The sequence below is a fragment of the Nicotiana tabacum genome, chromosome 12 (assembly GCF_000715075.1).
Source record: "Nicotiana tabacum cultivar K326 chromosome 12, ASM71507v2, whole genome shotgun sequence".
Lineage (NCBI taxonomy): Eukaryota > Viridiplantae > Streptophyta > Magnoliopsida > Solanales > Solanaceae > Nicotiana > Nicotiana tabacum.
The window spans coordinates 67230286-67302374 of record NC_134091.1 but is presented as its reverse complement, the minus strand read 5'-3'; the positions used below and the strand labels follow the sequence as shown (position 1 = coordinate 67302374).

Below are 72089 nucleotides of genomic sequence, written 5' to 3'. Positions count from 1 at the left end.
GAGAGAAAGAACCTTATTTATTTGGGTTTTCAATTTTTGTATGTGCTTGGTTAGTTTTACTAAGTCTATGATTAATGGATAGATATTGGTAAGTTGAGACTTATTTGGGATATTTCTGTAAGATTCCCTATTTTTAATCTCTAAATATTTCTATCTAAAAAGAAACCACAGAAAGAGAGCGAGAAGGCGGCTAAATATAGATGAAATTACCTTGTCGAGTGTTCGTAGTTTCCAGAACTGTCACGACTCAATTCCTACTATAGGTCGTGATGGCACCCAATGTCGCCGCTAGGCAAGCCAACAGTGAACTAACCATGTAATTGTTCTTTTTAATAAATTTCCAAGTAGTTGAATTTCATTTATTAAGAAAATAATGAATATAAAAATCAATAAAATAAAGCGAAAGCTAATGAGTGAGCAAATGTAGTGAAATAAATGCTCCAAAACCATAAAGTCTACTAGTATGTGTTTCAAGACTTGGTGTCATAAGTGTATGAGTACTAGTAGAAAATACAAAACTCTAAAATACTGTCTGAAATAGAGTAGACAGAAAATAAGTGCAAAAGAGAGACTCCGGGTACTGCAAAACGGACTCAGAGAGCAGCTCACCACTAGGCCTTGGGATAACGGGGGTGCACGCTGGAATGACTGCCAAATGCACCTGCCTTAGATCCTGCACGATTAGTGCATAAGTGTAGCGTGAGTACATAAACAACATGTACCCAATAAGTATCCAGTCTAACTTCGAAGAAGTAGTGACGAGGGGTCGACATCGACACTTACTATGGGCTAACAATAAAATACAGGAATGCTAAATAGACATAGAATATGTGAATAATACTAATAACACAAAGACAACGGTGATTAAATAATTCTTTAACTAATAGTAAATTCCAAAAGTCTTCCACTAACACATGCTAATTCCAAATAAACTCCAAACAATTAAATAAATTATAATCTCTCAATTCATCAAAATAATATCAAGTGTATTCAGGCTCTAAGCATTAACACGCACGATTTATGTCAAGGTCGTACGGCCCGATCCAGAATAAGGTGGACACTGCCGAGGGTCGAGCGGCTCGAACCATAGATGCATCTATTATACTGTCGAGGCGTTCGAACCGCTCCACAAGAAGAGAGGATACATTATGAACATCCTATTTAAAAGCTATTATAAGGCTAATACACAAAGTAGCACAATTTCTATTAACGGTCAAGTAACCCGCCAAATCTCAAGTAAGTAAAATTCGGTATTTACAAATCCTTTATCAAATTTCAATGTAATTTAGGTACTTTAATTAACAAGTAGGGTGCAAACATTACAAGTATTTCATGATTTGGGTACTAAACTACCCGGACTTAAGCATGATTAGTAGCTACGCACGGACTCTCGTCACCTCGTGCGTACGTAGCCCCTACAATTAGAAACAAATAGTAATTTAAATTACCTATGGGGTAAATTCCCTCTTATAAGGTTAGGCAAAAGACTTACCTCGTCTCAAAGCTCACTATCCGGCCACAAATTCACTCTAAGGACCCAACTTGGTGCCGAACAATCCGAAGCTAGCCAAATGTTATATAAAATAATCAATATATACTCAAAAGTTAATAATTTAGCTATTAGAGTAATTACCCAACCCAAATTGGAAGATTCTTGAAATTCACCCCCCGTCCCACGTACTCGGATTCCGAAAATTTTTGAAGATAATTGTTACTCCTAACCTTACGAACTCAAATATATAATTTTCACCCAATTCTATAACCATTTTCGTGGTTAAATCCTATTTTTATCAAAATCTAGGATTTTCAACTAAACCCACAATTTCTACACTTTATATGCTAATAATATACCCAAAATACACGTACTAAACTTATCTCCTATAAAAATTACTTACCTCAAAGTGCTAGGTGAAAATCCCTCTTCAAAGAGCTCCAAAATTGCCCAAGAAATGAAAGAAATGAGCCAAAATTGCCTAAGTCTCGATTTAAAGGAACCTCATTGCCTTCAGCGATTCCGCTTCTGCGAACTTTGGGTCGCACCCGCGATGCCGCTTCAGCGGGCAGAGGTACGCTTATGCGGAACACACACAGCCCAACACTGGGCGCACCTGTGGAACGGAACCGCACCTGCGAGCCCGCTTCTGCAGCTCGGCCCTCGCACCTGCGACCTTAACCACACTGACCCCCATCCGCTTCTACGGATTTTCCTCCATTCCTGCGGGCATGCGCCTGCGGACCAAGTCTACTTCTGCGACCCCAGGCTACCTTAGCCATTTCGTATTGGCGGCCACGCTGCACATCCGCGACCTCGCAAGTGCGAAATTTTCCCCGCACCTATGCTCCAAGGCCATCTCCACCATCCTCGCACCCATGATGAATCAACCGCACCTGCGGGACCACACCTGCGGCCATTCCCTCCGCAGGTGCGAAAACACCAGGTTCAGCAGCAGCAGGACTCCCAAATTTCAAGATTCCAATCTGTTTTCGATCTGAATTTCACCCGAGGCCCCCGGAACCCTGTCTGAGCATACCAACAAGTTTGTAAACATACTACAGACCTGCTCGACCTCTCGAAATACGAAAAACAACATCAAAACTAAGAATCACAACCCAAAACCAAATAGAATCAACTTATGAACTTCAAGTTCTTCCAACCTACTCCGAACGTACCGAATCATACTTAAACTACTCGGAATGATACAAAATTTTGCGTGCAAGTCTTAAATCACCATACGGAACTATTCCCAGGCTCGAAATCCCAATCAGACCTCGATAACACCAAGTCCTACTTCAAACCAAATTTAAAGAACTTTAAAACCTTCAATGCACCAACTTTCAACTTTATGCGCTGAAATGCTCTTGGTCATCCAAAACCCGATCCGAACATACGCCCAAGTCCAAAATCGTCATATGAACCTATTGGGACCGACAAATCCCGGTTCCGAGGTCGTTTACTACAAATGTTGGCCCAAGTCAAACTTAACCCTTTTTAAGCTAATAGTAAGGAACTAAGTGTTCTAATTTCGATCCTAACCCTTCCAAGCCCAAACTAACCATCCCCGCAAGTCATAAAATAGTAAAAACACATACGGAGAATCTTTATTAGGGGAATGGGGATATAGAAAGCAAAACAATCGGTCGGGTCATTATATTCTCCACCTCTTAAACAAACGTTCGTTCTCGAACGGGTCTAGAATCGTACCTGGAGTCCCGAATAAGTGTGGATATCTACTCCGCATGTCCTCCTCAGTATCCAAGTCGCCTCCTCGACTAGTTGACCCCTCCACTAAACTCTTACCTCAGAAATCTTATTGGACCTCAACTGGCAAACCTACCTGTCAACAATGGCAACTGGCTCCTCCTCATAAACCAGACTCTCATCTAACTGAACCGTGTTGTAGTCTAACGCATGCGACCTGTTGGCATGATAATTCTGGACCATAGACACGTGGAAGACCGGATGAACTCCCGATATACTGGGAGGCAATGCAAACTCATAAGAAACCTCCCCAACTCGTCTCAACACCTCAAATGGACCTATAAATCTTGGGCTCAACTTGACCTCCTTCCTGAACTTCATGATTCCCTTAATCGGCGAGACTTTCAAGAGAACCTTCTCGCCCCCAATAAATAATAAATCACGCACCTTCTGATCCGCGTAACTCTTCTGTCTGGACTGTGTTGTGCGAAGTCTCTCCTGAATCAACTTTACCTTTTCCAAGGCATCCTTTACCAAATCAGTACCATATAACTTAGCCTCGCCGGGCTCAAACCATCCTATGGCCGAATTAAATTGCCGACCATATAATGCCTCAAATGGAGCCATCTCGATGCTGGACTGATAACTGTTGCTGTAAACAAACTCGGCCAAAGGCAAGAATCGATCCCACTGCCCTCCGAAGTCAATCACACATACTCTAAGCAAAGCCCCCAAGATCTGATCCCCAACTCACTCTGTATTGTCCTCCAGAATTTTGAGGTAAACTGAGGGCCTCTATCTAATATGATGGAAACAGAAATACCATGCAACCTAATAATCTACTGAATGTAAATCTAGGCCAATCTCTATGAAGAATACATGGCCACAATCGAAATGAAGTGTGCTGACGTGGTCAATCTGTCAACAATGACCCAAACTGCATCAAACTTCCTCAAGGTCCGCGGCAACCCAACTACGAAGTCCATAGTGATGCGCTCCCATTTCTACTCAGGTATAACTATCTACTGGAGTAGGCCACCTGGCCTCTGATGCTCATACTTAACCTGCTGGCAATTTAGGCACCTCACTACATACTCGACTATGTCCTTCTTCATCCGCCGCCACCAATAATGCTGCCTCGGGTCGTGGTACATCTACGTAGCACCTGGATGAATAGAATACCGAGAACTGTGTGCGTCCTCTAGAATCTTCTCCATCAATCCATCAACATTAGGGACACATAGATGACCCTGGAGTCGCAGAACACTATCTTCACCGATAGTAACCTCCTTGTTAACGCCCTATAGTACCGTCTCTATGAGAACCAATAAGTGTGGATCGTCGTGCTGGCGAGCCTTGATCTGTTTGAATAGTGAAGACTGAGTGACGGCGCATGCAAGAACTCGGCTGGGCACTGAAATATCCAACCTCACAAGTCTGTTAGCCAAGGACTGAATGTCCAAAGCTAGTGGTCTCTCCTCTACTGAAATGAATGCCAAACTACCCATACTCTCCATCGTTTCTGCTCAAGGCATCCGCAACTACATTCGCCTTACCCGGATGATAAAAAATGGTAAAATCATAATCTTTTAGTAATTCAAGCCACCTGCGCAGCCTCAAATTGAGATCCATCTGCTTGAAAAAATGCTGCAAGCTACGATGATCGGTGTAAACCTCACAGGACACTCCATAAAGATAATGCCTCCAGATCTTAAGAGCATGAACTATCGTGGCCAACTCCAAATCATGCACGCGGTAATTCTTCTCATGAGGCTTCAGCTGACGTGAAGCATATGCAATAACTCACCCCCTCCTACATCAATACACAACCCAGGCCAGCGCGTGAAGCATCGTAATATACAGTATACACCCCTGAACCGGAAGGCAACAATAACACTGGTGCTAAAGTCAATGTGGTCTTAAGATTCTGAAAGCTCGCCTCACAATCATCGGACCATCGGAATGAAGCACCCTTCTGGGTCAATCTAGTCAAAGATACTGCAATAGATGAGAAGCCCCCCACAAACCGACGATAATAACCTGCTAACCCCAAGAAGCTCCTGGTCTCGATCGTTGTGGTATGACGAGGGCAACTCTGAACTGCCTCTATCTTCTTGGAGAACTTAGCATATAACTTCTGTTCCCGCAAGGTCTGAAGCATCACTCTCAAATGTTGCTCGTGTTCCTCCATGCTACGTGAGTAGATCAAAATGGCATCAATGAATACAATGACAAACGAGTCAATGTATGGCCTGAACACCCGGTTCATCAAATCCATAAACGTCGTCGGGGCGTTAGTCAAACCAAAGGACATCACTAGAAACTCATAGTGGTCATATCTAGTTCGAAAAGTCATCTTCGAAACATCTGAATCACGAATCTTCAACTGATGGTACCTCGATCTCAAGTCAATCTTAGAGAGCACCCTGGAACCCTACAACTGGTCAAACAAATCATCAATACGAGGTAACAGGTACTTCTTCTTAATGGTAACTTTGTTCAACTGGCGGTAATCAATGCACATCCGTATAGTCCCATCTTTCTTCTTCATGAATAACACCAGTGCACCCTAAGGCGACACACTCGGTCTGACGAACCCCTTTGCTAGCAACTCCTAAAGTTATTCTTTCAACTCTTTTAACTCTTTTGGAGCCATGCGGTACGGAGGAATAGAGATAGGCTGGGTACTTGGAGCCAAATCAATATAGAAATGGATATCATGATCTGGCGGCATGCCTAGAATATCATAAGAAAACACATCGGAGAACTCCCAGATCATGGGAACTGAATCAATCGCTGGAGTCTCTGTAGTAGTGTCTCGAACATATGATAGATAAGCCAAACAACACTTCTCGACCATGTGTCGAGCCTTCAGAAAAGAGATAACCCGACTATATACACTGACAGATGAACCCTTCCACTCTAATCTAGGCAACTCTGGCATCGCCAAGGTAACAGTCTTGGCATAGCAATCAAGGATGGCGTGATTTGGATACAACCAGTCCATGCCCAGTATGATCTCAAAGTCGGCTATATCGAGCAACAGAAGATCCACTCTAGTCTCATAACCACATAAAGTCATAATACAGGACCGGTAGATCTGATCCACAACAACAGAATCGCTCATTGGTGTGGACACATAAACAGGAGTACCCAAGGGCTCACGAGGAACACCTAGGAAATGAGCAAACAGAGATGAAACATATGAATATGTAGACCCTGGATCAAATAGTACTGAAGCATCCCTACCGAAGACATAAATAATACATGTGATCACGACATCTGAGGCTATTACATCTGGTCTGGCTGGAAAGGCATAGAACCCGGGTGGAGCGCCACCTGGCTAGCCTCCACCTCTAGGATGGCCTCTACCCACCTGCGCTCCGCCTCTGGGCGTTAGGACGTCTGGTGTGGAAGCTGGTGCTGAAATCATAGGCTGCTAACCTTGCTGCACTGCCTTACCTCGAAGCCTGGGGTAGAACCTCTTCACATGACCAAGATCCCCGCACTCAAAACAACCTCTCGGTACGGTGGACTACTGACCTAAAGTATGACCCTGATGGCCTGAAGGCCCACTAGAGGAACCCTGAATAGTTGATGGGCGGTAGGAGCTCTCTGGCATGGCGCTGATATAGGGCAGCACTGGAATACCCCGAGGAGGCGGCGGTGCTGGATATATAGACTTGCTAGACTGACCCCTCAAAAACTGACCTCTTCCCCCATCTGGGGCACCACTGAACCCTCCAGAATATCGAAACCGCTTATCCTTTGTCACCTGCTCTCGGTCCGCTGACGAACACCTTCGATCCTCTGAAATATCTCTATAACTAGCTCGTATGAAGTCCCCATCTCAACCTCTCGGGCCATAGTAGCTTGGATACCATAGTGCAAACATGCAACAAACCTCCGCACTCTCTCTGCATCGGTAGGAAGTATCATAAGTACATGGCGAGAGAACTCAGAGAATCTCGCCTCATAGTCGGTCACCAACATCTGGCCCTGCTGGAGCTGCTCGAACTAAAATCGAAACTCTTCCCTCTGAGAGGGTGGAACATATCTATCTAGGAAGAGGCGTGTGAACTGGCCCCAAGTAATGGAAGGAGAACATGTTGGTCAGCCGAGAAGATAGGACTGCCACCATCTACGGCCCTGCCCTCCAGCTGAAAGGTGGTAATGTTCACCCCGTGGGACTCCAATATCCTTATGTTGTGCAGTCTGTCCCTGCACCGATCAATAAAGTCGTGGGGGTCCTCATGTTGCTCAACTCCAAAGACAGGAGGATGTAGCCTGGTCCATCTATCCAATAACTTCTGCGGCTCACCGGCCGCAGCTGGTCTGGGCTCAGGTATAGCTATTACAACTGGCTGAGCTCCGCCCACAGGTAGTGCATCCGAGGTCTGATATACGGTAGTTGCATGCCTAGGAGCCTGAGCGGTAGAGGTTTGTACTCCCCCTCCCGCTTGAGATGTGGATGGGTCTGCTGGAAATAAACCAGCATGAGTCATAGAATCCATGATCCGTAGCATACGACCCATGACCTCCTGGAATCTCGGTACGGACATGAAATCCACTGGGTTGGCTCCGCTGCAGGCACCTCACCCTGCTCCTCAATAGCAGGATCCCCCACAAGATCCACTGGTGGCACAACTGGAGCAACTCTGGAACATCCTCGTCATCTACCACGAGATGGATCCCTCCCTCGTCCTCTAGCAACATGGGGAACAACTCCTCCATGGTCGGGTACATCTGCCACGCGTGTTCTCACTATATGTGAGAGAATAAGAGAAAGACACTTAGCACAACGTCAACTTCATGATAGGAGATGAAGAAAGAGTAGTTTCCTAACACCCTATAGCCTCTCGAAGATAAGTACGGATGTCTTCGCACCAATCCACAAGACTCTATTAGGCCTGCTCATAACTTGTGAAACCTACGTGAACCTAGTGCTCTGATACCATGTTATCATGACCCAATTTCTCCTAGAGGCCATGATGGGGCCCAACGTCGCTGCTAGGCAAGCCAACAGTGAACTAACCATGCAATTGTTCTTTTTATAACTTTCAAATTAGTTGAAGTTTATTTATTAAGAAAATGCAAGAGCAAGTACAGTGAAATAAATGCTCAAAAACTACAAAGTCTACTAGCATGTTTCCAAGACCTGGTGTCACAAGTGTATGAGTAACTAGAAGAAAATACTAAACACTAAACTACTGTCTGAAATAGAGTAGACAAAAAGTAAATGCAAAAGAGAGACTCCGGGTGCTGCAGAACAGACTCAGAAAGCAGCTCGCCACTAAGCCTCGGGGTATCGGGGGTGGGCGTCGGGATGACTGCCAGATGCACCTACCTCAAATCATGCACGATTGGTGCATAAGTGTAGTGTGAGTACATAAATGACATGTACCCAATAAGTATCCAGTCTAACCTCGAATAAGTAGTGACGAGGGGTCGACATCGACACTTATTATGGGCCAATAATAAAATGCAGAAATTCTAAATAGGCATGGAATATGGGAATAATAATAAGAACACAATAGCAAGCGGTGAATAAATGATTCTTTAACTGAAAATAAATTCCAAAACTTCCATCTAACACATACTAGTTCCAAATCAATTTCGGTCATTAAATATATCATAACCTCCCAAGCCATAACATAATATCAAGTGTAATTGGGTTTCGAGTATTATCACGCACGATTTATGCCGAGGTCGTACGAACCGATCCAAAATACTGTGCACATCGCCGAGGATCTAATGACATGAACCATAGATGCATCTATTATACTTCCAAGGTGAACGGCCCGCTCCCATGAGAGTAGAGAAGTTTACCTCGCTCGAGAAAGTACTTGCGATGCGGGAGGACATGGATTTCTTAGAGTTATTAAGTATTCTTCAATCCTTCCCCAAAAATAAGAAATCTAAATTGGAAGTTTTTAACTTTAAAATCTCTAGTCTCAGCTCTATTTAAAATAATTAGTATGCATAACAAACATGACACTACAATTAAAGCATGATGTGAATCTAAGACTACCCGGACATCTCATGGAATATAGGTACGCACAGACTTTCGTCACATAATACGTACGTAGCTCCCCACACAAGTAATGCACAACAAAAATACACCTAAGGGGATGAGTTCCCTATTACAAGGTTAGGCAAGAGACTTACCTCATTCTCAAGCTCACTTTCGGTCCACAAATACGCTCTAAATCCTAAACTTGGTGTCAAACAACCTGAAACTAGCCAAATATTATATAAATTAATCAATATATACTCAAAAGTTCATAATTTAATTATTAGGGTAATTACCCAACCCAATTGGAAGATTCCTAAAATTCACATCGTGAATTACATATCGTGAATACAACTACAAGAAACTAATTTAAATAATGAAACTACGACTTAAGCAAAGAATCGAAAAAATCGCCCAAAAAAGTCGACATGGGCCCACGTCTCGGAATCAGGTAAAAGTCACAAAATATGAACACCCATTCGATATCGAGTTCACCCATACCAAAATTACCAAAATCTGACACCAAGTCGCCACTCAAATCCTAAAATCTAACTCTCCAAATCCCTAGCGTCAAACTCTCAATTTCTACCTTAAACACACATAATCTATGTGGGAAAATCAATGGGGAAACAAGGTTATTGATCAAAAATAAGCACAGGGGACTTACCTCAAGAAATACCTGGAAAATGCTATCAAGAATCGCCAAAACCCTAGCTCAAATGTCCAACAATGATAAAAATCTCGAGCCCTTGAATTAATAGAATCTACCTAGTTCCCCTTGTGCGGTCCACTTAGCCGCACCTGCGGCACCACTTTTGCGGAAAACTCAACCGCTTTTGCGGTTCCCACCGCTTCTGCGGGCAAGAGGTCCGCTCCTGCGTACCCGCATTTGCGGTTGCTTCTTCGCTTCTGCGACACTGACTGCCCTCCCTTCACTCTGCATCTGTGGAGCCTTGCTCGCACATGCAGGAGCCTTCACGCACCTGCGACACAACCCCAGGACAAACCCCAAATCTGCTTCTGTGCCTTGCTAACCGCACCTGCAGTTGCGCATTTGCGAGAATAGTTCCGCAGGTGCAATTGCATCAGAAGGTAGAAAATCCCAGCTTTTTCCTTAAGTCCAAGTTTGATCCGTTAACCATCCGAAACTCACCCGAGGCCCCTGGGACCTCAACCAAACATACCAACAAGTCCTAAAACATCATACGGACTTAATCGAGCCCTTAAATCATATCAAACAACGCTAAAAACACAAATTGCACATCGATTCAAGCCTAATGAACTTCAAAGTTCAAACTTCTACATCCGATGCCGAAACCAATCAAATCAAGTCCGATTGACCTCAAATTTTGCACACAAGTCATAATTGACATTACAGACCTACTCCAACTTCCGGAATCAGAATCTGACCCTGATATCAAAAAGTCCACTCCCGGTCAAACTTTCCAAAATTCATCAAATTTTCAACTTTCGCCAATTGACGCTAAAATGACCTACGGACCTCCAATTCAACACCCGAACACGCTCCTAAGACCAAAATCACCCTACGAAGCTATTTGAGCCATCGAAACTCCATTCCAGAGTCGTCTTCACACAATTCAAACTACGGTCGATTCCTACGACTTAAACTTTCATTTTCGGGACTATGTGTCCCATTTTACTCTGAAACCAAAAACAAATCCTCCCGACAAGTTACATAACCACAAAATGAATTATAGGGAGCAACAAATAGGGGTTCGGGGCTAGTACTCTCAAAACGACCGGTCGGGTCGTTACATCCTCCCCCTCTTAAAACATACGTTCGTCATCGATCGAGTATAAAGACATACCTGGGGTGGTGAAAAGATGAGGATAATGGCTGCACATATCATGCTCGGTGTCCCAAGTCGCCTCCTCGACCGGATGACCCCTCCACTGAACCTTCAAAGAAGCGATGTTCTTTGACCTCAACTTTCGAACCTGTCTGTCCAAAATGGCCACTGGCTCCTCAACATATGATAGATCTTTGTCCAACTGGACTGAGCTGAAGTCTAACACATGAGACGGATCGCCGTGATACTTCCAGAGCATGCAAACATGGAATACTAGATGAACTACAGAGAGACTAGGTGGTAGTGCAAGTTTGTAAGCCACATCTCCAACCCTCTCAAGAATCTCAAAAGGACCGATATACCAAGGGCTTAACTTGCCCTTCTTTCCGAACCTCATAACACCCTTCATGGGCGAAACCGAGAGCAAGACCCGCTCCCCAACAATGAATGCAACGTCGCGAACCTTCCAATCCACATAACTCTTCTGCCTGGACTGGGCTGTACGAAATCGATCCTGAATCAATTTAACTTTTTCCAAAGCATTCTGAACCAAGTATGTACCCAATAGCCTAGCCTCGCCTGGCTCAAATCAACCCACTGGAGACCGGCACCATCTACCATACAAAGCCTCATACGGCGCCATCTGAATGTTCAACTGATAACTATTATTATAGGCAAACTTCACAAGTGTCGAGAACTGATCCCAAGCAACCCCAAAATCAATCACGCACGCACGAAGCATATCCTCCAATATCTGAATAGTGCGCTCGGACTGTCCGTCCGTCTGAGGGTGAAATATTGTACTCAACTCCACACGAGTACCCAAATCATGTTGTATGGCTCTCCAGAACCATGATGTAAACTGCGTACCCCGATCAGAGATGATAGATACTGGTACGCCATGAAATCTGATAATCTCATGAATGTAAACCTGAGCAAGCTGCTCCGAAGAGCAAGTAGTAACCATAGGAATGAAATGAGCTTACTTGGTCAATCTATCCACAATCACCCAAACTGCATCGAACTTTCTCTGAGTCTATGGGAGCCCAACAACGAAATCCATGGTGATCCGCTCCCATTTCCACTCCGAAATCTCTAACTTCTAAAGCAATCTACCTGGTCGTTGATGCTCATACTTTACCTATTGACAATTTAGGCAACGAGCTACATATTCCACTATGTCCTTCTTCATTCGCCTCCACTAATAGTGCTGCCTCAAATCCTGATACATATTCGTGGCACCTGGATGAATGGAGTACCGCGAACTGTGAGCCTCAAGGAGAATCAACTCAAACCATCTACATTAGGCACACAAAGCCTGCCATGCATCCATAATACATCGTCATCTCCAATAGTGACTTCCTTGACATCGTCGTACTAAACCGTGTCCTTAAGGACAAGCAGATGGGGATCATAATTCTGACGCTCTCTGATACGGTCATAAAGAGAAGACTGAGAAACCACACAAGCCAAAACTCGGCTCAGCTCGAAAATATCCAATCTAACAAACTGGTTAGCCAAGGCCTGAACATCCAAGGCAAAAGGCCTCTCTACTACTGGTAGATATGCTAAACTGCCCAAACTCTCTGCCTTGCGACTCAAGGAATCAGGCACCACATTGGCCTTCCCGGGATGATAGAGAATGGTGATGTAATAATCCTTAAGCAACTCCAACCATCTCCGCTACCGCAAGTTAAGATCCTTCTGTTTAAACATATGTTGTAGACTCCGGTGATCGGTGAAAACCTCACAAGGGACAATGTACAAATAGTGCCTCCAGATCTTCAAGGCATGAACAATAGCTGCTAACTCAAGCTTGTGGACGGGATAGTTCTTCTTATGCACCTTCAGCTGTCTAGACGTATAAGCAATCACCCTATCATCCTGCATCAATACTGCGCCGAGACCAATACGCGACGCATCACAATACACTGCATAGGACCCCGATCCAGTAGGCAACACTAACACTGTGGATGTGGTCAAAGCAGTCATGAGCTTTTGAAAGCTCTCCTCAATCTAGTCATAGGTGCTGCAACAAACGAGAAACCCTCTACAAATCGATGGTAATACCCCGCCAAGACAAGAAAACTTCGAATCTCCATAGCTGATGATGGTCTGGGACAACTTTGCACTGCTTCAATCTTATTCGGTCTACCTCGATCCCCTCACTCGATACTACATGACTCAAAAATGCCATTGAATCTAGCCAGAATTCACACTTTGAAAATTTTGCATATAACTTCTCCTCTCTCAAGGTCTAAAGCACAATCCTCGGGTGCTGCTCATAAACCTCCCGACTCCGGGAGTACACCAGAATGTTGTCAATAAACACAATGATAAAGGAATCAAAATAGGGCTGAAATACACTGTTCATCAAGTGCATGAATGTTGCCGAGGCGTTGGTCTACCCAAAAGACATCACAAGGAACTCGAAATAACCATACCAAGTCCTGAAAGTAGTTTTTAGGATATCTAGCTCTTGAATCTTCAACTGATAATAGCCTGAATGCAAGTCAATCTTAGAGAACACTCTGGCACCCTGAAGCTGATCAAATAGGTTATCAATACGTGGCAATGGATACCTGTTCTTCACTGTAACCTTGTTCAACTGGCGATGATCGATACACATTCGCATAGAACCATCCTTCTTCTTCACAAACAAGACAAGAGCACCCCAAGGTGACACACTAGGATGAAATAAAGCCCTTATCGAGCAACTCTTGCAACTATTCCTTTAATTTTTTTCAACTCTGCTGGGGTTATACGATTAGGTGGAATAGAAATGGGCTGAGTTCCCGGTAACAAATCAATGCCAAAGTTAATATCTCTGTCGGGCGGCATGCCTGGAAGATCCGCTAGGAATACATCTGAATAATCCCTCACTACTGGAATAGACTCGGCGATAGGAGCGTCAACACTAACATCCCTCACAGAGGCCAGATACACATCGTACCCCTTATCAACCATTCGTTGACCTTTAAGAAATGAAACAACCCTGCTAGGAACATGATCCAAGGTACCTCTCCACTCTAGCCGCGGTAGACTTGGCATACACCGTCTTGGAATGACAATCAAGGATAGCGTGATAGGGTGACAACTAGTCCATGCCCAAAATAACATCGAAATCGACCATACTTAGCAATAATAAATCGGCTCTGGTCTCAAAACCACTAAGAACAATCAAACATGACCGATACACACGGTCAACCGTATAGGTGGGGTGGTAGCTAGTGTTGTAACCATAGCCTGAGGACCTGGTGGAGCACGCGGTGCCTGAGAAATCTGTGGAGGCGTACCCCTACTAAATCTGGGGTAATCCCTCACCACATTATGTGTGTCACCACACTCAAAACAAGCTCTCGGAGGACGTGGCTGATGTGACTGGATCGGGCCAGATCAACTGGACTGACAACTGAAAGCACCCCGTACATGAGGCACACTAGACACTGGCGGTGCATAATAAGGATCTGGGGCCTAGTAGTGGCCGAAGCACCACTGGTGGCTGGAAGTGCTGAATGGATGGGGCGACCCATATAACCCCTGCCCCGACGAGCTGCCACTGGGGCACAAGTACCACTGTAAGTGTTAGACCCTCGAGACCTCTTGTCCTCTCTCTCCTCTCTATCCCGAGTCAACATACCCTCCAACCTTCTAGCAATCCCTACTACTTGCTGGTACGCAATATACATCTCCAACTCTAGGTCCATGCTCAATATGATGTTGGGGTTGAGCCCCTCAATAAATTGACGAACTCGCTCTCGAACAGTAGCAACCAAAGCTGCCTCAGCCGGACTATCCAACTTGTATACGCGCCACCACTGATAGGCTGTTCCCCTAAGTTGGAATGTAATCCGCAGCACCTATAGTACGGAGGATACGGTTGCACTCCTCAATAAAACCCTGGGCGTCCTCTGACGCCAAGCCACAAAAAAGTAGAAGGGTGGTACTTCTTGTACCTCTCGAGCCTGGGCTGCTCTTCCTCATACACTGCTGCCCTAACTTCGGGCTAAACTGGAGCTACCGGTTGCATCAGTATGATCTATGGATCCTAGTCTACCTGAACCCACTGCTTTGGGGTATTGGCGATGGGAGTCTGTACTCCTCCCCGGGCCTGAGATGTGGTAGGAGCAAGTGGTTTCAATCCTGCCAGAGCCAAGGTGTTGAACATGCTCAGAAACTGGGCTAGGGTCTCCTAAAGGGTTGGTGCAGTGACAGGTGTCTCAGGTGCCTGTCCTTCAGCTGAAGCTATTGGTGGCTCCTCTGTAGCAGCTCATACGGGTGCTCTAGCTGCACCACATGGACGTCCTCGGCCTCTACCCCGGCCCCGACCTCTCGCGGCTCTAGTAGGGGGCGCGGGTGTTTGGTCCGATCCAGTTGTACGTGTCCTCACCATCTGTGAGAGAATAAAAAGACAGAAATTTAGAATCTGATGTCAACACATTTTGCACGACAAGGAATCAAAGAAGTATAGTTTTTTCCTAACAGTTCCATAATCTCCCGAAGATAAGTACAGACGTCTCCGTACCGATCCGCGAGACTCTACTAAACCTGTTTGTGACTCATAATACCTATAAACCTAGTGCTCTGTTACAACTTGTCACGACCCCAATTCAGCCTCCGTAGGATGTCGTGATGGCACCTAGTCTCTAAGACTAAGTAAGCCTAACAATTTTCGGAATAACATAATAATAAACTGAACTCCAATCTCAACACATGAAATAAATATAAAACTGCAAATCAATAATTACAACTCTCAAAACCCGGTGAAAATAAGTCACAAGCTTCTAAGAGAATATACTAAGTGTCTCTATACATCAGAGTCTAAAGAGAGTAGGGAAAACAACATAATAAAGATAGAGGGGGACTCTGAGGTCTGTGGACGATGGCAGATATACCTTGAAGTCTCCACGTACAGTCCAGCTAACTGGTATCTGGTCTGGTAGGAAGTGTCGCACCTCCTTTTTCCCGAAGGGGATAGGGATAAGGGAGTTTTTCCAATTCAAGTGACATTAATCGAAATGGGATTATTTATTTAATTTCAGAGTAGCCACTTGGAATAATTTATGGTGTCCTAAGTCACTGGTTTATTTTAAATCCCAAATCAAGGAAATTGACTCTATTTTTATGGTCCGCAAAACCAGAAGACCGGGTAAGAAATTCTGTTAACTTGAGAGAAGGTGTTAGGCACTCCCGAATTTTGTGGTTTTAGCACAGTCGCTTTAATCATACCTGGCTTTAATTAAATTATTTAATTACGTAATTTAGAACCTATGTGCAGTTTATCATTTACCGCTTTTAATTATGGCGTTTATGGATTTATCTTTGAAATGGATTACATGTGTAAATCCTCTTTATTTGGGGCGTTAAAATCATGTCGCGCGTACGTGTACACAATTAATTATGTTTTATTAATTTTAAGAATGTTTGGCCAAAGTTGCGCGAACGCATACCTTGATTTATTTTTGGGAATCATAATTATGTCATACGAACGTGTACATAATCACGATAATAAATTTAAAGCGTGCTTAAAGCATTTCTACGAGTATTCATTTTTAAATCGTAATCATGTCATGCGGACGTGTACATAATCACGGTAGTTCAATTAAATACGTGTCTAACAACATTTATACGAACATTTACAAGTTGATTGAGTTTTGCTAAGTTTGGATTTTTGCCTATAGCTGTCCATTAGTTATGGGATGTTATTAAGGGACAATAATTTGGAAATGGGCCTACAGGAAAACTAAAAGATTCCAGATTTGATCATTTGGAAATTATATATATATATATATAAGGGATAAGTTATGATAGTGGATCAATAAATTGTTGGAAGAAATTACGGTTGGAATTACTAAAGCCTAATGGAGCATAAGGACTTGCATAAAAATTGTATGGGCCAATTTATAGGCCCAAATGACCTCCAAAATCCAGACCTGCTTGTCAATACCCTTAATGGGCTGATTTCGCAGGTTTGGCCCATTATACATTCAATTGTTTCAAGCCAAAAATATGTTCAAAATTAGATTTTCGTATCAGTTTTTCACGCTATCACTAAAATAAGATCACCTCTTAAAGTTTTGAAAAAACAATTCAAATACGAGAGCTATACGACATTGCAAGCTATCACTAAAATAAGATCAATTTTTAAAGTTTTGAAATCACAATACAAATTATGAGAGCTATAAAACATTCAATCACCACTTAATTGACATGGGTGTCATGATAAAATCCTTTTCACACTTACTGGCCATTCCAATTATAATCCTCATAGAGGTAATAGACACAACTGTTTTTTAACACTTAAAGAACCAAATTCATTTATACTAAAAGCATACAGAACCAGAATCAGTTATACTAAAAGCTAACTCAAAACAAAATATAACTAAATCTTCAACCTAAACCTCTTTCTGCTGACGACTTTGAATCCATTCCATGGCCTTGGAATTTACTGATCTGACCAACTAGTGATTAGATCCACAAATTACAATGATAAAGCTCTTGGTAGCCTAAAATCAACACGCAGTTATGTACAGAACATCATAATGAAACTTCTGTTTGAATTGTAATCAAGTTTGCAAGATTGAAACAAAGAACCTTGATCTCATTCAAGCTTAAAAAATTCATCAGCTAATAAAAAGTGTTTGAATAACTAGAAACATTGGATTAACTCAGACGACTGCACCATTTCAAATTAATTTCACTATTTCAATCACGTTTGAATAAACAACTTATGAAGCCAGATGTTAGGGTAGTAGCAAACCAAAACACACAAGAATCAACATAAACATAAACATATTTGTTCATTCAATGCAAATGTAATACATAAGGCTTGAAACTGACCTATTCCAGTAGAACCGAATAAGTAAAGAAAACAGAAAATAAGCCTCTAAAGTTGAGAAAGTGCAGCAAGAACCAAACAGCAACAGAAAACTAGCAAGAATGAAGAGCCAGCAGCAAATGAAGCCAAGAAAACTCGACTTCAGATCCCAGAAAAGATAAAAGAAGCTTGCTCCTTTTTTTCTTTTTTTTGTTCTCTAGAACTCTAAAGCTGGAATTCCAGAAAGTTTTCTTAAAAATGAAGATGCAAGGAGTGGAATTTCTGAAAATGCAGTCCATCCCCCTTATTAAAAAGTATGAGTGCCCTAATATAGAATAGTAATGCAAAAGGATAGGAATGAGAGAGGTCCCAGGGAATCTGCCAGCATTTCCTTAAAATCAGGAAATGGGCATCTTCCAAAACAGAAAAAATGGACATATGTCCAATCTCTTGCACCTTCTTAAAATAGAAAAATAGACAACTGTCTAATTTCTGGATATTTCACTCTTATCCTTACCCTTTTCTACTCAGCTTGGGATAGTTGTCCCTATTCTAGAAGTTTTCTAATATTTTCTGAAAAATTAGGGTTCCAAAATTGACCTTTAAAGGCCTTAGAATTATCTCGGAACCAGATTGGTTCTGGGCCTAAGTCGTGTGACTCTTGGCCTAAAGACCTTGAGCTCTTAAGCTTTTAACAAGGCTATGGGCCTGTCTGATAGACAGGCCCAATTTTTTAGCCAAGTTAAATGAATCGCTTCAGTGAAGCCCAATTCTTAACGTTAAACAGACAAACCAAACATGCTTCTAAACTAGTTACTCATTTAACCTAACTAATTTCCATTTAATTAATATAAACAAAATGACAGAAAAAATAAAAAATAACAAAAAAATGTAACACTGCACAAATAAACATGAAACTAAAAATAAAATACATAATACTAAAATAAAGAGAAAAACAAAAAAGAAAAGGAAAAAAGTGGGTATACCTAAATCGAACTGTTTTGGTAAAAGGGATCTAGTTTGTTAAAAAAAACCTCTTGCCAAGACACCCATCTGGAGTTTTGAAACCCCTGCTGGGAGATCTTGGCAGGAGGATTTTTGGACAATCTAGGTGAACATGGAGGATCTAAGGTTTAGGAGGGTTTTCAGATCTGAAATTTAAGGTTTTTGACGGTTTTTGTTTTTGGTGAAGAGAGGTGTGATTCTGGGGAGGTTTCAAGTTTGAACGGAGAAGGAAAAGATTTCACCGGAGTTCCAGCAAAACTTAACACAGAAACGATTGCTCTTATCAAGAGCAATCAATTGACCCAAAACGAGCAGAAAACCCCCAGGAAAATCTGAAAAGAGGCAAGCTAGGGTTTCTGGAAATTTAGATCTAAGATTCACCAAATTTGGTGGGCTTTTTGGGAAATCTATTGGTAGGATAAGGTTTAAGATGGTGTGAGGAGTATATGGTGTAATTTTGGGGGGGTTTAGAGCATCGCCGCCGCCATGGGCGATTTTCGGCGACGGCTTAGGGCGGTGGTTAGAGAGAGGTGTGAGAGAGGGGGTGAGGTGGAAATAAGGGGTAGGGGTCTTTAGGACACTTATATACTTAAGGGGTGAGGGAGTTCCGAGCCGTTGGATCTTGTGGAGATCAACGGTTGGGATTAATTGACCTCTAAACGATGTCGTTTGGTTTAGGCGGGATTTCAGATTGGGTTGGGGCATTGGGCTTGGTAATTTGGACTGAGTATTTGGGGATTGGGCTGGTTAAGATTGGCCCAGTCCGGCCAAGGTTAAGTAAAACCCATTAACTTTTAAAATCTATTTAATTTAATCAAATCCTAAATTAAGTGCTAAATTATCTTAATTTGTAAAATTAAACCAACTATCTATTTGTATTATTTACATAATTAGTTAATCTTCAATTATTAAAAAAAATACTAATTTTAACACTAAAACTAAAAATGTCAAAAATAAACCATTTTTGTGATTTTCTTCTAATAATATGATCAAATCATGTAATTAAGTGCTAAATTCAATTAAAAACCTAATAATGCTATATGATGAGGATTTAAATATTTTTGTTGTTTTCTATGAAAAAAATGCTAAAAATGCATGAAAATGCAACTAAATGCAAATAATTGCGAATAATTACCAAAATTTAAAAACAAATAAGAAAAAATTTATTTATTAATTTTTTTGTGGGAGTGTTTTTAATGAGGTAAAAATCACATGCTCACAGCTGCCCCTCTTTGCTTGGAAACAGGAAGAGTTTTCGGGCAAAGATAGAGTGAGCAGTCACGAACAATTTTTACATGTTTGATGCTCCATGGGAAGCATTTTGAAAAAGTTTGACCGAACCTTGCTTCAAAGGTTGCCTACATATCCTTGGCTTTAAAGGAATCAGGTCAGTGTAGTTCTGATTAGTTTTGGTAGCTGGGACTATCGGGAAGCCATGATTTCACTGTTGTTACTGTTGCTGCGCTCCTTATTACGCCAAAGTTAAAAATAAAATATTAAACTAAGCCTATCAACTATGAGTTACAAGATCCCTATCTATGAGTCTTTTGAAACTTGATCTTGAGTCTTGGTTGGTTTCTCACGCAGACTCTAATCTGAATCTTGATGCTTGCTAGCTGTAGGTACTAGTTCATTCCTCTTCAGCTTTCCAAGTCAGCACGAGATAAGTTCGTGGATCGATTCATGTTTTGAGCAGTCCACATCTTTTCTCCGCTTCTACACTTGGGTTTCAATTCTTTTCTTTTCTTGCTTCTCCTTTATTCTGGATTGAGACTTCTTCTTACGGTTATCTCTAATCTTGCGCCTCGAGGTATGACCTACTCAGGCATCAAAACAAATGAACGAAATTTTTCTGCCCCAGTTTTCACTTAGGAAAATTTCGTGAGTTATTGTAACAAAATTCTATACTACTTCATTATTGAAAGCGATAAAACGGGTAGGAGTGGTGTACCCGGAGTGAATGTAGACTAGGGAGTAGAGACCCTATGTCTAAAAATAGAATCAACTAGGGATTGAAAACCCTATGTTAGAAAGTCATCAGGTTATGCTGGCATCAATAAGGGAGTGGGACCCTATGTTGGAAAGTCATTAGGTTATGCTCGCATCAACTAGAGAGTGGAGACCCTATGTTGGAAAGTCATCAGGTTATGCTAGCATCAACTAGGGAGTGGGACCCTATGCTGGAAAGTCATCAAGTTATGCTGGCATCAACTAGGGAGTGGAACCCTGTGTTGGAAAGTCATCAGGTTATGCGGGCATCAAGTAGGGAGTGGGACCCAATGTTGGAAAGTCATCAGGTTATGCTGGCATCAACTAGGGAGTGAAACCCTATGTTAAAAAGCCATCAGGTTTTGCTGGCATCAACTAGAGAGTGGGACCCTATGTTGGAAAGTCATCAGGTTATGCTGGCATCAACTAGGGAGTGGAACCCTAGGTTGAAAAGTCACCAGGTTATGTTGGCATTAACTAGGGAGTGGAGACCTATGTTGGAAAGTCATCAGGTTATATCGGCATCAACTAGGGAGTGAGACCCTATGTTGGAAAGTCATCAGGTTATGCTGGCATCAACTAGGGAGTGGAACCCTATGTTGAAAAGTCACCAGGTTATGTTGGCATTAACTAGGGAGTGGAACCCTATGTTGGAAAGTCATTAGGTTATGCTGGCATCAACTAGGGAGAGGAGACCCTATGTTGGAAAGTCATCAGGTTATGTTGGCATCAACTAGGGAGTGGGACCCTATGTTGGAAAGTCATCAGGTTATGTTGGCATCAACTAGGGATTGGAAACCCTATGTTGAAAAGTCATCAGGTTATGTTGGCATCAACTAGGGAGTGGAGACCCTATGTTGGAAAGTCATCAGGTTATGATGGCATCAACTAGTGAGTGGGACCCTATGTTGGAAAGTCATCAGGTTATGCTGGCATCAACTAGGGAGTGGACCCTTATGTTGAAAAGTCATTAGGTTATGCCGGCATTAACTAGGGAGGGGAGACCCTATGTTAGAAAGTCATTAACTTATGCTGGCATCAACTAGAGAGTGGGACCCTATGTTGGAAAGTCATCAGGTTATGCTGGCATCAACTAGAGAATGGAGACCTTATGTTGGAAAGTCATCAAGTTATGCTGGCATCAACTAGGGAGTGGGACCCTATGTTGGAAAGTCATCAAGTTATGCTGGCATCAACTAGGGAGTGGAACCCTATGTTGGAAAGTCATCAGGTTATGCTAGAATCAACTATGGAGTGGAGACCCTATATGGGAAAGTCATCAGGTTATGCTGGCATCAACTAGGGAGTGGGACCCTATGTTGGAAAGTCATCAGGTTATGTTGGCATCAACTAGGGAGTGGAGACCCTATGTTGGAAAGTCATCAGGTTATGATGGCATCAACTAGTGAGTGGGACCCTATGTTGGAAAGTCATCAGGTTATGCTGGCATCAACTAGGGAGTGGACCCTTATGTTGAAAAGTCATTAGGTTATGCCGGCATTAACTAGGGAGGGGAGACCCTATGTTAGAAAGTCATTAGCTTATGCTGGCATCAACTAGGGAGTGGGACCCTATGTTGGAAAGTCATCAGGTTATGCTAGCATCAACTAGAGAATGGAGACCCTATGTTGGAAAGTCATCAGGTTATGCTGGCATCAACTAGGGAGTGGAGACCATATATTGGAAAGTCATCAGGTTATGCTGGCATCTAAGGAGTGGGACCCTATGTTGGAACGTCATCAGGCTATGCTGGCATCAACTAGGGAGTGGAACTCTATGTTGGAAAGTCATCAGGTTATGCTGGCATCAACTAGGGAGTGGAACCCTGTGTTGGAAAGTCATCAGGTTATACTGGCATCAACTAGAGAGTGGGACCCTATATTGGCATCAAATAGGGGGTGGTGGCCCTATGTTGGAAAAGACGCAGCTTGGGATCATAGACTGTAGTTTTGAATTATTTTCAATATTATTTCTTCTTTTCTTCCTTTATTTTTCAGAGAGTGAGTGAATGCAGGAAAGCATTTTGGAGGAGACTTCCCTTTTGAAGTTGTTGGTTTTCCTTTTGGTTGCCTTTGCTTTTTGCAAGGTTACTTTTGGGTTGTACCTGTTCCTGTTTTCTTCAAGAAAGAACAATTTGTCAGTTTGAAATGGTGGTTGGTTTTGTGACCTTGATTGTTTTGGTCACTTGATCTTGGACCATCCTTTTGACGAAGATCTCAACTGCTTGCTTGCTCGTTGGGGATTAGTTTCATTTCTAACCCTGGAGATCTTGACTTTTCCAAAACTTTACCAGGACAGTTAATCACGCGGGACTTAACCTTCTTTATCATTCTCTTGCCTTTGCGGAATTTTGGCTTTGATCCCTTTTCTTTCAAGAATTCTTAATTTCAAAGCATCAGCCATCGTGGCCATTCGACTCGATGCACCTGCCGAGGTTGGGCGCTTTTGCGTACTAGCTTGTATCAAATGAGAACCTTGTAAATTAGTCTTGCCATCCTTTCTTTGTCTTAATTTAGAATAGAATTATACCGAAAGGGATTAAAAGAAAAACAAATGACGGAATGGACGAATGAATTTAGATAAGAAGTATCCCTTTCGGGGAAAGGAAAGTAGGACTTATCTGGAGTGTATGCGGACTTCAATGAACATGACATGCCTCTTGGATTGGATGCCCGCTTTGTGCAAACCGTCCAACTCTCAAAAATCCATCATAGCTTACACCTCAAGATTTGAGAAACCTTGCCCAGAACTGTGTCCATGTCAATGACCAATTATCCTCTTTTTCTATCAGTGGTGCCCTTTTCGGGTTTTCACCAGCTAACCTCTCTCATTTCTCTTCTCACCATCGTCTTGTAGTGCTCTTTGCAAGTTTTCACTAACGGGACTCTCTTATTTTCAATTTATCTGCTTATTATCGCCTTACGGTACCCGTGTGGGTTTTCACCGATAAAACTCTCTCATTTTATTTCTCTCATTTGGTCGCAATCAAATCTAAGTCACTGTATTCTCCAATTTTGGACATCTCTACCAATTGATCGGAAGGACTTGAACAGGATTTGGGTAGAAAGAATTTGAATTGAATTACAACCTTGGAACCTTTCAGGTGAAAGCGTCGCCAAACCATTATAAATTCTGCCCCAGTTTCATCTTCGGAGGAATTTAGATTTTGATTTTGGTGTGACTGAACCAGAGAGTGAGGCTGCCTACGTATCCTTTCGAAATCAAGTCGAACGTAGTTCAAGGAAAAATTTTGTTTTTGTTTCATTTTTGTTTTGATTGATTGATTTATTTTTTTTGATAATTGAACTTTCAGGTTCCAAGGAGGGTGATCAAAGAAGAGTAACTGGCTCAAAGAGTTTACAAAAAGTTGATAGTGTTTGGGTAGCGAGAATGAAAGCCTTCGTCATTCCAATCGGAGAGTATTAAGACCTTGAAAGGGGTTAAACATAATACCTTTTGACCGCATCCGCATTGACAGCTGCTTCGGTGTCATTTCCTTCAATGTCTCCCAAGTACAATGCCCCTTTCGGCAACAGTTTTCTTATAATCTACGGACCTTTCCAATTTAGAGAAATTTTTTTTTTGCTTCCTCGTGATGCGGGAGAATACGTCTCAGAACGAGTTGCCCCACTTCGAATCTCCTGGGCTGCACTTTCTTATTATAGGCGCAGGCCATTATTTGTTGGTATAACTGCCCGTGACAAACTACGGCCATCCGCTTTTCATCAATCATAGTTAATTGTTCCAGCCAGGTCTTGACCCATTCATCATCATCGATCTCAGCTTCAATAATGATTCGAAGAGAGAGAATTTCAACTTCTGCAGGTATTACAGCTTCAGTGCCATAAACCAATAAGTAAGGCGTGGCCCCAACCGATGTGCGCACGGTTGTGTGATATCCCAATAATGCGAAAGGCAGCTTCTCATGCCATTGTCTAGAACTTTGAATCATTTTCCTGAGGATCTTCTTGATGTTTATGTTTGCTGCTTCAACGGCACCATTGGCTTTGGACCGATAAAGGGTAGAATTACAATCCGTAATTTTAAACTGTTCGCATACCTCCCTCATCAAATGACTATTCAGATTTGTGGTGTTGTTGGTAATGATAGTTTTTGGAATACCAAAATGACAGATAATGTTGGAATATACGAAGTCCACTACTGCTTTCTTGGTGACGGCTTTAAAAGTGACCGATTCGATCCATTCTGTGAATTAATCAATGGCAACCAAGATGAATTTGTGCCCATTTGAGGCTTTTGGCTCGATCGGCCCAATGGCATCCATACCCCCAAGCAACAAACGGCCAAGGTGATGACATAGGATGCAACTCTAAAGGCGGTGCATGAATCAGGTCACCGTGTATCTGACACTGATGGCACTTCCGGACAAAATTGAAGCAATCATTTTCCATAGTCATCCAGCACTAACCTGCCCGCAGGATTTTCTTTGCAAGGACATATACATTCATGTGGGGGCCGCATACTCCTGAATGCACTTCATTCATGATCTTTTCAGCTTCTTTGGCATCCACACACCTTAAAAGGTTCAAATCTGGAGTTCTCTTATACAACACTTCTCCGCTTAAGAAGAAACTGCTAGCAAGCCTTCTAATGATTCTCTTTTGGTCTCCATTGGCCTGCTCAGGGTATTCCTTTGTTTTCAAGAACCTTTTAATATCATGATACCATGGTTGGACATCTGGTTCTACTTCAACCGTGTTGCAATAATCATGTCTTTCTCGGATTTGAATTTCCAACGGGTCAATACGGACATTGCCTGGATACGACAGCATTGTAGCTAAGGTAGCTAGTGCATCAGCTAACTCATTGTGGAATCGAGGAATATACCTGAATTCAACGGATTTGAACCATTTGCTAAGATATTCCACATGTTGTCTATATGGGATAAGCTTTATATCTCAAGTTTCCCATTCGCCTTGTGCTTGTCGAATGATCAAATCAGAATCTCCCATGATTAATAATTCTTCTACATCCATATCAATTGCCATGTTCATGCCCATGGTGCAAGCTTCATATTCAGCAGTGTTATTCGTACAAAATAATCGAAGTCGGCTGTAGCCGGATAGTGCTGACCCATGGTCGAAATCAAAATTGCCCCAATCCCAACACCATTTGCATTTACAGCTCCATCAAAGAACATTTTCCAAGTTTTAGTGTCTTCTGGGATTACTTCAACTGAATTCACTTCCTCGTCTGGGAAATAAGTGCTTAGAGTATGGTATTCATCATCAATCGGGTTCTCAGCTAAATGATCGTTCAAGGCTTGGGCTTTCATGGTCGTGCGGGTGACATAGACAATGTCAAACTCAGTGAGCAGGATTTACCATTTGGCTAGCCTTCCCGTTGGCATCGGTTTTTGTAATATGTACTTTAGAGGGTCCATTCTGGTTATGAGGTATGTGGTATAGGCCAACAAATAATGTCTAAGCTTTTGAGCGACCCAAGTTAAGGCACAACAAGTTCTTTCCAGTAAAGTGTACTTGGCTTCATAACCGGTAAATTTCTTGCTCAAATAGTATATGGCTTGCTCTTTCTTCCCGGTCGCATCATGTTGTCCGAGGACATAGCCAAAAGAATTCTCTAGAATCGTTAAGTACAAGAACAGAGATCTTTCAGGCTCAGGCGGAACCAATACCGATGGATTTGACAAATATTCTTTGATTTTGTCAAAAGCTTCTTGACACTTATCCGTCTATTTAATCGTCACGTCTTTCTTTAGCAGCTTAAATATAGGCTCACACGTGGTAGTAAGTTGAGCGATGAACATACTGATGTAATTCAACCTTCCCAGCAAACACATGACCTCTTTCTTGGTCTTCGGAGGTGGCAGATCTCGGATAGATTTTATCTTTGTTGGATCCAACACAATACCCCTCCGACTGACTATAAACCCCAAAAGCTTCCCAGATGGAACTCCGAATGCACATTTAGCCGGATTCAATTTCAAATCATACATGCGCAGGCGCTCAAAGAACTTTCTCAAATCCTTCACATGGCCTTCTTGGGTTCTGGATTTAATGATTACATCATCAACGTACACCTCGATTTCTTGGTGCATCATATAATGGAAGATGGCGGTCATAGCTCTCATGTAAGTTTCCCCGGCGTTCTTCAAACCAAATGGCATGACCCTATAACAGTAAGTCCCACATGGCGTGGTGAAAGCTGTCTTTTCTGCATCTTCTTCATCCACCAGGACTTGGTGATACCCAGCATAACAATCCACAAAAGACTGTATCTCATGTTTGGAACAATTGTCGACAAGGATGTGGATGTTTGGTAACGAGAAGTTGTCCTTGGGGATTGCTTTGTTAAAATCCATGTAGTCAACACATACTCGGATCTTCTCGTCCTTCTTTGGTACTGGGACTACATTGTCCAACCATGTGGTATATCAGACAACTCGGATCACACCAGCTTTTAATTGTTTGGCAACCTCTTCTTTAATCTTATCGTTGATGTCTGTTTTGAATTTTCTTTGCTTTTGTTGGATAGGTGGACAACCGGGATAAGTTGGCAACTTGTGTACCACTAGATCGACACTTAGTCCTGAAATATCGTCATAAAACCATGCAAACACGTCTTTAAATTCAAACAAGAGTTGGATCAATGCATCTCTAGTTTTTTCCTCAGCGTGAATGCTTATTATGGTCTCCCTGGCCTCTTCTGAATTGCTCAAATTAATTGGCTCAGTTTCATTTAGGTTTGGCTTAGGAATATTCTCAAATTGTTCCAATTCTCGATTTATTTCCCTAAAAGCCTCATTTTCATCATATTCCGGTTCTTGATTCATTATTTCATAGTTAGATAGAATTTTAGGATTTGGGCATGAAGTCTGCAAGCATGTCATGTTATTTAAGTCCGCATTATTAGAACTGAAAAGATAAGAAAATAGCAAAATTAGAAAGAAAAAAAGGAAAAGATCCATAGACGATGAAATATTGATTTCATTTCATTGAATTTGAAGATAGGGGGTTTACATTGAAATGAAAAGACAACAAAATAAAACATTCGAGTTACACCCTGAAATAACTCGGAATGTAGAAAAGATGGCAAGACTGAACTACCAGGATTCCCGCCTGACAGGGAATGGAGTAGACTTCTAATTTTGAAGCTTAGTATTTGGCCCCATGTATTGCACCTCAGCAATGCTTGAGCTTTCCCCCGGTTGGACCATGTGGGCTTCGTACAGAATTCTCCTCATTTCCCCACAGATGTCCTCAATTTCTTCGGTCGTGAAGGCCTCTTCTTCTTCTTCTATATACCTTGGCTTAACAAATGACTTGGCGAGATGCGGGACTGGCTGAGGCAGGACCCATCCATTTTTCTTACGTTCATCGGCCTATTTGTCGTCGGCACTAGTAGCTTGGAAACCTATGCCAAAGAACTTCTTGTTGGCAGCCAAGGTAACGGGTTCTGTGACGCCCTGTAAGGATACCCCGAGCCCTTTACCGAGATTGTACCCATGTTTGATCATCTCACCGGTGATCATGATTGATGCGCTTGATAAACAGGGTTGAGGACATGGGGTTCCTTCTTCGAACTGGTCAGCGACTACAATTTGAAAGGCTTGGTAGACGATGTGTTCACTTCCATCTCTGGCCTCCAGACATGGGACTGACGGGTCCCTGTAGATTGACTGTTCATCTTCTCCGTGGACAACTATTTCTTGGTTTTCATGTTCGAATTTGATCATTTGATGGAGAGTAGAGGGCACATCTCCCGCAACATGGATCCATGGTCTTCCTAAGAGAAAGTTATAGACATCGTCGAAAGCATGCACGCAAACATTGTTTGGTCTGATCCTTTCAATCCCAATTTCCATCCTCTGCAATGTTGATAGAGGGCAAATATCGACTCCGGACCCGCCATCCAACATGACCCTTTTCACATAATATCCCTCAGATTTGACAGTCAAGTGAAGGGCCTTGTTGTGGGCGGCTCCTTCGGGAGGCAAGTCATTTCGGCTGAAGGAGATTCGGTTGACCTCAAAATATCGCTCTGCCATTCTTTCTAACTATTCAACTGTGGTCTCAATTGGAACATACGCCTCATTCAGCGTATTTAGAAGCACCTTTTGGTGTTCGTTTGAACTCATCAGTAGAGACAAGAGTGAAACCTGGGAGGGGGCCTTTCTCAGTTCATCAATTACAGCATACTCTGATGTTTTCATCTTCCGGAAGAATTCCTCCGCTTCTTCAGCAGTTACAGGCTTTTGAGGGGGAAATGCTTCTGCTTGGTTTTGTTCAATTCTTTTGGGTTATAATACTTCCCAGATTGGTTTATTTCATTCACTTCCCCCTTAAGTTCCTTCCCTTTATATGTGACAATTGTCTGGTTGTAGTTCCAAGGGATGGCAGTAGTGTCTTTTATGGGATTTTGTGGCATGCGGCTAATGATCAGAGGCTCATCTAGCCTAGGTGGAATGACTGGCCTCCGTGCCACGTAAGTCCCTTTTGGTACATATATTTTTGGCAGATTTGGCATGGTTTTCCTCTGCTCCAATCTCTTGGGAGGGCTTAACATGAGCTGCCCCTTTCTGGGGGCTCTTGGGACGTAGAGAATGGCTTCTTTGGCAGGTGTTGCCCCTGTCTTTACTTCCCCGTCCTTTTCTTTATTTTGGGGAGTGGAATTCATCTTTTTCTTATCCCTGGCCTGTTTTGCCAATGCTTTAGGTTTCTTCTCTGAATCAGCAATGGCAATAATCGCTTTTAGTGTGGGGTCAAATTCTTTGTCTTCACAGATCATCCTGATGACCGGCCAGTTGTTGTGGGCCGGTAGCGGGTTGTTGGTCACATTAGGGGCGTCCTCGTCACTTAACACTACCCTCTTCTGTTCTATCAGATTCTCAACTGCTCTCTTAAGGGTCCAAGAATCTTCAGTGTCATGCCCTTCCGCCCCTGAGTGATAAGCGTATCTGGTACTTGGTCTGTAGGATAGAGATTCCGGGTTCTGTTTGTTCGGAGGCACAGGCTGTAACAGGACCATTTGGACTAATTTTGGGAAGAGGCTAGAGTAAGACTTTCCAATGGGGATGAAGTCAGTTTTCCTGGGTGGTTCATGGGGACGGGTGTTATACTGGTAATTGTTTTGAGATGGACGGGGATTATACGGAGCTTGGTGAGGAGGGTTGTTTCTTGGAGGTGGAGCTCTGTTTTGGTTGTAATGTTGTTGTGGCATGGTGTATGGTTGGGTGTTCATTACTGGATAAGGATGATGGGCCATAGCATAGGCTGCATCCTGGTGGGGGTAATAATGTTGCGGGGTCCTGGAAGATGGACCAGAATAATCCCAGGGTCGCCGAGAATTTCACAAGCTTGAAGCCATCATGGATCCCTCTTTTTTTTTCTTCCGGTTGGTCAAACCTTCTAAGCTGCTCTGAATGGCTTGGGAAGTGGCTCTTAAAGCTGATTGACTGAAGATACGGCCTGTTTTTAGGCCGTTCTCTACCATTTCTCCAATTTTGATGGCCTCCGCAAACGGTTTGCCCATGGCAGACATCGTGTTTTGGAAATAATCGACCTCTTGGGCCGGTAAGAAGACACTGACCATCTCGGTCTCATCCATCGGGGGTTTTACCCTGGCCGTTTGTTCACGCCATTTGATAGCGTATTCTCGGAAGCTTTCCGAGGCTTTCTTTTTGAGGTTGGTCAAAGAATTTCTGTTCGGGGCTATATCAACATTGTATTGGAATTGCCTTACAAAATCCCGGGCCAGGTCATCCCATATATGTCAAAGGGAGATGTCTTGGTCCATATACCATTTAGAAGCAATTCCAGTGAGGCTCTCTCCGAAATAGGCCATTAACAGCTCCTCTTTTCCACCAGCCCCCCTCAACTGGTTACAATATCTCTTTAAGTGAGCAATCGGATCTCCATGCCCGTCATATCTTTCAAACTTTGGCATTTTAAAGCCAATGGGAAAATGCACGTGAGGGAACACGCATAGATCAGTATATGAAACTCTCTTTTGGCCACTCAGGCCCTGCATATTCTTGAGGCTTTGCTCGATGCTTTTCATTTTTTGTGCTATCACCTCTTGTTCAGGATTCCTCACGGCTTTCTCATGTTCTACAGGAGACTTAAATTATGCGTGCTGAGGATAGGAATTTGGGGTAACCCGAGCGGTGTCCAATTGGAATTGGGGAGTTTGGAAAGTAAAAGTTGATGGTTCGAAGGTTTGTCGTGGCAGTGTTGGTTTTGCGATGCTAGAGGTTGGTGGTGCTGTAAACACTGTAGATGATATTCCTGAAGATGGTGCATGGGGCCGAACCTCAGAAGGCATACCAGCGAAGTCGGTTGACATGGTGGGATACCCAAACGGGATAAATGGGTTGGTCACTGGGATAGGGACATTGGTGGTTCTTCCCGACCTGGGGAGCAATTTAGGGAATCCAGGGATGGTACTGGGTGGTTCCCTGCCATTGGACCAAGCGTCTCACATTTCTAGTATACGACATCGTAGCCTTCTATTTTCCTCAGCATCTGCTGACTCTGACTGCAGGATAGCTGATACCGGGCTATCCTCGGGCTCAATGATGGGTAGATGACTTTCTGAGGTCATGGCGATACTTCCTTTAGATCTCGCGAAATAAGGGTGTGAAGCCAGATGACCACCTAAAAATAGAACCTGTTCTTTTAGAGCACACACAACAAACAGGTTAGTTCGAGACATTTAACACATATGGAATCGTATATTGTGGGATGCAATGCACCTAAACAGTTAAACATTTTCCTAAATGTTTTGCAACGGCTGTGTGTTTTATCCCAGCTTTATTGTCTCTCTCTTTTGTTTTCTTAATCAGATCATTACGTAGTTCAGGAGATAGGTATGAAGTAACAAAGCACACACATGTTTTTTTTCATTTCATTAACAAAGATGTCTCTTCTTTTTTTTTTTTTGGTTTTTCATTACAGGGAATTAAAGTACTGGCGACTATAAAGAAAAACAATACAAACTCAAAATAAATGACAAAACAATTTTGAACAAAACTCTAGAAAGCAATAAAGTACAGACTCGAAAACTGGAAAGTCAAAAGTACATGAGAGCCTCTACTGGTCTTCTTGGAGCCTGTGGGGCATTAGCTGGCCTTCGCGCAATATCTTCTTGAAGACGGTCTAAGTCATCCATTACCTGGTGGACGAAGGTCATCATAGAAGTGAAAAACATGGACCTAGTCATGTCTTCACACTCGTGACATTTCATCACGACATAGTCAGCTATCTCCTTAATCCTGGTTCTGATAACTCCTTTCTCTTGAAGCAGACGCCCAATTTGCCATGCCCGGGCCTCCAACACTTGTGCGCTGGTATTTTTTTGGTCCTGTAGCTATTGCACGCTTTCTTCTAGTTGGCAAATTAGTGCGTAGCAGTGCTCATTTTCCGTCTTAAAATCTTTTGTTTGCTGGACCATTTCATTCCCAAGGGCAAACAACTTTTCCTTGAGAACTGTTATTTATTTGCCATATTTTTGTCTCAAATGGTGGGCCTGTTCTTCTGCTCATTTGGCCAACTTTGTTTGAGCATTTAGCAAATCTTTTTCAGCCTTTATCAAGTCAGCTGCATAGTCGTGTACCTTCATTCTTAAGTTACTGATGATTTTTTTCATCTCTCTCGCTCCTTATAGGCTTTGTGGCGGCTATCCTCATGTCCCAGAGTTGGGCTCGGAGCGCCTCATTCTCTTGGGTCAATTTTCTCTTTTCATCTTTGGTTACCTGTGCCTGTAAGTCATTGTCAAATGCGAGGTTCCTAAACTTTTCCTCTAAGGCATGGATGGTGGCTTGATATTTCTTTTCCTTTTCTCCCCAGGCCAAACGCTCTCGAATTTTGTTATCAAAAGCCTGAATATGAGGCCTTTTGGCGGGCCTTTCAGGCTCAGGCTCAGGCTCAGGCTCATCATTAATGCAGTTTCTTCTTTCGAACCATGTGGCATAGCCCGGATCTACTTCACCTATTGCAATATTGGGCACTAGGGTATCCTCTTTCAAGTATCGGCAACCATTCCAGAATTATTGGATTAAAGCCTCGGGAAGTGGGGCTTTGGGATGTAGCTCAATAACTTGAACCCTCAAATCTTCATCCTCAGGCACCACTTGATATCTTCCCAATTGTCTTTGAACCCTTTGCGGTGCATATGGTTGGACACTTCTCACGCCCATCAATAGCAAATAGTTTTTTGTGGCTGTCATGTATATAACTTCCCTCACTGGGAGCCATCCTAAAGTCCACTCAATCTGATTCGCCTTTAAAGTTCTCAAGTGGGCGATCCAAGCTTCAACCCCCTCTAGAGAGTTGTAATCTTTTACCCTCTCCTCATAACTCTCAATGAAGTTACTCTTGCTTGGGCCGTAGCTTATAAATTTTGGATGATGGAGAAGATGTTCAATTAGCCACATTTGTAGAAGGATATTGCAACCTTCAAAGAATGTCGCCCCAGACATACACCGTGTTAATGCCCGATAGATATCCGACAATATAAGTGGAGCAAGTGTGTGATCTTCTTTGTCAGTTAGGACTTGTGCAATTCTCGCCATATGGATATCAATTGCCCCTTTTTCATTTAGGAAGACCATGATGCCCAGGAATGCCACTATGAAAGAAAAGCGACGATGAATTTTCCCAAGTATCTTTACTTTGCTTGTTGTTCAACCCCTTTTCATGCGTTTCAAACCCATTTGGATGTCCATACTTGGAGTACAGGAAGTAGAAAGAGCAACATCCATTGTTTACATTGTTCTTCCTTATTTATTTACTAATGTTCAAGATATCAAAGAACCGGCGCACAAAGGGAGGCCTTGGGAATATAAGTTGTTGTTTTCTCAAGTCCCGGCCGAAACCAGTTTATCCGGCTATTTCCTCCATGGTGGGAGTAAGCTCAAAGTCCGATAAGCGGAAGACATTGTGAACGGGATCCTAGAAGGGCACTAAAGCCTTGATCAGATCATTCCAGGGCTTGACTTTCATAATATCCGTGAGAGCACCCAAATGTTCTACTATCCAGTCTTGACCATCTTTACCCAAGTCATACCACCACATTTGAAGTTGCAGTGGAGCCTGCTCTACAACATTTAACGGCGGGTTCTAGACAGTGTTCATTTTGTACCTGTGAATGGTTAGGGTTAGGGTTGACTCTAGTTCGAAAGACAGACCAGCAGACTCTTTTGCAAAAACCAGTTTTCAATTTTTCAAAGGGAAATCACCTGAAGGTGGCTATTTGTGCAGCGTTGGCCAAAATGGTCATCTTTGCAATAATGGCCCCTTCCTACTTTCAAATAAAGTTTTGAGGCCGGGGTAAGGCATTTTATGGGAAAAGTGATGCCTTATTGACAGACATGTCCGTTCTTGGCGAGAATAGCCCTTCGACAATTTAAAGGTATTCTAAGGCTATTCCGGCAAAAACGGCGCAAGACTTAACCGAAACTCGGTCGGTTTTATTTTTTGATCAATGGACATACTTTATTTATTTAGTTGGAAAAATTGGGGTCGGCACCGATTAGGTTTGCCTACGTATCTCACATCCGGTGAGAATTAGACCCACGTAGTTCGGTCAGTTTTGACATAACTGGAAAAAAATGATATTGACTCATTTTGAAATATATTTTCTCTTTTATTTATTTATTTTATTTTAAAAAAAATTCAAAAGTTTTGGCAGAGTTTCGAGGCATTTTCAATATCGGGGTTTTCAAAACCGGGTGAATTTTCTATCTTACCTCACTCTTGGTTTTTTGTTGATTTTCTTTCCTTAGCCGGTCAACAAACAAGCCGAAACAAATAAATGCGCACATAGCACATAAGATGCATCAGGATGGTCTTTTATTTCGGGTACACCTGTCCTAGATGGGCCTAACCCATGTATTGAGTCTCCTAAGTCAAATGCATGTGATGCAAACAAACGTACCAACTAGGGATCCGGCGTGGGGCTATGTTATTCTAGGCTTAAACCTGGTGGGGTGTTCTAGACATAGATTACCCAAGCTGACAGCTGGAGCCGAGGTGGAAGCGACGTACCGGGAGCACGAAAGTCTACCCGGCCTAGTGGCTGATCCATCCTCGTTCTATTTCGTACGACCTCTAACAGAAAAGTGGGCCACGCGTACGTATGCACCATATTTTTTAGAAGACTCAGAAGGGAGGCGTAAGAAGACAGTTTAATACAGTTTAACTAATATCAAAGCGGTAAATGAACGGCAATTAGCACATTAGGCCCACAAAATACAGTAATATCAATAATCAAGAAAGCCAAGTATATATCACATTAATAAGCTTGAATTCTGAACCCTGAACCAGAGATTCTGGGTTCGATCCCCAGCAGAGTCGCCAGAGCTGTCATACCTCCTTTATCCCGAAGGGGATAGGGATTAGGGAGTTTTTTCAACTCAAGTGACATTAATCAAAATGGGATTATTTATTTAATTTCAGAGTTGCCACTTGGAATAATTTATGGTGTCCCAAGTCATCGGTTTATTTTAAATCCCAAATCGAGGAAATTGACTCTATTTTTATGGTCCGCGAAACCAGAAGACCGGGTAAGGAATTATGTTAACTCGGGAGAAGGTGTTAGGTACTCCCGAATTCTGTGATTTTAGCACGGTCGCTTTAATCATACCTGGCTTTAATTAAATTATTTAATTACTTAATTTAAAACCTATGTGCATTTTATCATTTACCGCTTTTAATTATGGAGTTTATGGATTTATCTTTGAAACGGATTACGTGAGTAAATCTGCTTTATTTGGGGCGTTAAAATCATGTTATGCGTACGTGTACACAATTAATTATGCTTTATAAATTGTAATAATTTCAGGCCAAAGTTGCGCGAATGCATACCTTGATTTATTTTTGGGAATAATAATTATGTCACGCGAACGTGTATATAATCACGATAATAAATTTAAAGCGTGCTTAAAGCATTTTTACGAGTATTCATTTTTAAATCGTAATCATGTCACGCGGACGTGTACATAATCACAGTAGTTCGATTAAATACGTGTCTAATAACATTTATACGAACATTTACAAGTTGATTGAGTTTTGCTAAGTTTGGATTCTTGCCTATAGCTGTCCATTAGTTATGGGATGTTATTAAGGGACAATAATTTGGAAATGGGCCTACAGGAAAACTAAAAGATTCCAGATTTGATCATTTGGAAATTATATATATATATATATAAGGGATAAGTTATGATAGTGGATGATAGTGGATCAACAAATCGTTGGAAGAAATTACGGCTGAAATTACTAAAGCCTAACGGAGCATAAGGACTTGCATAAAAATTGTATGGGCCAATTTATAGGCCCAAATGACCTCCAAAATCCAGACATGCTTGTCAATACACTTAATGGGCTGATTTCGCAGGTTTGGCCCATTATACATTCAATTGTTTCAAGCCAAAAATATGTTCAAAATTAGATTTTCGTACCAGTTTTTCAGGCTATCACTAAAACAAGATCACCTCTTAAAGTTTTGAAACAACAATTCAAATACGAGAGCTATACAACATTGCAAGCTATAACTAAAACAAGATCAATTTTTAAAGTTTTGAAACCACAATACAAATTATGAGAGCTATAAAACATTCAATCACCACTTAATTGACATGAGTGTCATGATAAGATCCTTTTCATACTTACTGGCCAATCCAATTACAATCTTCATAGAGGTAATAGACACAACTGTTTTTAACACTTACAGAACCAAATTCATTTATACTAAAAGCATACAGAACCAGAATTAGTTATACTAAAAGCTAACTCAAAATAAAATATAACTAAATCTTCAACCTAAACCTCTTTCTGCTGAGGACTTTGAATCCATTCCATGGCCTTGGAATTTACTGATCTGACCAACCAGTGGTTAGATCCCCAAACTACAATGATAAAACTCTTGGTAGCCTAAAATCAACACACAGTTATGTACAGAACATCATAATAAAACTTATGTTTGAACTGCTATCAAGTTTGCAAGATTAAAACAAAGAACCTTGATCTCATTCAAGCTTAACAAATTCAGCAGCTAATGAAAAGTGCTTGAATAACCAGAAACATTGGATTAACTCAGACGACTGCAACATTTCAGATTAATTTCACTATTTCAATCACGTTTGAATTAAACAACTCATGAAGCTAGATGTTAGGGTAGCAGCAAACCAAAACACACAAGAATCAATATGAACATAAACATATTTGGTCATTCAATGCAAATGTAATACATAAGGCTTGAAACTAATCTATTCCAGCAGAACCGAATAAGTAAAGAAAACAGAAAATAAACCTCTAAAGTTGAGAAAGGGTAGCAAGAACCAAACAGCAACAGAAAACTAGCAAGAATGAAGAACCAACAGCAAATGAAGTCAAGAAAACTCGACTTCAAATCCCAGAAAAGATAAAAGAAGCTTGCTCTTTTTATTCTTTTTTTCTCTCTAGAACTCTAATGCTGGTTACTAAAAAATGAAGATCCAAGGAGTGGAATTTTTGAAAATGGAGTCCATCCCCCTTAATGAAAGAGTATGAGTGCCCGTATATAGAATAGGAATGCAAAAGGATAGGAATGAGAGAGGTCCTAGGGGAATCTGCCAGCATTCCTTTAAAATCAGGAAATGGGCATCTTCCAAAACAGAAAAAATAGACAGCTGTCCAATTTCTGGTACCTTCCTGAAACAGAAAAATAGACAACTGTCTAATTTCTGAATATTTCACTCTTATCCTTACCCTTTTCTACACAGCTTGGGACAGTTGACCCTATTCTAGAAGTTTCCTAATATTTTCTGAAAAGTTAGGGTTCCAAAATTGACCTTTAAGGGACTTAGAATTACCTCGGAACTATATTGGTTCTGGGCCTGAGTCGTGTGACTCTTGGCCTAAAGACCTTGAGCTCTTAAGCTTTTAACAAGGCTATGGGCATGTCTATCAGACATGCCCAATTTTTGAGCTAATTTAAATGAATCACTTCAGTGAAGCCCAATTCCTAACGTTAATCAGAAAAACCAAACATACTTCTAAACTAATTACTGATTTAACCCAACTAATTTCCATTTAATTAATTTAAACAAAATGACAGAAAAAATAAATAATAAAAAAAAGTAACACTGCACAAATAAACATGAAACTAAAAATAAAATACATAATACTAAAATAAAGAGAAAAATAAAAGAAAAAAAGAAAAAAAGAGGGTATACCTAAATCGAACTGTTTTGGTAAAAGGGATCTAGTTTGTTAAAAAATCCTCTTGCCAAGACACCCATCTAGAGTTTTGAAACCCCTGATGGGAGTTCTTGGCAGGAGGAATTTTGGACAAGCTAGGTGAATATGGCGGATCTAGGGTTTAGGAGGGTTTTCAGATCTGAAATTTAAGGTTTTTGACTATTTGTTTTTTGGTGAAGAGAGGTGTGATTCTGGGGAGATTTCAAGTTTGAATGGAGAAGGAAAAGATTTCACCGGAGTTCCAGCAAAATTAGTGGTATTGGCCAGAGTCCGGTGACTTCAAGATGGGTCAAAACATAACACAGAAACGATTGCTCTTATCAAGAGAAACTGATTTACCCAAAACGAGCAGAAAACCCTCGGGCAAATCTGAAAAGAGGCAAGTTAGGTTTTTTGGAAATCTAGATCTAAGATTCACCAAATTTGGTGGGTTTTTTGGGAAATCTATTGGTAGGATAAGGTTTAAGAGGGTGTGGAGAGTATATGATGTAATTTTGGGTGGGTTTAGAGCATCGCCGCCGATGTGGGCGATTTCCGGCGACGGCCTAGGGCGATGGTTAGAGAGAGGTGAGAGATGGGGGTTGTCTCTAGGGTTTGGGGGTGTTTCAGAGAGAGAGAGAGGTGTGAGAGAGGGGGGTGCGGCGGAAATGAGGGGGTAGGGGTCTTTAGGACACTTATATACTTAAGGGGTGAGGGAGTTCCGAGACGTTGGATCTTGTGGAGATTAACGACTGGGATTAATTGACATCTAAACGATGTCGTATGGTTTAGGCGGGATTTCAGATTGGGTTGGGGTATTGGGCTTAGTAATTTGGACTGAGTATTTGGGGATTGGGCTGGTTAAGATTGGCCTAGTTCGGCCAAAGTTAATTAAAACCCATTAACTTTTAAAATCTATTTAATTTAATCAAATCCTAAATTAAGTGCTAAATTATTTTAATTTATAAAATTAAACCAACTATCTATTTGTATTATTTACATAATTAGTTAATCTTCAATTATTAAAAGGAAAAATTACTAATTTTAACACTAAAACTAAAAATGTCAAAAATAAACTATTTTTTGTGATTTTCTTCTAATAATATGATCAAATCATGTAATTAAGTGCTAAATTCAATTAAAAATTTAATAATGCTATATGATGAGGATTTAAATATTTTTGTTGTTTTCTATGAAAAAAATGCTAAAAATGCATGAAAAATGCAACTAAATGCAAATAATTGCGATTAATTACCAAAATTTAAAAACAAATAAGAAAAATTCTATTTATTAATTTTTTGTGGGAGTGTTTTTAATGAGGTAAAAATCACATGCTCACATGAAGAACCTGGATCTGTACAAAAAATGTGCAGAGTGTAGTATGAGTACACCACAACAGTACCCAGTAAGTGTCAAGCCTAACCTCGGTAGAGTAGTGACTAGGTCAGGTCAGGACCCTACTGGTTTAAAAGAAAAGTAAGGTAGAAGATATAATAGTATTTGAAATGACTGAGAATTTAAACAAAGAGAAACTCTAGAGAAGAACAACACAGCAATTAGAGGTAACCAACAGGGGCGCTCATGGGGTGTCGCCTCGTAGTCCCAAATGTAATTGTGCAAGACAAGGGGGATCTCCTGAATAAATACCTCGTAGTCCCAAAGTAAATATGCAGTACAGGGGGTCTCCCAAGGAACCGCCTCGTTGTCCCAAAGTAAATATGCAGTATAGGGAGGATCTCCCGAGGAACCGCCTCGTAGTCCCAAAGTAAATATGCAGTACAGGGGATCTCCCGAGGAACCGCCTGGTAGTCCCAAAGTAAATATGCAGCAGATAACTGAACTGAAGGAACAACGAATTTACAATAAGAAATCTTATAGTTAAAAGATTTAATTCATATCAAGGGAAGCAGGTAATTCAACTAAGGAATTCCACTAGGCTAATCATGATTACTACATATGCTAAGGAAACTCAGTTAAGGAATTTAAAAGAAGACAACTCAGCAAGAACCGAAATTTCCACAATTAGCCCGTGTACGAACTCGTCACCTCGCGTACACGACGCTCACATATCACAAATTGTTACAACAGTAGCAAATCCTAAGGGGATTTCCCCCACAAAATGTTAGACAAGTCACTTATCGTGAATACAACTACAAGAAACTAATTTAAATAAGGAAACTATGACTGCAAAGAATCGAAAAAATCGCCCCAAAAAGTCGACACGGGCCCACGTCTCGAATCAGGTAAAAGTCACAAAATACGAACACCATTCAATATCGAGTTCACCCATACCAAAATTATCAAAATCCGACACCAAGTCGCCACTCAAATCCCCAAATCTAACTCTCCAAATCCCTAGCCTCAAACTCCCAATTTCCTCCTTAAACACACACAACCTAGGTGAAAAAATCAATGGGGAAACAAGGTTATTGATCAAAAATAAACACAAGGGACGTACCTCAAGAAATACCTCGAAAATGCTCTCAAGAATCGCCAAAACCCGAGCTCAAATGTCCAATAATGATAAAAATCCTGAGCCCTTAAATTAATAGAATCTGCCCGGGGGTTCCGCTTCTGCAGTCCACTTAATTGTACCTGCGGCACCGCTTTTGCGAAAAACTCAACCGCTTCTGTGGTTCCCATCGCTTCTGCTGGCAAGAGTTCCGCTCTTGCGGACCCGCATTTGCAGTCGCTTCTTCGCTTATGCGACACTGGCTGCCCTCCCTTCACTCCGCATCTGCGGAGCCTTGCTCGCACCTGCGGGCTCGAAGATGCGGGAGCCTTCACGCACATGCAACACAGCCCCAGGACAAACCCCAAATCTACTTCTGCACCTTGCCAACCACATCTGCAGTTGCGCACCTACGAGAATAGTTCCGCAGGTGCGATTTTACTAGAAGGCAGGAAATCCCAGCTTTTTCCTTAAGTCCAAATTTGATTCATTAACCATTCGAAACTCACCCGAGGCCCCCGGGACCTCAACCAAACATACCAACAAGTCCTAAAATATCATACGGACTTAGTCGAGCCCCTAAATCACATCAAACAATGCTAAAAACACAAATTGTGCATCGATTCAACCCTAATGAACTTCAAGCTTCTACATCTGACGTCGAAACCTATCAAATCAAGTCCGATTGACCTCAAATTTTTCACACAAGTCATAATTGACATTACAAACCAACTTCAACTTCCGGAATGAGAATCCGACCCTCATATCATAAAGTCCACTCCCGGTCAAACTTTTCAAAATTCATCAAATTTCCAACTTTTGCCAATTGACGCTAAAATGACCTACGGACCTCCAATTCAACATCCGAACATGCTTCTAAGACCAAAATCACCCTACGGAGCTATTGGAACCGTCGAAACTCCATTCCGGAGTCGTCTTCACACAGTTCAAACTACGGTCGATTCCTAGGACTTAAACTTCCACTTTAGGGACTATGTGTCCCATTTTACTCCGAAACCAAAAACAAATCCTCCCGGTAAGTTACATAACCACAAAATGAATTAGAGGGAGCAACAAATAGGGGTTCATTGCTAGTACTCTCAAAACGACTGGTCGGGTCATTACATCCTGCCTCGCTTCTGCGACCACTTGACAGTCCATGCCATGCCGCTTCTGCGGTCAAAAGCTCATACCTGCGGCCAAAATCTCGTAGGCGTGGACGCACCAGACTGGTGCACCAGCAATTCTTTCAAGTACAAACTTGATCCGTGCATCGTCCAAATTTCGAGGCTCCAAAACCGTCGAATCATACTTAAACTACTCGGAACGACACCAAATTTTGCGTGCAAGTCTTAAATCAGCATACAGAACTATCCCGGGCTTTAAATCCCAAATGGGCCTCGATAACACCGAAACCTACTCCAAACCAAATTTAAAGAACTTTAAAACCTTCAATGCGCCAACTTTCAACTTTATGCGCTGAAACACTCCCGGGTCATCCAAAACCCGATTCGAACATACGCCCAAGTCCATAATCATCATACGAGTCTATTGGGACTGCCAAATCTCGGTTCCAAAGTCGTTTATTATAAATGTTGACCCAAGTCAAACTTAACCCTTTTAAGCCAATAATAAGGAACTAAGTGTTCCAATTTCAAGCCGAACTAACCTTCCCCGTAAGTCATAAAACAGTAAAAGCACATACGGAGAGTTTTATTTAGGGGAACGGGGATCTAAAAAGCAAAACGACCTAAGGGTCGTTACACTTAAAAGGAGTATAAAATAATCGAGACTATCCTACTGTAAATTGGAAGCTTATTTAACACTCCTAAATCTAAATGGAAGTTGAAAGTATAGGAATTCTAGAATTTAAAGAAAAATCCAAAATAATAGGAAAATAGTTAAATAATTATTCCTAAATATTAGAAAAATAAACTAAAGTACACTTTTGTCCAATGTATAATCTATGTTTAATGGGTAAAAAAGTCGAACAATATTTCGCTAAGGGGCTTCGTGCTTTTAATATAGTGCTAGTATCTATAAACGTGCGTTGCATGTTAATAATGGCACGTGATGGTTTAAACATTTAAATCATCAAAAAGCCGAAAAATATTATTATATTAGCATAATACGTGAATTCAAAATAAAAGGATATCATCAGAACTTACATAAATGATCAATTTAGACATGTTAGTTAGATAATTACGTATTATAGTTTAAAAGTATTTAATATGATGGTATCTTACCGAACACTTCTTTGTAGATGATATTTTTTGTATATTTCCTTCTAATGCTTTGGTTGCTCTGCCATAACCAGAACTCTTGTTGTCGATATTGATATTCCTCTTGAAGGTGCAACATATAATTGTTCGTGCAAGAAAATATATTGCGATAAATATAGTCTAATATTTAGGATGTTTGTCCTTGTGCTTTATTTGTTATAATTGAAAAACATAAACATATCGAAAATTATTTTCATACAAATTTAAAAGGATATTCTTTAGTTTCGGAAGACGAAAGTTGAATTCGGGGATAAAAATATACTTAGAAGTACATTGACCAGTATCATAATTTTTTACATGTATGACGTTATTGTCAAAACTTCTATATACTATCTATGTGTTATTACATAAGTTATTCGGCGTATCTAAATTTTTCAGCAGCATGATGGACATAGTTTTCTTCAAAATCAATCTATATGCAATGGAAGATTAATTTTAACTTAGTCTATTATATATACGGTAACACTAACATACGTAAGAAAAAATAAACTTGACAACCATCCTGTGTGGTAGAAGACCATTTGGTATTAAAGTATTTAAGTACTCTTCTTGCTAGTAATTGTTGGTATCATCTTCTGCCGAGTCAAAAACTGAAAAATATTTTATTTTTACTATAAAATTTTGCAATCAACTTTTTATTTAGTTGATCAACATATTCATTTCTGCTAGCCAAGATAGCTTTTTAATTTTATCATGCAATTTGCACAAATTGCGTTTATCTAATAATAGAAATATTCTTTTTATTAAATGCACTATTATTACCATTATGATTGATAACTAAGTGTTCTACAACAATAACAATAACCCAGTATAATCCCACTAGTTGAGTATGGGGAGAGTAGTGTATACGCAAACCTTACCCCTACTCTGTGGTAGAGAGATTGTTTCCGATAGACCTTCGGCTCCCTCCCTCCAAGAACTACCCACCTTGCTCTTGGGGTGACTCGAACTCACAACCTCTTGGTTGGGAGTGGAGGGTGCTCGCCACTAGAGCAACTCACTCTTGTCTGATAACTAAGTGTTCTGAAAGAACCAAATCATCTTTTATTAGATGCTCTTCTTTGTTTCAGACACGAAGCAAGAAGTCATTGAATACTGGATCTGTTTTTACTTTATATTTCTTGTCAGATGAATCTTTTTCATTTGAGGCCATACGTACAAATTTGGCAAGCTAGTTTTTACAGTCTCTGCTTTCGTTGATTTTGGAACTATTGGTAGTACTTGACAGAAATCACCTTCCAAACCATTAATTTTTCACCAAACGGTTCATTGATATTCAATATATCTCCAGAACTTTGGGCAATTTTTTCGATCATTTGACACTTAGCCATAAGCGCTTCATCCCATATTATCAATTTTGCTTTCCTCATAAATTTAGCACCATTGCTCTGCTTTGATATATTTGTGATGGTTATTTCAGTTGTTTGAAGAAGTATATCAAATCTAAAGTGAGTGGCCTCATAATAAAATCATTGTTGGTACACCATTTATTATTATTGCTAACAGTATCATGCCTCTTGATTTGATATTTGCAAATAATCCATGATATAAAAATATTATATGGATTATGCCGGAGGCATCTATAAAGGGTAATCCCGCTATGCCATAGTCGACTATTTATAATATAGTTTTATAAGCTTGTTCTTGTTCAAGATTTAACTTTGATTGTGCTTCAACGGACACTTGTATGGTCGTTTTATTCTTATTACTATAATAACATTTTTTACTTTGTGTTCTTATTTTTTTAATCTCTAACGCTCTTTTTATGGTATAAATTTATGTACAATTGAATTGGATTTTCTTGCTAAATAATTAATGAAAGATTTAATTATTTGGTCTTAACACAAAAAATAATTTATTTTATGTTGGTTCATATTCTTAATATTAGTTCATCTCTTTAAAAAATAAATCAAAGTCCATCATCTCGATGGTGGAGTTAGGCCAGACTCCAACCTGTATATTTCAAAAACTTTGATTGTACGGAGGAGAACATACACTTTGGCCTCAATTACATATTATATATTGATAACCACCCATCTAATGTGCACTTGTATATAAGAAATTAACAAAAATCTAATGGACTCCTCTCTACCACTTGATATGTCTATATTCTGAATATATGACAATACATACATATATTAGTTCATCTCTTATTTTGAAGATTTAATCTTAATTATAATCTTATTCACCATAAATTTTATTTTCAAAGAGTAAAAAGATCGATCTGACATTTCACTTTTAGATCTTTATGTTTGCAGAATCATTATTGATATTGACTCTTACTAACTATTTTCTTTCTCTTTCTCAAACATTTAGGACTCGTTTGATATGAGGGATAAGGGGTAATTAATCCCGGGATTAAATTTGAGATGAGTTGATCTTACGTTTGGTTAGAATAAAATCGTGGTATAACTAATCTCGGGATTAATTGTCCCGAGATTGTAATATTTTTTTATCCCCATGGGAGAGTGGGATAACTAATCCCGGAATAATTAATCATGGAATAACTTGTTTCCCAACCAAACAACCCCTTATATTCTTAAATATTTTCTTAGTTGTTGTTTAATAATTGGGTATGTTTTTCAATATTACACAAAAAATTAATTAAAAAATATATTATTTGAGTAGAAAAATAGTTCAAATATAATATAAAAATATATTATGGGAATATTATTTTCTCAATTTCAACGTTTTATGCAGTTTATTTAATATTACTTTTATTTTTCTTGGTATTGGATATTATGAAGTGGTAATGTACCATAAATATGGAGGATTCTTATGAAATTGATTTTATTAAACCTTCCTACACATTTTTAATAAGAGTTTAATTGATAAAATTTTATTAATTTTAAAATTTTAAATATTAAAAAAAAGTAAAATAGAAGGTCTTGTAGTCCCCAAAAATAGGTTATTTTAGTTATGTTCTTTCGACACTATGAGTTCTTCTATTTAATATTTTAGGACTATTTTGGTCTATTAATATTATATTCGTGCTTTTATAATAATGTAGGCTCTCCTTTTTCTAAATGTTTGGATAATATAATACATTCTCAAATTAAATTATTAATAGGACATTATAATACGTTTTCAAATTAAATTAGTAATAGAAATTTTTAAGAAGTATATCCTAAAAGTAATAGGATTACATGACTAAAAATATATATATCTATCACAAAAGTAATTATACTAATAGAAAACCTAACGTGTTCCTAAAAAGGTATTAGGTTCTTATTATTTTTTTTATTCCCTCCCTCCAAGAGCTCTCCTTGCTCTTGGGGTGACTCGAACTCATAACCTATTGGTTGGAAGTAGAGGGTGCTCGCCACTTGAGCAACTCACTCTTGTAAAAAAAAATGGTATTAGGTTTACATGCTAACATGTAGTATTATATGTCTATGCTCGAAATTAATAATATTAATAGGATTCCTAAAAGTAATTATGTAGGATTCCTAACTTATAGTATTATATCCTAAAACTAATAGTATTATAAGGCTAATGTCTAGAATTTCGGTTATGTCCTTTTATTGTGGGTTATTATGCTTAATATTATAAGATTATTTTTATAAATCGATATTGTATTCATATTTTTATAATAATATAGACATAGATATAATAGATTTTATAATATTATAGATAGATATAGATAATAATTTAATAAAATAAGTAGTGCACTTGTCGATGGTGAATTAATGTGTGATGCGCGGGAATTGAATATTGAGCTTAAAATTTCAAACAATTAGTAAAAAAAGAAAATAGTTTTCTCCAGTGGTACCGCATCGCAAAACAAAACAAAAAGAAAACATCTAAAAACAGAAAAGCATTACTAATAAGAAAGCAGAAAAAGTGATCTGAAAAAGTCTCATTCTACAGTTTTAAAAGTCATTTCAGCATATCACATGCGCTCCTCGCTGGGTCCACCTTCGATATTTCAAAATCTCGGCTTCATTTCAAACCCAGAGAAAAAACCATTTTAAAAAAAGAAAAAATAAATGGGCAAAATTTGAATGAATAGACACTTGTTGCTTCTGGGCTTTGGATAATACTAGTATACCATTTGAGTTCTTGTCTCTCAATTCTTTTTCTCTGACAGTCCACAGATCTTTGACTAGCAAAATCTGAAATCTTGAATCCCCAGAAAAAGCCAATTCTTGAAATCTGCCTCTTCAGATTTATGGGTTTACACTAATGTATGTGCATTTTCTCTTTTTCTTGTTCTTTCTCGGTTTCATTCTTAGTCATGGAGACAAATAAACTGAAATGGGCTAGCATTTGGATCTGTTTTTTTTTTTTTTTGCTTGATTTTTTAGTTCAGCTCATATTTCTATTCCAAAGATTTATAACTTTGGTCTGCTATTGATACTTTTCGGATAGGGTGTGGTTATGAATTTTTTGAATATTTTTGGTTTGCTTTAGATGGGTGCTTCTTGTTTTGTGATCATATGAGTAAAGGTGTCTTTTTTGGTTTCTTTTAGAAAAATTGACTTTGATTGTTATGTACCTATGGAAAAGTTTGGTTCTTTCTCCTATCTTGACTTCAAAATGCATAATTTTTTTGTTTGTTTAGATGGCTAGTTAAGTGGTGCTAAGACAAGTCTCTGGCACATAGATATATTAGTAGTTGTATCTTTGCATTTAGGATGGACATTAATGTGAATAAGAAAAAGAGTATTTCCCTCCTCTTATCAGAGGTTATGTGGGTCATTTTTTAAATGGTGTGTGTTGATGTTATTGATTGATGGTGTCAATTATATTATGCAGGTGCAGATTGTGCTATGAGGTTTTAGGAGATTAATACTATTGGTTATTGAGATGGAAAAGAGGAAATGGTTGTGGAAGAGGAAACCTTCCGATAAGAGCCCTGGTGAAACGGAGAGTTCTGGTTCATTGTCTTCGCATTCAGAGAGATACTCTGATGAGCAGGTAAAAGGCAAAAAAAGAGAAAGATGTTTCATTGGTCTTTCATGTTTATTGTGCTGATATGAAATAATCTGATATCACATGCTTGAAAACATTGTTAGCAATCTGTATTACTATAATATAATATTACGAAACATGAAATTTATGTAATATAAAACAGAAACAAGTAAAACAGAAAATTAGACATAAAATGGAGATTGTCACAGACCAGAATCAGTAAATATATTTCGGAATAAAATCGAGCCCACTGAATGCACAGTGTGTCCTTAAGGAAATTATTCCCCTCAAGTACCCGAGGTGCTGGAATATTATCCTCCCAAGATAGAACGATTTAACTCACCAGAGTGTTGGTATCAAAAATACCGGTAAAACAGCGAATCACTTGAAGGCTGTGAACCACACTGGATTTTTAATTGTGTAGAAGGAGAAAAAGCTCAGAAAATTTCCTAAGGAAAGATTCTGGGATCAAGACATATTTATAGCCATTTTCAGGCATTGTTTCTGAAAAGTTTGCAACCTTTCAGAAACAGCCATGGCTGTTGGAACAGGTAAAATAATCCGGGAAAGAAACAGACCGGGTCGCGTCTCGGGTCCTGGGTTATTCAGGGTTGAATTTTAATTAATTAATTAAAGTCGAAGCCGAGCCGAGAGAGCGACGACGACGACGCGAGGCTTAATTTCTTTCCAACCCATTTAACACCAAGGAAAGTGCTTTCTCAATATAAGCATATTCCCTTTTTTTTCCACCACCAGTGAGGGACACTTGCTCTTTCCAAAGCAAAAAGGAGCTCACTTTCCCTTCACTTTCTTCCTTCCATTTCCCATTCACCAAACTTCAATCCCAACAAACATATGTTGCTGTTTTTTCCCAAAACCTCGCGTTTAATCTTCACTTGCACTGTCGATTTTAGATTGATAATGGTTGAGTTAAACATGCAGCTCAAACTCTGACAGTTAAGAGTTGTTCGCCTGCAAGTGCTGCATTTTCTTTATACTCCAGTTTCGATATACAGTCAACCTCTCTATAATAGCTTTGTTTGTTCCGATATTTTTTGACTTTTATAGTGAATGACTGTTATACACCTATAACAACATTTGACATTTAAATATTTTTTGGCTGTTATAGATAAAAATTATCCAAAAATAAATTATTTTCCCTTTTTTAATGTGACATATAAAAGATAAAAAATTTATTCAAATTTAAAATCGCAAAAGATATGCATATTTCACAAGTTAAATATTGAAGAAAGCTAATACATTATTAATAAATTCATAAGTAAAGGTATAAAGATCTAAACTCTAAGGCAGACATGTTAAAGCTACCTAGAAAAATAAATTCTTCCAAGATTGATGGAAGAACTTTGTAATTGTAGTTTGTTTCGTAGATTTCATTCTCTTACTAGCGACATAACGCTTGAATTGGCGAAGATTCGTATCTAAATTTTCAACAAAAAGGTATCCAATAGCTTCCCCTTGAAGACAATCTAAGAGCTTCACAGTTAAATTTTCTATCTAAATATTTTTTGGAATTTGTCCCATTGAAAAGATTTCATGTGCATATCTTCAAATCTTATATCTTATGCAAGATAGAAACTTTATTTAATGAAAAAGATTGTGTGCATATTTTTAGAATTATTATTAGTAATCTTAATGATTCTATATGACTGTTATAGAGGGGTAATTTTACAAAGAGCGTTCTGCTATAAATATAGATGTTGTTATAGGTAAAATGCTGTTATAGAGAGGTAAAATATAACTTAAAAAATCGGTTCTGAGGAAAACTTGACTTTTATAGTGAATGACTGTTATATGAGGATGTTGTTATAGAGAGCTCTGATTGTATGAAATCTTTGAATATTTGTTGGAACTTTGTTGATCATTATCAGGCTTTGACTATTGGTAATCAATTGGGAATATAGTTTCATGCTTTCTGAGTATATGTGGTAGCTTTTTAGTTCTTGCAACTCCTGAAATGGCTCAGGAAAAGAGCACGAATTATAAGAGAATATGTAATTTCATGTATGTGCATTCGCTGATACCTTAGGCCTGCATCAATATTTTGGGATTCAAGATACTTATGTTGCGTTCATATGTCTACTAGCATTTGGATGTAATTTGCATGCAAAACCCGAGGTTAATGTGGTCGTGTGAAATGGTTTCTTCCTTACATTTCAAACACGAAGTTTTGGAATGATAATTTGAATGTTGAGAAAGTGTCATCAACTGTTAGCATAATATGCTTTTTAGATGGGAAGACTAGCTTTATCTTCTTACTTAGAAGTTAGAATAAGGAAAGAAAAGAAGAAAATCCATTGGATTGGATAGCAACTTCTGATAAATGAAGTGTAGAATTGCTAGCGGATTATCAGAGCTCTCCCTTTAATTATAGAAATGACCAGTTTACAATTATTGTAGACAAATAATAGCAATAGATAGCCCACCAAATTGCTGAACCACCAGACTGCCTGTATTCATCTAAAGAACTTTCCTTCATCTTAGTTTATCCAATTTCTACATTTGAACTGAGCTAGAGTTTTTCTTACTTGTCCTCCCTAACTCTTTTCTATTACCAGTGCTTGGGCTGAGATCAGCTTCCATGACTCTAACAAGAACACTATAAATTCCTCACAGAAGGGATTTATGATATCTATTAAATATAAATTGGTATCCTCTAATGTCTGTTTAATGATTCTGAGGTACTATTCTTAAGAGTTTAAGGTTTTATTAAATCAAGTCGTGCAATCGAAAATTGTAGTCAATTAATGAATCTCATGGGCCCAAAAGCAACATAAAGGAGATTGTTATGATAAGATTGAGTATGTCAGATCATGTTAATTGAGCGCTATATGCAACGAGCATCTCCTGTATTAGTGAATACAAATTGCAGAGGAACTTGAGTAGTATTTTATATGTGCAGCTAAAGATTATAGTGACTGAAAATTGACCTCTAGTTTGGTGCCTCAATATGCTTTCCCAGTATAAAGATTGGTTGCCCAGCTTAGATGGTAACAGATGCTGGAAGACCTTGGCTTAGAAAGAAAGTGCCAAAAACTTTCGTAAGTGATGCTTCTTACAGTAGTCATTGGAATATGCTTTTTGGTGAGGTTAGATGTTTCAAAATGAGTGTAAGGATGATCATAGTGCTTTGCTGGGAAAACCTTCTTTCTAGGGTCATTTGCCTCGTATCGAAAACCATTCAATAGTTTCCTTAGTGACTATAGCATGACCAACTCAATGTAATTTAGTACATTACTTAACAAAAACAATTTTTTAAAGAAAGCCTTTATCGTTTTAGCTATTCTATTATATCCTTTTTCATCAAAAATGATCACCTGTTCTATTTTCTTTAGTTGGAGCAGGATGCACTGAAAGAATTTCCTTACCATGACAAGCAGTCACCAGAGATAACCTCAAAAGCTGCAACTATTGATGATGAAGCCAAGGAAAGCTTGAGAAGTTTGACAGAGAAGTTATCAGCTGCTCTTGTCAATGTTAGTGCCAAAGAAGACTTAGTTAAGCAGCATGCTAAAGTAGCTGAAGAAGCTATTGCAGGTATCTTCTTTTCTTCCTCAGCTGCAATTGCAATATAAGAATTTGTCTCTTCGCATACACCCCTTTTGTTGTATGTGAACTACACGCAGAAACAATTATCTGGACATGTGCTTCTACCATCACCTTATGATTTTTTGGTCTCTTAATTTCCTGTATTTGGTAGGTTGGGAAAAGGCAGAAAGTGAAGTTGCAGTTGTAAAGCAACAACTAGATGCAGCTGTGCAGCAGAACTTGTCTTTGGAAGTTCGTGCCAGCCATCTTGATGGTGCACTAAAGGAATGTGTCAGGCAGTTGAGACAAGCTAGGGATGAGCAAGAGAAACGAATTCAAGAAGCTGTTGCAGAGAAAAATGAATGGGAATCTGAAAAAGCTGCACTTGAAAACCAGCTACTTAAGCTCCGGTCACAAGTAGAGACTTGCAAAGCTGAAACTCTTACTTCTACCGATTTTGATATCCTTGTCAGGCTTGATTGTCTAGAGAAGGAGAATACAGCTCTCAAAATTGAGCTTCACTTTTGTTCGGAGGAGTTGGAAATTAGGACCATCGAGAGGGATTTGAGTACTCAAGCAGCAGAATCCGCTAGCAAGCAGCAGCTAGAAAGCATAAAAAAGGTGACCAAGCTTGAAGCTGAGTGTCGAAAGCTTCAGGCCATGGCTCGCAAAGCATCCCCATTTAATGATCAACGTTCCTCTGCTGTTTCATCTTACTATGTAGAGTCTGTCACTGATAGTCAGTCTGACAGCGGAGAGCGGTTAAATACAGTCGACAACGATGGCCTTAAGATGAATAAACTGGAAACAAATGAATATGAACCAAGTTGCTCTAATTCATGGGCTTCGGCGCTCATTGCTGAGCTTGATCAATTTAAGAATGAAAAGGCCACGCATAAAACTCTTGCTGCCTGTTCTATCGAAATTGATATGATGGATGACTTCTTGGAGATGGAGCGGCTTGCTGCATTATCTGAAACTGCTAATAAGACACCTTCAATTACATCTGATGCTGTTCCTCATGACTCCCCCAATGTCGAGAACCATTTGGCAGCAGAATATGACTCCATTTCACAAAGGGTGGCTGAATTAGAACAAAAGATGGAAAAGACAGAAGCAGAGAAAGCTGAACTGGAGAATGCTCTAAGCGAGTGTCAAGATGCCCTTAAGGTGTCCTCTGTGCAGCTTAAGGAAAGTCAAACCAGATTGGAAGAGCTGGAGAAGGAGCTAGATGCGGTGAATGAGTCAAAAGAGTTGCTTGAGTTTCAACTCTTTGGCATGGAGGTAGAAGCACGGACCATGTCTGCAAATATTGGTTCTTTGAAGACAGAGATTGAAAGAGAACAATCCTTGTCATCAGACATGGAAGCTAAGTGTCGTGAATTGGAAAATGAGCTCCAGAAAGTTGAGCTTGAGCAAACTTCTGGTTCAAGTGGTGAAGTGAAAATAAAACAGGTACCTATCTTGTGTTTTTTGTCATTCCAGTGTTTGTGAAGAGAGAAGATGAAAATGTGAACTTTCTCATTTGCAGGAGGATTTAGCGGTGGCTGCTGACAAGCTTGCAGAATGCCAGAAAACAATTGCATCCCTTGGAAAACAGCTACAGTCCCTAGCCACTCTGGAAGATTTCCTGATAGACACTGCAAATCTTAGTGGGGGAGAATCAGTTGTTGCTAAAGCGGGAGGAGAACTGTGGAAATTGCACGTAAATGAGACATTTACCCCAAAACGCGATTCTGATCCGTCCAAGGTCGAGGAAGAGAATGCGAGTCATGGAAATGAAGGGGAATGCTCATCAGCATCTTCATCTTCATCATCTACTCAGGCAACCACTGCCAAAAGCAAAAATGGTTTTGGGAAATTGTTCTCTCGGAGTAAGAGCGGACTCCCAACGATAAAAGTTAATGACGATAATTAACTAGAGGGAAGAAACTGGAATATAATTTTATGGAACATCAATTGGTAAAAAGTTGCATGGCTGATCAAATTCTGTTTGATGAGCATACACTGTTTGCTTCAATAGTTATGAAAAGTGTTCACAAGTTTCAAATGGCATTAGATCTTGAATTTACACTGCTTTGGCTGTTCTCCCTCTCAGCAGATTTTTGTATCCATAACTATCCCCTTGAGAAAAGAACCTTGTAGGTTTGTTTAGTTTGGCTTAAAATGGGATTGTAATGCCTAGTTACTAGTTAGTAGGTATGGAAATGGACTAGGAGTAGGAGAGGTTAATGAGGGAATAACACTACTCTTACTTTTGGATAGAGGATCAGGTGTGGAATTGTAGTCAGGAAATGAGGCATTAGCACAAACCAATAATCTCTTTCTCATCTTCAATTTTAGATATAGAAATTTTGGTATAAATTACATTACTAATATTTTATACGAGTATGACGTTTGGTTGGTATTTTGTTTTTCGTGCAAGTAATATCGGTGTAGTTTTATTCCACAATTTTGATATTACATGTGAGTTTTTATGAGGAAAAACACCTAAAAAGACCAAAATAACCTTTTTTTTTTCTTTTTTTCTTTGTATTTAAAAATGATAAAATTATAAACTTTTATAGTAACTCCATATCCATATCTCTTTCTTTTTATACAAAACCAAACACCGGCCTAAAAGCATATGCACTAAATAATCAAGTGATCATTAACTCCTATATTACAATCCCGTCATAACTTTTTCCATGAATTAAAAAACCCTTGATTGCTCTTCTTACTTATACTCTTTCTTCTCTTTTTTTTTGGAGTAAATTTCACTTATTGACTAACCTTTTTGATTAGAAAATTAATACCCCATTCACCTTTTGAATGGAATAGAGATTAGAGAACCGCATTGACCATAGTCATTGACAGAATCTTCAAAAGGTCAAAAAACGATCCTTACTAATTAGTATGAACGTACCTATTTTGAAGATAGGTCTAACTATTTTGAAATGTTTCATCGCCATTATTTTGAAAATAAAAGCAACAATTTTGAATGTTAATAGGACTATAGGAGTTAGTTTGTAAGTGACATGACATTTCAAAATTTTGAAAATCAACTGAACATATTAATTTGAAAAGATTTTTTTTTATGTCATGCAAAAGATGTATGAGGTATTATTTCCTTACCTTATAATATTATGGCAGATAGATGAAATTTACTCTTCTATATAATAAAATATTATTGGGTATCTTTGGGTATTATTGAAGGTCATCTTTTGACATTTTGAAAGTACATGCAATTACCAACTCATTTATAGCCGTAGATTTAAGATCAAGGACGTGTTGTGCCTCCCTCAAAATGTGAATGAAATACTACTTTTTCAAACTCAAAAGGTTAATGAAGCCGTTGCCTTAGGCCCCAAAAATATTGAGGGCCTCAATTTTAAGTACTATGTGACACATATTTTATGTAATTATTATTAATAAAATAGTTTAAAATTTTTAATTAAATTTATACGGTTGAGTGATAAATAATAATAAATTTCTCTCTCATTTAACTAAATGATGTATTTAAATTCGTTACCAAATCTAATTTTTTCTTCTCTATGCACACTCATGTTTTTCTTATATTTGTAATGATTTCACTTTCTAATTTTAACTGAGTTTCTCTGAATTGACTATTTCTTTTCACCTTATTTTATTGATTCATCCATTAGAAAGCGATCTATTTTGTTCATCTTTTTAAGAGAAATCCCCAAATGCAATGGGGCGCAATGTTCGAAAGTCGGCATATTATCGTCATGCCCCCTCTACCTTCTACCACTTATAATTAATATCAGAGTTCCAACGAATGGTCACTCAAAGTAACCTACTCGAGTTTCGCCCTTTGTATTGTACCGCCTGGAAAGAGGTTCGCTAGCCTTTTTCTTTTCCTACACCTAAAAGTTGCCTTAGTTCCCTTTTTTTTTTTAAAAAAAAATCTAAGTTTGAAGTCAAGGCTTCTATGCTGCTCGATCTTTCTTGACGAAGAGAATGACATACTTAGGTCTCAGGATGAGATTCTGAAAGAGTAACCGCAACATCAGAAGAAATTCTTCCTTGATTCCTTTGACCTGAGACTGCTACTTGTATTTCCTTTACTACTCTTTCTCTCTCCTCAGTTGCTTCTTGAGCCAACAAAGTTTTTGCTTGTCTTTTCTTGCTACTTTCAATCAATCAGAAAAGGAGGATTGAGCAGTGGCTTGGGAAATAAGACAACACTTGATGGGATTTGAGGAGTAGTAAGGAATGATAAAGAGTGAAATTCAGTCACCCTCTTCGCTTTCTTTTCTTGAGAAGAATGCTCTGGTATGACATAAATGCCATTAGGTCATCTATGATTTGCATCTGCAAGAATGAAGGAAGAAGATTGGAAAACTAAAAAGAAAGTCAGGGTGTCCGGTGGATGAAGTCTACCTTTGTAATGTCAGGCTGAAAAAGGGGGGATAACACTAGAGAGTCGGGAACTTTCATTGCAACTGAAGAGGCTCACACCTTACATCAAACTAACCTATCAACAGAAAGAACCGAGGTTGATTTCTTTGCAATAGGGAATGCAGTTGAAATAGAGATTCGCTTGAAAAGAGAGCAGTACTACAAGAAAGGTGTAAGACAGAAATAAGTCGATTGCTGTCATTTCGGAAATCAGGGTTTAGAAGTCTTTCGTCCGGGAGATATAGCTCCTCAGCGCATACATACAGAGATCCTGTGATTTGATCCGTACTAGAGACGGGAAGAACCAGAGGAAGACTCCATAGCTGGTTTATTGTACACTTACAACTAGGCCAAAGTCCCGAAAGTTTATTTTGTATCTCATTATCATATGAATTTTACAAAAAAGATTTAAGGTTCTTTAAACATATTTTGACTTAAGGCCACAAAATTCGTTGAGCCTCCCCGGCTGAATAGTTGCTTTCTTTTTTCAATTTCAACCAAATAAGGGGTCTTATTTATTGAGCCACATAAAGTAGGACTGTTCGGTAAATAGGAAAAATAAAAAAGAATCAAAGAAGAGATAAGAGGAAGATATCTCGCAGCATCCATGCTGGCAGCTGCAAGATATATAGAGAAAGATCCCTCTTTTGAAATGGCAGCACTAGTAAGAAGCATGTGGAAATGCGAAGCGCCACGTTTGAAACAGAAGGGTCCCACTTTCTTCCACGTGGCAAGCCGTGGCAGGTCAGTGGAGATTGCGCAGAATGCCAACCTCTTATCAACAAACCTTAAGAAATTAGAAAATGACACCAACTTTTCTCTCTCTTCTTCTTCTACTGTTGTTGTTGTTTCTTGAACTAAAACAAAAATCTTTTAATTTCAGCTTTTGCCATGACAGCCATTACTACTGCTCTTTCTCTTCCTTTCTCTTTGTGCCGCTCTACTAAGTCTTATACTAGAAAGGTACCTTTGCTTTCTTTTTTCTTTTTATTCATCCATTTGGGTATATTTGCACAACATTGAAAAGTTTGCTTCTTTGTCTTAATTAAGCCTGTTTCTAGAGACCCTTTTAAATTATGGTGAAAAAGGAAAACAAAAATCATTTCTTGATGTTGGTTATCTATATAGAGATTTCACAACAGATAGGATCATGATCTTTATTTGGTGAAGTCTGATTGGTTGATAGCTTGAAATATGTTTAGTTCCTAAAATGGAATAATTTTGACTAGTGATCTTGTGGATGGTAAGATTTGTTACATAGGTTGCTAGCTTAGTGAATACAGCTTACTTCACTCTAGTGGCTGTGATTCTTCACTATAGTTGAAATAATTTATTTGATTTCCAGGGACTATATGCAAGAATAAGCTCTGCGTCGTGTAATCAGTACTAATTTATTTGGTAGATGATGATATGCGTTGAGCTTAAATGATGAAGTGAGGATTCATATAGCCTACTCCAACTTGTTTGGAACTGAGGTGTTGTTGTTGTGGAGAGTCATACATCACTTGCATTTTCACAATTGTTGACTGGTTTTGCATCTTGTTCATCCTCAGTATGTCAAAGGGAGCTTTGGAGTTTTTGCAGTATATGGGGAGGAGGGTGGGATGCCAGATAAGACAAGTTCCTGGTTGACACTCTTTAATGTGGAAGATCCCAGGTCTAAAGTTCCACAAATTAAAGGCAGATTCTTGGATGCAAATCAAGCTTTACAAGTTGCTAGATATGATCTACAATACTGTGATTGGCGAGCTCGGCAAGATGTACTTACAATCATGCTGCTGCATGAAAGGGTTTGTCTTTGAATTAATGTGCATTTATTTCCTATCTTTAATTGAACTTGGTAAATACAACATTCACTGTGTTTTCTAAGTTTATCTACAAATTTGTAGCGCTCCTATCTCTTGTTTTCTTTGCTTGTCAACTAGAGTGTCCTTTCCACCCCCTCCTGTTGTACCCTCTGTAGACTTGTTTCAAATTTTCCTGCTCGTCATGCAGTAGCGGAGCATAAAAAGAAAATAAGGGGATTTAACATATAGTATATATGCATAAAAATAAACTTTTGACCTAGCTAAACAGTGTGACCTTCGCATAAGGTGGCTCCACCACTGTTATCATGGTTTTCTACCATTTGTTCTGATTAGCGGAAATTATGTAAATAGGTTGTGGAAGTGTTGAACCCTCTAGCACGCGAATACAAATCTATTGGAACCATGAAAAAGGAACTTGCAGAGTTGCAAGGAGAACTTTCTCAGGCCCACAACCAGGTATAGAAAATTCTTATCCTATCAGAATGATATTTGGATACAAATTGCATTTTCTTTTTTCTAGTTCTCAACACCGGTGGATATTCAGGGCTATTTGCCTTTGATATGTCAAACTTATTGAAACAAGTCCTCTTAAATATAAATGGATAGTTATATAATCTTGCTTATTTTCGTAAGTATAAAGTTCTGTATCTGACGTATCAATACAACAGGTACATATATCTGAGGCCCGGGTTTCTGCTGCTTTGGATAAGCTAGCTTACATGGAAGAGTTGGTTAATGATAGGCTTCTGCAAGAGAGAAGCACGGCAGAATCAGATTGCCCGTCCTCCTCTGCCAGTACGTCAACAGCATTATTGGATACTGTTAAAAGCAAGCAACCCCGAAGAACCTTGAGTGTGTCAGGTCCTGTCCAAGATTACAGTTCCCGTTTGAAGAACTTTTGGTACCCTGTTGCTTTCTCCGCAGATCTTAAGGATGACACCATGGTGAGTCAATTATCTGAAATAATCTCACTCGCATAAAGAGAGGCAGCATTTGATTCAACATACAAAATCATGTAGATGCAAAATTATGATGCCAAAACCAATTAACATGCTCTTCTGTAAATTCAGATAGGGATGTGACTTTAGGGTTTTATGCTCGTGTTAATTCTTCTGGCTGTTGTATTTGATGACCATAAACTGTTATGTTTCAGTTACCGATTGATTGCTTTGAGCAACCATGGGTGATCTTTCGCGGGAATGATGGAAAACCTGGATGTGTACAGAATACATGTGCACATAGAGCCTGCCCCCTTGATCTTGGCTCAGTGAAAGAGGGACGCATTCAGTGCCCTTATCACGGTGAGAATTAAGAAGAATCTTACTTTCAGTTCAGAGTTCCTATTTGGGATATGGACACAACATTGAAATAGCTGACACTGTTCTTTTCATGAATTTAGGATGGGAATATTCGACTGATGGCAAGTGTGAGAAAATGCCATCAACACGATTACTGAATGTAAAGATCAAAGCACTGCCCTGCTTTGAGCAAGAGGGAATGATATGGATTTGGCCAGGAAATGACCCCCCTGCAGCTACCCTTCCTTCTTTACTACCGCCTTCTGGATTTCAAATCCATGCGGAGGTTTGAAATCACTGCCATTCGATTTTCAGTTGTTAATAGGAAGAATATCTTACAGCTCATTCTTGAATACTTTTGCCTTATAGCTGTTGTCGTTGAAATTGACAGATAGTCATGGAACTTCCAGTGGAACATGGGCTATTATTAGACAATCTGTTGGATCTTGCACATGCTCCTTTCACCCATACATCAACCTTTGCTAAAGGATGGAGTGTCCCAAGGTAGTAGTTATTATATTATATGTTGCTAATTACCTAGAAGTCTAGTAATACATCAATAGCCGTTAAAACAGGAGATTGTTTTTCTATTTATTTTCATATAGTTATGCAGAAGACTTGATTTTACTATCAATTTAAAAACATAAGGAGTGTTTTGCATCGTGTGGTATATGAAGGTCTCTGTGCTTATGATTTACCTTATTTCAGCTTGGTGAAGTTTTTGACTCCTGCATCTGGTCTGCAAGGATATTGGGATCCTTATCCAATAGATATGGAATTTAGACCACCTTGTATGGTTTTATCAACCATTGGAATCTCAAAGCCAGGCAAATTGGAGGGGCAGAGTACCAAGCAGTGTTCTACACACCTTCATCAACTTCATGTTTGCTTACCTGCATCACGACACAAGACACGGTTATTATATAGGATGTCACTGGATTTTGCTCCCCTGCTGAAACACATCCCTTTCATGCAATATGTTTGGAGACATTTTGCTGAACAGGTTAGATTCTGTCCTAAAAGCTTTCAGAATGCCTGTTTAACATCTTATGGAAGTCATCAGTCAGTGACTGATTGTTCTATGAAAAACTGCATTCTGTTATTCGTGGAAAAATGATAGTATGAAACAAAATCAAAGCTTGAATATCTAGGATTACCATCACACGGCTCTAGAAGCTCAAGATCTCGAGGGTTTAGACTTGCAAACTCTTTGATTCTTGGAAGTTAAATACAATTGCCTAAAATAGAACCACAAAATTGTGAACACGAACTTCCGAAATAGAATCTTGCCAGAAAAGATGTTTTCACATTCTCTTCGTAGTGAGGATAATGCTGCAAAGACTTTTCCTTTATAAAGAGAACTAAAGAGGAGCAAAATGAAAGATATGTTCTAACTTTATCTCTTTGTGGAATTTTATACAGGTTTTAAATGAAGACCTACGGCTTGTGTTGGGCCAGCAGGATCACATGCTCAATGGCGCCAATATTTGGAACCTGCCAGTGTCTTACGATAAGCTAGGTGTGAGGTATAGAATATGGAGAGATGCTGTAGATAGTGGAGCAAAGCATCTACCATTCAGCAAATAAATTTAGGACTATTCCAAGTACAGGTTTTTACTTCTCAAGATGATTCTTCGCTCTAGCTTACATCATCAGTTCATGGCGAACTTCAGTTGCTGAGGAACTCTTCCATAATTGTTCTTGTGAGGAGATACCAGAGCATCTGGTTCCGCATGGCTAAGAAGAGATGATTTCAGCCTAAAGTCCCCTTGTAGAGATATAGCTGTACACAAATTTTTGTAGGTTCGTGTACAGTTTTGAAACCTTTTTCACACCCCTCTACCAATAATTCTTATCGTGACCCTTTCTCCGGTTTAGAAATTTTCTTAGGTTCTTTACCTTGTCATAGCAAAAATTCTGATCTCCTTTCTCAATTAAGAGTTATTGTTTTTGCCAAAATGGAATCAGAGGTTTTATGACCTCTGCTAGATGTTTGAGCTAAGTTGTATCAGTATGACAGTATTGAAATATTATTCTTGTGATGTTCCAAAGAGTTGGAATTTCCCAAAACAACAAAAATATTCCCCCCTTTTGTTGTTTTTTCTGGTTCCAATCAAGAAAATGGCATGGTCATTACAAGAACATTATGACCAGAAAGCACTAACGGAACAAGACAAGTCATCTAGCAGTACCTGGACTTTCTTTGTATAAAAGATTCAACAACAATGGCTGTAGGAGCCAAAGTTACTAATTTTCAGATATTCTGTTCTATTTTAATCTTACTTTTCTGAAGAGGCTACTTCTTTGTTTTAATTTCTTCAAGTACAAATAGATGAATTGTAGATATAGTTATAGCAAGTTAACGTGGATGTTCCTATATAGAACAATTGGCAATGCTTGATGAAACAGTTGTCATTTTAGAGTCTTGTCAAGAATATACAGAGCTCAAAGTTATAGATACTGCTGAGTGTTATGCAATGCGACTCCTAATCACCCTAGTAGAAGATCCAAAAAAAATCTCTTCTAGAATACTTGGACAGGAGTTTCCAAATACAAAAACATTGTGAAAGCTGCTGATTGTAGTGTTGATGACCATATCTCAAAATAAACTCTTTCATGAGGTTCTTTCCTTTGGACAATTTTAGATCGACTCTCTACTAAGGATTTTGTACTTTGATAGTTTCTACCAATCTTTTAAGTGTTAACACAACAATCACAAGAAAAACCCCCATAATAGATGCCAGCACAGAACACTAATCATCTCCGTTTTGACCAGATAGCATACTTAATAGTACCACAAATTTACACCGGATTATAATAGTGTAAGACACAACATGGCTTTCGTAGAAAGCTACAGCTTAGTAATAGCTAGAGTTATCTATATTATATACAGATATGGACAAAAACCTCATATCAGGTTACGCGGGCTTCCAAACTGTGAGCACTTCTTGAAACATCTCCAGCATCAGATCTCTATCTGCTTGTCTGAAGAAGTTGTTTATTTCATCCCTAACATCATAAATCTTGCCAAAATCAAACAAATACGTTAAGCAACCTTTCTTCAATTTATTTAGCTGGTAAAGCCAAGCCTCTTGCAATCTTTCGAGGACATTTCCCGAGTTGATGTCTTCTAGGAGACTTTCCTCGCAAGCATTCTTCAAATCTGCAATGTCATACTTGTTTGCCGCACCCAGCAGTGCCAACCGGTGCTTCCAGAAATCCTCTTGTTTTATGGTCCCATACAGGTAACTGAGAAGGGCTGTGCATGATTCTGTTGACATGTCTTCTATGTCAATCATAGAGGACTCTTTCTCCCTGAGATCGTGGAGGAACATGCTGTGGAACACAGGCGAACTAGCAGACAGTATCGCCCTGTGAGCTTTCACTGATCCATCAGCGGTATTTATGGTAACATCAGCATGGATGGACTCGTCAAGCATACGAGAGAGACACCGGAGAGTACTTTGGGTAGCTAAAGCTTGCAAAATAATGTCATTGGGCCATATAGATTTGCCTTCTCCGCCCTAAAGTTTCAATTACCACAGGTTACTAAGTGAAGGAACATGAGTTCAAAAACATATCAAGGTCGTTTTCTGGTAAATGCTGAGAAGAAATTTTCATTCTTTTTCATTTTCTGTAAAACGGTATATTGGGAAAATTTCATTTTTTTCAGTTCAAATCTGCAGAAAGGAACAACCAAAGAAGTCAATTTATATACACCTAAACACAAGCCCTATCTGTTACAACTGGATAGGTATTTTATCAAAGAACCATTTCAATTAGCAATCTCATACATATTAAGCATACACACACTGTAGAATGTCAAGAAACTCACATTTGGTGAGTAGATCTTCAGGTCAAGGAACTCAACATCAATGATGAATCGACCTTGTAACGCAGAATCAATAGGCCACACAAAGTCATCACTTGTTCGAAGCAGCCTCTCATACACTGCATCATGGACCGCCACAGAATTATATGCAACATAACATGTCAAATATGGTTAATGCAGGATGTTAATGCAATTCAACGTGTGTGATGGACATTAGTGGCAGGCTCTTTAGTCTGGACAACAAAGAGAAACGCAAGGAAGCAAAAGAGTATACAATATCATGTGTCTGGACGTGCAGCTGAAGAATATTGCTTCACTGTGCAACTAAAAATCATAACAATCCTTAACTAAAAGCCTAAATAGTACACAACAGTTGGGCTAGCAATTATTGGCATATTAATAGCCGAAGGCAGTCTAGACATAGGTTCTTATACTACAAGAAAAGGCAGACACTTGATTTGTAGCATGTATGGAAGTCTTTTTTTTAAAATGAATTATGGACAATAAAACAAAAAAATTTGACCATATAAGGAAGGAAAATTTACGTGCACCGCACCATTAAGGACACTGAAAGTGTAGAATACTGAACTGTTCTTGCTCTCATTTTTCAGTGCTTTTCGGTCCTTTTGACTTGGTATTTTGGGCTCTGTGCTTCGGCTATTTGTAGGTGTCAGTTTACCGTAAACATCCAATTGTGCTCCTGCTAAGTCCTTCTGTTGACTAAGTATATAGTTAAAATGTCTGATGACAAGACTTCCCTGACTGAAAACTAGGAAGGGTTAAGGGATAATCTACATTGGTCTGAGTTGCCTAAGATACCCCATTAGTCATCACAAGATGCATGCAGTGTGCAATATAACACCCATCCTCTGAAGATTACACAGGTCGTGGTAATTGACAGTACATACTCATCCCCCAAAATACAGGCTGCCTAATATACTAGAATGCGGGGAAAAAAACATAAGATGAGTAGGAGATGAGTCCAATAATTGCTTTCCAAAGAAACCACAAGCTTCAGAGCCGGGTATATGTATACTGCACGTTTCCATTTCAGATATGAGCTGGCAACTGACTTGATAAAGTATTACTAAAAAATGTCAGCACGTCCATCCCTCCATGAGAACAGGAATGGACATTTGTTGACTTTCCAAGAGAACATTTGAACACCATACAAGTAACTTCGTCTCTTGCCGTTCAGCAGAGTGCAGATCAATTACCAAATAATCCATAGTAAATGCAAATAACCATGATGTCATTTGACGATCACTGTTATAGACATGGTATTTATAGATAAGTTACACTTGCGTGGCAAAATGGAGAATATATGACTTGCAACCAGACCTTTTGTGAATAGAGCAAGAAGCTAAGATTTTGAGAGAAAATATTAAGACCTAGCTCAGCCAGTTTTCTGCTACATGAAAATTTTAGTGAAAAAGAGAAAAGAAATCTGACAAGTTATGTGCTTTTTTATGTTTTGATGATCTAACAAACTTTATGATAACAACCAGATCGGGAACCTGTTACACATCCTCAAAGTGCTCAAGAACAACAAGTCTCAAGTAGGGCACAAGTTACAACAACTAGAGTCAAAGAAACGACAGAGGGAATATATGGACATCAGTTCCCTTGCTGACTGTACCAGTCAACTCCCCACAGCTGTAAAGTCGCAGCGACTGTTCCTCTGCACACACGCAACAGTGCAGCAGTCACTTTATGGGGAATGCCTTGTACCGGATATTTGCTTGCATCATCCAAGTGACATCACTTGAATACTATTAATATGAAGCAAAGGAAAAACACAAATTTGCACATCTGAAAATTGAGTTAGTTTCCTCACAAGTGTGTTGCCATCTTGCAAGTAACTTCCAGGCTTCAAGAACCAAGAATAACAGAACGAAGGACCAGTTTCCAGCACTGTGCTATTATATATCCTTAGTTGTGTTGTACTTTTGTTAGAGTGATCTACTTGTAATTCCTACTTAGCTTAGTTAGAAGTATTGTGTAGGAAACCATTTGTAAAACCATAAACCTTGTGTTTGTGTCTTGGCTACAGTTAGTCGAGTTGTGAGCTTTGTAATAGAGTTATTACAATACAAAGAGGCTTGTAATAGAGTTATTACAAGTAAGTGAGGGATTAAGAGTTTAATTCCTAGGTTACAATAGGTTGTAATTTGAAGTTGCTCGGTTAGTAAAGTTGAAATTCTACGAGTGTAGGTCGTGGTTTTTAATCCCGTGAGCTGGGAATTTTCCACGTAAAACTCTATTGTATCATTTACTTATCTCTTATTGTGCGTGTTCTGTGGGAACTGATCTCTATACAGTTTGGTGGACCCTAAGTTTCCATCAAAATCAATATGTGCAGCACGATCAGTTCAATTAGTACGAAATCTGCCAATATGTAAGTTTAGATGCTAGGAGGATAACCCTTGTTCTTTTCTTGCTTTTTCTCTTTCTGTAGGCGAACAGAACAAGTGAATGACATGTAGCCAGCAGAGGCAGATCGATCAGGAAACAAACCTGAGAGGTTCAATTTTTTAGGTTCTTAGCACTAAGGCACTGTACTTGTGAAACAAAGGGTTCAAAATTTAGTAATAAAAAGGGTTCAAAAGTTAATACTAGTCTTTTTGAAATTTTACTTGCCTTTTCACATAAAGTATATGTGTTTTCCATGCATAAATACTGTACCCAGATTTAATAGGTTGCATCTGCCTATGGACTATCAGACTATGGTAGCCAGATATATGCCATTCTTCCAAGAATAAGGATTGGATCTCCTGTTTGTTTATTGGTTCATTTTTTAATTTATTTTTTGGGGGATGGAGGCGCGTAGTAGCATGAGCTAAAACATTTTGGAGTTGAACTCATCCTAAGGATTTTTACTTGTAAGACTTCTTGATACCAACGTCATCCTAAGGATTTTTACTTGTAAGACTTCTTGATACCAACGTAAAACTCAACATCGCCTTGGCCACACTTTATATGACATGCGTCAATTTTCACAGGTGAGTTGAATATGTAATAATATTTGTGTCCTGTGGATATTTATTTAAACTTGTCATATCTTATGTAAATTGTATACAGATATCATCTAAAAATTCAAAGTTTCAAACTAATATAAGTTTCTCCGAAAGCAGTGACTTTACCAGAACAGAAAATAGACCATATTTTTTAGACGTACCAAAATACAAAAGTACATCAAGGAAAATGGTACTCCCTGTGTCTCAGTTTATGTGACATTTCTACATTTAAAAATAATTTAACTTCAAATGTCTCATTTTTCTTGATTTATAGCCACACAAATTTTTATAGTAATTGGTCCCTCTGTTCCAATTTATGTGAACCTGTTTGACTGGGCACGAAATTTAAAAAAAAATAAAAAAATTTAGAATTTGTGATACTAAACAATTCAAAAAGTGGTCCAGAATATTTGTGTGTTATAAAAGCGAATTGTAAGTTTAAGCAAAATTATTTTCAAATTTTGAAAGGATTATTCTTTTTGAAACAGACCAAAAAAGGAAATACGGAGTTAGGTAAATTTCAAGCCTTTCTTTATTTCTTAAACTTTATGTATAAATACACAATCAAAACACAGAAGAGCGAAAAAAAAAAACGTGAAAGTAAAAGGTACCAGGAGATATGTGAGGTCTACGGTTGGTGCCGGTGGTGGTGACACGGAGCATAAACCGAGCAAACGGAGGAGGAAGCTGCTCTTTTGAAAGCCGAGATGGTTCTGGAAACAACCGAATATACAAATACCGGTTCTTTTCAATTGATAAGTGCCTTAATCAACAACTTAAACATCAGAAGAAAAAAAAAATTGAAAGAGGAAAAATAGAGAGTAAAGTTTTACAATTACCAGTTCCAAATACCAATTTTAAAAGGGTCAGATCGCTTGTAAGTGGATGCTCCGAAGTTATCGATCCTCCATTGAGCTAACCTTGATATCGTCTCTACCTTTGTGTCCGTCATTCTTCTTCTACTACTGCTACTGTGTGTGGGTGGGTGGGTGGGTGGGGCTAGTGGACTTCTTTTGAACGACTAGTCGAAGGAACGTTTTAATTTGATTTATAGGAGTGAAACTTATTAAGTGACAAGTCTTGCTTTTGAGTTTTGACTAAGGACTGTTGAAAATTTAAGACACAAATATTTGTTTTCCTTTGCTAATAATAATACTCATTTCACTTGACTCTCTATAAATTTCTTGCTTTTAAATATTTACAAATTTCCAAGCAGTTTTCAAGATCTTTGATTAGTAAATTATTTAGAACTTAACAAGATGATTTGTAACACCAAAAACAGCTCTATCCAGTCCCCTTACTCGATTTGGTTAAAAGCCTTGCTCCCTGCCTTTGCTGCTCTAGAAGAATGAATATCCATACCTAATTTTTTTCTTTTAGCCATTCGAGCTAAACATTCTTAGCCCTTCTCCAAGAGTTAATACCTCACAGATCAAATTTGAGACCCTTAGGTTGTGAATCACTCGAGCTAGGACAGGTTTGATTTGGTGTATTAGAAGAATGATATTAATGCACCAATAGAGTTTTCATATTTGGTTGTATAACTAGTTTTATTTTAGAAAACTTTCATAATGCACCTTGTATACGGTCAAAACCGAGTTTGCCCTTTATATAAATAGTCAAATTTGGAACATAATGGACCAAGTGTCGTCATTATAAAATCGAGATATGATGTGAAGCCGGGTTATCGAGCTCGAGATCCAGACCGAGCTCGAAGCAATATTGAGCTTGAGTTAAATATCGAGCTATATGTGAAGTGGTGTTTTCGAGCTCAACAGCCAGAGACCGATCAATACCGAGCTCGAGTCAATATCGAGCTCGAGTCAATATCGAGCTCGTGTCAATATCGAGCTCAAGATCCAGAGATCGACCAATACCAAGACCGACCAAGATCGAGCCAAGAGACAAAAAGCTGTTGTAGTCGCACTAGGGGAGAGAATCTCGGCGGGAATTAAGGAAAAGTTATTTAACTAATCTATCATGGAATCCCCACTATGTATTTTTTAATATCCAAAGTAGGATTCCTCCACTATATTAAGAGTGGCTATCATTTCTGTAAAGAGGGCATCACACATTAAACATTCAGACATCAATACACTCTCACATTTCAGAGATTATTGAGATTTACATACATATAGTAAACATTATCCTTCTTTAGGGCTTTTTACATTGGTTCATCTTGTTCATTTATAGACCATTCTCTACTCAATTTGGGTTTGTATTTCATTCCTTTTTTACAATCAATATTCGATATATTTCTACTTATTTTTCCAATTTGTACCAAGTTATACCACGTATCCTTAGAACTACGTATAAATTCAACTCTATCCGTTTTTCGGGTAAACAGTTTGGCGCCCACTGTGGGGCTAAGGATAACAGTGGTTATTTGGTACGAATCTCTACAAAACACACCATTTTACACTTGCTTTTGGATGTATCTTTGATTACAGGTTAAAAACGACGAACTCTTAATTAATGGCCCTACCTATCGACAATGAAGCTGACCTTCAAGATGAGAACAGCAACCTGACGACCGGGGATGAAAGGCCACCAGTCAATCCCGTTGGAGCTCGGGCCATAGATCCAATTGATGATAATTCGCATGTGGCCATCGAGGCGAACTAGCGTTCCGACCCCGAAAATAGCATTCATGGTGGAACTCGATCTGCAGTTCGAAATACCCAAAATGTTGGAGAAGACGGGATCAGCCTGCATATGATTTTCGAAATGTTGTATGCTCAGCAGGTAGTGATTGCTCAGTTGCAGAGCCAAACCCAGGCACCGAGCAGGACCGAACCAGGTCCACCCCGAGAAGTCACCCACGAAATGGGGCTAGCTGTAGTAAGATCGAATGAACAAGAATCTGGGACTAATCCCGAAATTATTAAGGTGTTAGAGGAACTGACAAAACGAATTGAGTCAGGAGAAAAGAGGATTGAAGCAAACGACAAGAAAAGAAGAAACTTATAACTCCAGGGTTGATCAGATCCCGGGGACACCACCGATATTGAAGGGCTTGGATTCCAAAATATTTGTGCAAAATCCTTTCCCCCTGAGCGTGGCTCCTAAACCGATCCCTAAGAAGTTTTGCATGCCCGAAATTCCTAAATATAATGGAACGACCGACCCCAACGAACATGTCACCTCTTACACATGTGCCATTAAAGGGAACGATCTAGAAGACGACGAGATCGAATCAGTACTATTGAAGAAGTTCGGGGAAACCCTATCAAAGAGGGTAATGATATGGTATCATAATTTGTCGTCTAATTCTATCGATTCTTTTGCTATGCTTGCAGATTCTTTCATAAAAGCACACGCCGGAGCCATAAAGGTCGAGACCAGGAAGTCGGATCTTTTCAAGGTAACGCAAAAAGACAACTAGATGCTAAGAGAGTTCGTATCTCATTTCCAAAAGGAACAAATGGATCTACCACCGGTCACTGATGATTGGGCTGTACAATCTTTCACTCAAGGACTAAACGAATGAAGCCCGATGGCTTCACGACAGTTGAAGCAGAATTTGATCGAGTACCGGCTATTGCTTGGGCCGATGTACACAATCGATATCAATCGAAGATCAGAGTTGAAGACGACCAGTTGGGTTCTAGGTCCGTTATTAAAAGGGACGTCGACCGAGAACTAAGGTCAAACAAGGATCGATATCCGCCGTATAACGGAGATTGTAGGGGTAGCGAACCTACACGTTACTCCGTACGAGGCGAAAGGAGAAGTGATCGAGGCCAAGGGTCTCGGGAGATAATGAACAGGAATGGGTTCGACATGCATACCGGACCTAAGGAAGCACCACGGTTATCAGAATATAACTTCAACATCGATGCATCCGCCATCGTGTCGGCAATCAGACGCATCAAAGATACTAAGTGGCCTCGACCTCTACAGTCCGATCCATCCCAATCAAATGTGCAAGTATCATGGCACCCATGGCCACAAAACCGAAGACTGTAGGCAGTTGAGAGAGGAGGTATCCCGATTATTCAATGAAGGGCACCTTCGAGAATTTTTAAGTGACCGGGCCAAAAACCATTTCAAAAACAGAGATTTCAATAGACAGAACGAACAAGAAGAGCCACAACACATCATCCATATGATCATCGGAGGGATCGATGTCCCCTAGGGGTCGGTGCTCAAACGCACTAAGATGTCTATTGTAAGTGAGAAGCGATCGGACTCAAGATTACACACCTAAAGGAACCATGTCCTTTAGTGACGAAGACACGGAAGGAACCATGCAACCCCATAACGACGCACTGGTAATATATGTACTTATGAATAAAACTTAAGTTAAGCATGTGTTAATTGATCCAGGTAGTTCGGCCAACATTATTCGATCAAGGGTCGTAGAGCAACTCGGTATCCAGGACCAGGTCATGCCCGCTACCTTGGTACTGAAAGGATTCAATATGGCGTGTGAAACTACTAAGGGCGAGATAATTTTGCCAGTAAACGTGGCTGGGACCATTCAAGAAATAAAGTTTCACGTGATCGAGGGCGATATGAGATATAATGCCCTATTCGGGAGGCCATGGATCCACAACATGAGAGCAGTACCCTCGACCCGTGACCAGGTTCTGAAATTCCCTACATCGGAGGGAATCAAAACGGTCTACAAGGAGCAACCGGCCGCAAAAGAAATGTTTGTCGTCGATGAATTAATTTTGATATCTTCACTATCATCGACAAAAGGATCAGATTCGAAGGGGGAGCGAGATACCAAATAGCAATCACAAACGTCAACCTCGACCCAACTAGAGAATCAGAAGACTGACGAGGATGATGACTATGGGGTCCCTCGATCCTTCGTAGTCCCTGATGATTCCGACGCTATCCAATCGACGGTCGAAGAACTGGAGCAAATCACGCTAATCGAACATCTGCCCGAGCGAAAGGTATACCTGGGCATGGGGTTAGATCCCCAGCTCAGGGAAAAACTTATTCAATTTCTTATAGCTAACGTGAACTGTTTTGCTTGGTCCCATCTTGACATGACAGGGATCCTATCAAAAATAACCACTCATAGATTGAGCTTGGATCCGAAATTCCATCTGGTAAAGCAAATAAGGAGGCCCCTGTCCGAGGTCAAACATGCCTTCATCAAGGACGGGGTAACCAAACTTCTTAAAATAGGATCCATTCGAGAAGTAAAATACCTCGAATGGCTAGCAAATGTGGTGGTAGTTCCTAAGAAGGGAAATAAATTTAGAATGTGTATAGATTATATAGACCTGAACAAAGCATGCCCTAAGGATTCCTTTCCTTTGCCTAGCATCGATCGTATGATCGATGCCACGGCCGGCCACGAGACTCTCAGTTTTCTCGAGCTAAATAATTATATAATTTTCCATATCAAAATCATAAATATTAGGTGAATATTAAATGATTGTCCTTAAATATTAGAAAAATAATTAAATACCTATTCCTACATATTAGGAAAATAACTAAAATTACTGCTTTGTCCAATATAAAATATATTCTTAAAGGGTAAAAAAGGCGAACTATATTTCGCTAAGTGCCTTCGTGCTTTTAATATAGTATAGATTCTCTTTCTCATCAGATTTATCATCACCAAGGTTTGTTTTGTTCGCTTTCTCATAACGCCTTGTTATTTCGATCCTAACAAGTGTTACCCGAGATAATGATTGAAGCGAAGTTGAAGACAGGTTCAATCTGGGTCCAGATCAAGCTACCGCCAATTTGACGATAACGAAGAGGTCCAAAAAACATGTTCAACCATAATCTCAACATACCTGTTGGGTGCCTCTTTAAAAATAAAAATAAGGCAGAGTGATGTACTTGTACCACTTTGTCATGCCGGTCCCCAAACTTAGAAGTTTTCCAATTGAACACTTACACTCATTCAAATCGTGAATAATAAACGCTTATGACATGAGGCTGCCAGTGCGTGTAATACAAACGCCTACACGTTGGACGCCACGTCAATAAAATTAGACCACGTAGGCTCCAAGTCACTTATTATGGCCAAACCCAAATTTTCCCCTCATTTTACAATTACCCGCGTAGTTAGGGCTTAGAAAGTATCGAACAACAGTGAGTCTCTCCTCTCTTCTACGGGATTTTCATCATCGCAGTTGATATCGAAGTTTGTAGGGTAAGTTTCTTCAGCTGCTCTTCATATTTTGTTTTTATTGATCTTCATTTCCCTCAATATATATGGCTTTTGCTCTGTTTAGGGGTTTTAGGGGAATGGCTGTGTTAGGTCGTAATTACTGTTTAATTTTCCTCAATATATGGGACTTTTGTAAATATTTTTGGCATATATAAAATTTTCCTTTCGGCTACACTGTGTCTTTTATTATTTTTTATTTTTTTTATTTTTTTGCCTAAGGGCTAATATATAAATAAAATCCCAAAAATGGGTCCAATGCTTACAAGATGTCCAAACCAAAAACCAAAATAGAAGTTGCATGAAGCCACTAGCTATTAAAAAAGATAGAAAAGCTAAAATCTAATTAACTAACTATTACA

General features: G+C 39.5%; 3 protein-coding genes across 5 annotated transcripts; 2 read left to right on the top strand and 1 right to left on the bottom strand.

The window, feature by feature from the left end:
- The first annotated feature begins 46626 nt into the window (after positions 1-46626).
- Positions 46627-53490, top strand: LOC107770884 (filament-like plant protein). Of its 2 annotated transcripts, none has more exons than XM_016590215.2 (5): positions 46627-46953; positions 47525-47686; positions 51034-51235; positions 51399-52681; positions 52758-53490. In XM_016590215.2, the coding sequence occupies exons 2-5, from the start codon at positions 47576-47578 to the stop codon at positions 53142-53144; spliced, it is 1983 nt and encodes a 660-aa protein (XP_016445701.1). In that variant the 5' UTR covers positions 46627-46953; positions 47525-47575; the 3' UTR covers positions 53145-53490. The 2 variants fall into 2 exon arrangements, with proteins under 2 accessions (XP_016445701.1, XP_016445703.1); XM_016590217.2 differs by having other exon boundaries at positions 46746-46953; positions 51079-51235.
- A 2942-nt stretch (positions 53491-56432) lies between these two features.
- Positions 56433-60812, top strand: LOC107770885 (chlorophyllide a oxygenase, chloroplastic). 2 transcript variants are annotated; one of them, XM_075226589.1, is made up of 9 exons: positions 56433-56590; positions 56973-57417; positions 57787-57891; positions 58104-58379; positions 58589-58736; positions 58835-59019; positions 59125-59237; positions 59442-59736; positions 60156-60812. In XM_075226589.1, exons 2-9 carry the CDS (start codon positions 57232-57234, stop codon positions 60318-60320), a joined length of 1473 nt encoding a protein of 490 aa, XP_075082690.1. In that variant the 5' UTR covers positions 56433-56590; positions 56973-57231; the 3' UTR covers positions 60321-60812. The 2 variants fall into 2 exon arrangements, with proteins under 2 accessions (XP_075082690.1, XP_016445704.2); XM_016590218.2 differs by having other exon boundaries at positions 56435-56590; positions 57181-57417.
- Positions 60813-61474: 662 nt separating this feature from the next.
- On the bottom strand, positions 61475-66599 carry LOC107770886 (BTB/POZ domain-containing protein At1g21780-like). The gene is made up of 4 exons (XM_075226590.1): positions 66422-66599; positions 66194-66345; positions 62569-62684; positions 61475-62257 (listed from the first exon to the last, which is right to left on the bottom strand). Exons 1-4 carry the CDS (start codon positions 66532-66534, stop codon positions 61652-61654), a joined length of 987 nt encoding a protein of 328 aa, XP_075082691.1. The 5' UTR covers positions 66535-66599; the 3' UTR covers positions 61475-61651.
- Between the last annotated feature and the right edge of the window lie 5490 nt (positions 66600-72089).

What these genes read in the sequence shown, in the direction of transcription:
- LOC107770884 (XM_016590215.2), top strand. Translation starts at nt 47,576, where the DNA reads ATGGAAAAGAGGAAATGGTTGTGGAAGAGGAAACCTTCCGATAAGAGC. An exon ending in AGAGATACTCTGATGAGCAG is followed by an intron (nt 47,687 to 51,033) that starts GTAAAAGGCAAA and finishes TATTTTCTTTAG; the next exon opens with TTGGAGCAGGATGCACTGAA. An exon ending in AGCTGAAGAAGCTATTGCAG is followed by an intron (nt 51,236 to 51,398) that starts GTATCTTCTTTT and finishes TGTATTTGGTAG; the next exon opens with GTTGGGAAAAGGCAGAAAGT.
- LOC107770885 (XM_016590218.2), top strand. Translation starts at nt 56,519, where the DNA reads ATGACAGCCATTACTACTGCTCTTTCTCTTCCTTTCTCTTTGTGCCGC. An exon ending in TTTCTCAGGCCCACAACCAG is followed by an intron (nt 57,892 to 58,103) that starts GTATAGAAAATT and finishes TCAATACAACAG; the next exon opens with GTACATATATCTGAGGCCCG. An exon ending in GGAGACATTTTGCTGAACAG is followed by an intron (nt 59,737 to 60,155) that starts GTTAGATTCTGT and finishes AATTTTATACAG; the next exon opens with GTTTTAAATGAAGACCTACG.
- LOC107770886 (XM_075226590.1), bottom strand. Translation starts at nt 66,534, where the DNA reads ATGACGGACACAAAGGTAGAGACGATATCAAGGTTAGCTCAATGGAGG. An exon ending in TAGACCTCACATATCTCCTG is followed by an intron (nt 62,685 to 66,193) that starts GTACCTTTTACT and finishes TCCATGATGCAG; the next exon opens with TGTATGAGAGGCTGCTTCGA. An exon ending in TGAAGATCTACTCACCAAAT is followed by an intron (nt 62,258 to 62,568) that starts GTGAGTTTCTTG and finishes TTGAAACTTTAG; the next exon opens with GGCGGAGAAGGCAAATCTAT.